At 42.0% G+C, this 53,746-nt stretch overlaps 1 protein-coding gene across 1 annotated transcript; it reads right to left on the bottom strand.

The window, feature by feature from the left end:
• Positions 1–27,270: 27,270 nt before the first annotated feature.
• LOC138167631 (zinc finger protein 135-like) lies at positions 27,271–42,443 on the bottom strand. The gene is made up of 4 exons (XM_069096564.1): positions 42,140–42,443; positions 41,072–41,198; positions 40,470–40,565; positions 27,271–29,204 (listed from the first exon to the last, which is right to left on the bottom strand). The coding sequence occupies exons 1-4, from the start codon at positions 42,173–42,175 to the stop codon at positions 27,649–27,651; spliced, it is 1,815 nt and encodes a 604-aa protein (XP_068952665.1). The 5' UTR covers positions 42,176–42,443; the 3' UTR covers positions 27,271–27,648.
• Between the last annotated feature and the right edge of the window lie 11,303 nt (positions 42,444–53,746).

Here is a 53,746-nt window from a genome sequence, read left to right as displayed (position 1 = left end):
AGGCTCTGGCTTTCACTACCAATTAAGGGCAGTGTGTTCCTGGGAGAAAGACTTGAAATATCCAGAGAATGAATCTTGTCTGGCCTCTTCCTGAAAATAGGACTGGCTTACATCTTGGATGTACACCAGAAAAACAAGACTGGGAGACCCAAACAAGATTGGGAGAAGGGTATGGGGAGAGGAGAGGGACAGAGGCTGGTACCCAAGCAGGCTGGTGGGAAATACCCATTAACCCCTGATAAAAGATGGGGAAGTGGTTGTACCAGGGTCACCCAATAAGACTGTAGTAGGGACAGGTCAAGGTTCCAAGATATCTGGTTCCCAGTCTTCCTTCATGGGGAGCTCATGCTGCCTGTCATGTACTTGGCCACTAGAATAAACTGTGTGCAGCCATATATTAAAAAAAAAAAAACATTAATTGTGAAGTTTGATTTGTACCAAGCATGCAAGGATGGTTCAACATTAGGAAGACAACATATTAAGAACAAAAATTGTCTCAAGTGCAGAAAAAAAATGCCTTTGACAAAGTACAACAACCTTTGATGCTTTAAAACAACCTAGAAAGTATAAGCAGAGATCTTTTTTTTTCTTTTTAAACTAAATATCTAAAACGAAAAAGCAGTATCATATTCTATGGGGATATGCTGAAATCTCTTCCATCAAACATAGGAGTAAAGCAAGGATACCCATTTTCCCCACTGTCATTTGATATAGTTATAGAAATGCTAGCAGTGGTAATAAGAGAAAGAAAGCAAAGGTAAAAAGTGAGAGAAAAATATTCCTAATTGTTGAGGACATGGTAGTTTATTTAAAAAATACAAGAGAATCAACAAAGAAATCAAGACAATAACTTTAGAAAAATTGCAGGCCATAAAATAAACCCATAAATATCAAGTTTCATTTTTATATGATAACAAAATCCAAGAGACAATAATAGACAAATTTTGGCGCGGCTACATGGCACAGTGAATAGAGTGCTGGCCCTGGAGTCAGAAGGACCTGAGTCCAAATCCGACCTCAGACACTTGACACACTTACTTACTAGCAGTGTGATTTGAGGCAAGTCACTTAACCCCAATTGCCCTCCAAAAAGCCATAATAATACTAATACACAAATTTCATTAAGATAAAGACAAAATGCATAACATTTGCAAATCAGTCTAACAAGTTATGGTCAACACTTGTGCAGATGTAACTCTGAAATGCTCCTTAAACAACAATTTGGAATGCTCCTAGCTTGGCCATGCCAATATAACAAAAATTACAATACCACCCACAATTACAGTTGCCATGCTATACTAAAACTACCAAGGGTATATTCTATAGAGGCTGATAAAATAATAACAAAATTCATGAGAGGAACAAAAGATCTAGAATATCAAGGAAAATAAAGAGAAGAGGCAGGAATTATGGAATAGACCTTTTATAGCTCAAACTACATTCTAAAGCAACAATCATCAAAGCCCTCAATATTGGTTTAAAAAAATAGAAAAGTAAATTGAAACTAGACAAAAAAGAATTTAATATGATAGAACCCAGGAACCTAGTATTCCATCAGTCTTATAAGATAAATTACTTAGGAAAGAAATCACTATTTGATAAGAACTATTAGGAAAAAAACTGGAAGTCAATCTGCCATAAATTAGGCATAGACTAGCATATTCTGCAATAAATTGAAAATGGATACACAAACTGACTAAAAATTACTCTATTAAAAAAACTTGAAGAGAAGCAGATCATATACTTTTTAGAGCTATAAGAAGACAAATTCTTAAACAAGGGATAGAGGCAATTATAAGATAAATTAATTTTGATAATGTGAAATTGAAAACCTTTTTCACAAACAAAATTAGTGCATCTAGGATAAAAAAAGGGGAAGTGGTTGATTGCACAAGTAGAGTAGAAAACAAATCCAGGAATGACCAGACTAGGCTAGTTAGGGCATCTGGGGAGATCTTAACAGTTATCTAGAGTTATCTACTTATGAGAAGGAAGGATGAAAGGAAGGAAGGAAGGAAGGAAGGAAGGAAGGAAGGAAGGAAGGAAGGAAGGAAGGAAGGAAGGAAGGAAGGAAGGAAGGAAGGAAGGAAGGAAGGGAGGGAGGGAGGGAGGGAGGGAAGGAGGAAAAGAGGAAAAGAAAGAAGGAAAGAAGTATTAATCTGCTGTATGGCAGGAATTGTGCTAAATTCTTTACAAATATTATCTCAATTTACCCTCACAACAACCTTGTAAGGTAGGTGCTATTATCCCCATTTTACAGCTGAGGAAACTGAGGTAAGCGGAGGTGAATTGACTTGTTATGCAGCTAGGAAGTATCTGAGTTCAGATTTGGTATCAGGTCTTCCTGAGCCCAGACCCAGCACTCAATCCACCATGCCAACTAGCTGCCTAAATCATGGGCCCTTCTAGGATGGGAGGTCCTTCCCAGCATGGAGAAGCATTAGAGGTATAAGGACCCTCAGAGGCCATTGAGTCTGACCTCTATGTAAAAAGGAACCTAAGTTGCAGCTTCTCGAAGAAGTGGGTAGCCAACTCCCAATCTGGAAAGAGTACTTCATCATTAATGAATAGATATCAGCTGGAGTAACCCAGGAGTAAGGAAAGGAGAAAGAATCCAACCATACATAGTTACAATGGTGATAGAGAAGATCTGGGTTCAAACCTAGGAGATTGTTAAGTCAAAACTTTTAAAGCTTCAAAGAAAGATGTAAAATGATCACTAGAGCAAAAGGAGCTCTTGGAAAGAGGACTTTAAAAAATCAAATAAGAGAGGTTGAGGAAAAATTAGGAAAAAAAATTAAAATGATGCAAGAAAATCATGAAAAGAAAGTCAACCAATTAGAAAAAGAGATGTAAAATATTGAGGGAAAAAACCCCTTAAAATTAAAATTGGCCAAGGGGAAGCTAAAGTCTTCATAAAACAACAAGAAAATAATAAAACAAAATTAAAATAATGAAAAAAATAGAAGAGAATGTGAAATACCTCATTAGAAAAACAATTAACTTGGAGAACAAACTGAGGCAAGACAATATAAGAATTGTTTGACTACCTGAAAGTTATGATTAAAAAGGGGTCTAGATAACTATATTTAAAGAAATTATTAAGGAAAATTGCTCGTAAATTTTAGAACCAGAGGGTAAAATAAAAATTGGAAAAACTCCACTGGTCACCACCTGAAAGAGATCCCAAGATGAAAACACACAGGAACATTATGGATAAGTTTCAAAGCTCCCAGGTCAAGGAGAAAATACTACAAACAACTGGAAAGAAATAATTTAAATATTGTTTAGCTATAGTAAGGGTAGTAGAAGACTTAGTAGTTTCTACATTAAAAGACTGAAGTGGATGGAACATGATGTTATGAAGAGCAAACATGATTTGCTACTAAGAATAACTTAACCCAGCAAAGCCAAGTGTAATTCTGCAAGGAAAAAAAATGAATATTTAGTTAATTAAAAAACTTTCAGGAATTTAGAGGAAAAGACTAAAACTAAACAGAAAACTTGACTTACAAGAATCAGGAGAAATATAAAAAAGTAAACATGATATATAAATTATAATGGATTGAATACAGTCAAACTGTTTACTTCTTATATGGAAAATGTTATCTGTAACTCAAGTATGTTATCATTACTAGGCTAGTTTGAAAGAGCATACATAGATAGTAGGCTTGGGGTTGAGTTGATTATGGTGGGATGATCCTAAAAAATAAAATTGGGAAGGAGAGATAAAATGGAGGAATTATCTCATACAAATAGTGTGTGAATTGAAGAACTATTACAGTGGAGGGCTAGTAGTGCTGGAATCTTATTCTCCTCAGAACTAGATTAAAGAGGGAATAACATATATAAGAAGTTTATGAAAGTCTTGACTTACAGAGAAACAGGAGGGCAAGGGGAGAGGGTAAAGGAGGGATTCTTAGAAGGATGGGTTTATTAAAGAATAGGAGGGCAATGGATGAGGATAAGGAAATGATTCTTAGGAGTTTAGATTAGGGATGCAGTGGTCAGAAATAAATCATATAGGATGGATAGAGTAAAAAGAAAGGGAGAGAAGGATAAATAGGAAGAATAGAGTGGAAAGAAACAACTAGTAATTATAACTATAAATGTTAATGGGATGAACTTACCCATGGAAAGATAGCAGAATGGATTAAAAACCATAATCTGACTATGTTATTTAGTAGAAACACATTTAAAAATGAAAGATACACACAGAATAAAAATAAAAGGCCAGAATTTATTTCGCTTCAGCTTATGCAAAAAAAAGCAGAGGTAGCAATCATGATCTCAAAGCTAAAGTTAAAATAGATTTTATTAAAAGAAATAAACAGAAACTACATTGTGTTAAAAGGTACTATAGATAATGAAGTAATATCAATTCTAAATCTACATACACCAAATGCTGTAGCATTCAGGTTTTTAAATGAAAAGTTAAATGAATTACAAGTAAAAATAGCAAAACTATAAAAAAAATGGACTTCAACCTTCCCCTCTCAGAATTAGATAAATCTAACCAAAAAAAAATAAGAAAGAAGTCAAGGAGATGAATAGAATATTAGACAAAGTAGATGTGATAGCTATCTGGAAAGAACTGAATAGGAATAGAAAAGAATATAGCTTTTTCTTAGTGGGAAAAAAAAACCTTTATAGTTAAATGTAGGAAAGTAGAAACATTAAATGTATTCTTTCCAGATCATAATGCAATAAAACCATATCCAATAAAGGACCATGGAAACACAGATCAAAAATCAATTCAAGACTATATAGCCTAATCTTAAAGAATAGGTGAGTTAAAGAATAAATCATAGAAACAATAAATAATTTTATTAAAGAGAATGATAATAATGAGACAATATACCAAAACCTATGGGGTGCAGCAAAAGCAGTAATCAGAGCAAAATTTATATCCCTAAGTACTTATATCAATAAAACAGAGAAAGAGTAAATTAATGAATTGGGTATGCAATTAAGAAAAATAAACTAGAAAAAAAACCAAAAATCCCCAAACACACACCAAATTGGAAATCCTAAAAATTAAGGATGAGACTAATAAAATTGAACATAACACCATTTATTTAATAAATAAGATTAGGAGTTGATTTCATGAAAAAAAACAATGAAATAGATAAAACACTGGTTAATATGAAAAGAGTGAATATTCTGCTAATGAAGATGAAATCAAAGCAATCATTAGAAGTTATTTTTTCCAGTTATAAGCAAATAAATTTGACAATTTAAGTAAAATGGAAGAATACTTGCAAAAATATAAACTGCCTAGATTAACAGAAGAAGAAACAGTACATCTAAATAAACCTATTTTAGAAAAAGAAATTGAGCAGACATAAATGAGATTTCTAAGAAAAAACCATCAGAACTAGATGGATTTACAAGTGAATTCTACAAAACATTTAAAATAAATTAATTCTAATATTAAATAAATTACTTGGAATAATATACAAAGGAGTCCTACCAAACTCCTTTTATGAGACAAATAGGGTTCTAATGCCTAAACCAAAAAGAGCAAAAACAGAGAAAGATTTAACTTATAGACCAGTTTTACTAGTGAATATGGATGCAAAAATCTTAAATAAAATACTAGCTAGGAGACTACAGCAATATATCACAAATTTATATGTGTCCAAGTGATTTACACCAGGAATGTAGGGATGATTTAACATAAGGAAAACTAATAACATAATTTATTACACCTATAAAAAAGTAACAAAAATAATTCGATTTTATCAATAGATGCAGAAAGAGATTTTAACAGAATACAACACTCATTTCCATTAAAAACACTTGAAAGCATAGGGATAAAAGATTTTTTTCCTAAAATGATAAGAAGCATCTACCTAAAACCATCAGCAAACATTATTTGTAATGAAGAAAAACTACAAGCCTTTCCAATAAGACCAGGAGTGAAATAAGTTAAGGTTGCCCATTAACACCTGTATTGTGATAGCAATAAGAGAAGAAAAAGAAATGGAAGAAATCAGAATGGGCAATGAGGTGATGGAATTACCTCTTTTTGTGAATGATATAATGATATTCATGGAAAATCCTAGAGATTCAACTAAAAAACTAGCTGAAACAATAGTTTTATCAAAGTACCAGGACATAAAATTAATCTACATAAATCATAAACATTTCTATATATCACAAACAAAATTATAAAAGAAGAGATAGTAAGAGATAACCCATTTAAAATAATCATAGATAGCATAAAATGTCTGGAAATATATCTGCCAAGACAAACCAAGGAATTACTCGAACATAATTATAAGGCAATTTTTTTTTATACAAACACAGTCAGATTTAAATAACTGGAGAAATATTCATTGTTCATGAGTGGGCAGAGTCAATATAACAAAAATGACTATTCTTCCTAACCTAACATACTTATTCAATGCCATTCCAATTATATTATCAAAAACTTATTTCATTGAGCTAGAAAAAAACAAAAACAAAAATCATTTGGAAGAACAGAGGCCAAAGAATATAAAAAGAATTAATGGACAAATATAAAGGAAGAAAGTTTAGCAGTACCAGATCTTAAACTATATTATAAAGCAGTAATTATCCAAACTGTCTGGTACTGGTTAAGAAATAGATGGTGGATCAGTGGAAGAAAGCAGACATATTACACATAGTACAAATTACTATAGTAATATTATGTTTGACTAATGTAAAAATTAAGCTTTTGGGATAAGAATTCACTATTTGGTAAAAAATCATTGAGGAAACTGGAAAGCAGTCTGGCAGAAACTAGGTACAGACCAATATCTGACACCATTTACCAAGATAAGGTCAAAATGGATACATGACATAGATATAAAGGAAAATATGATAAGAAAATTAGAACGGGGTGGTTAGGTAGCACAGTGAATAAAACATCAGCCCTGGAGTCAGGAGGACCTGAGTTCAAATCCGACCTCAAACACTTGACACACTAGCCATGGGACTTTGGGCAAGTCACTTAACCCCAAATGCCCTTCAAAAAAATATAAAGAAAAGAAAATTAGAACACACAACATAATATCTATCAGGCTTATGGATGAATAACAAAGAGATAGAGATCATTGTGAGAAATAAAATGGATAAGTTTGATTACATTAAATTAAAAAGGGTTTGTTCAAATAAAACTAATGTATACAAGATTAGAAGGAAAACAGAAAATCAGGAAGAAATTTTTATAGACAATTTCACAGATAAATGTCTCATATCTCAAATATATAAAGAACTCTGTCAAACTTATAAGAATATGAGTCATTCAGCAATTTATAAATGGCCAAAGGATCAAAGCTATAAAAAGTCCTAAGAAAAAAATTGCTCTGAATCATTATTGAATAGAGGAAGGCAAATTAAAATAACTTTGAGATATCATTTTATAGTTATCAGATTAAATAACATTAGAGAAAACAGAAAATGACAGCTGTTGGAAGGGATGTGGGAAAACAGGGACACTAATAGACTGTTGGTGGAACTGTGAACTTATGCAACCATTCTGTAGCACAATCTGTAATTAGGCCCAAAGAGTTATAAAACTGAGTCCTTTGACTCAGAAATATCACTATTAGGCCTGTTTCCCAAGGTGATCAAGGGAAAAGGAAAAGAATCTATATGTTCTAAAATATTTATATCAGCTCTCTTTGTGCTGGCAAAGAACTGGAAATTAAGATGATGCCCATCAATTGAGGAATGGCTGTTGTGGTATACTATTGTGATAAAACACAACTGGACTATAAGAACGATAAATAGTCTAAAAAAACATGGAAAGACTTACATCTATGAAATAATGAAGAGTGAAATAAGCAAAATCAAGAGAACGTTGTATATACCAGCAATACTGTTTGAAAAATAACTGTGAATGACTAAACTATTCTGAGTATGTAATAAATATTAAAATCATCTACAAAGGACCTCTGAAGGAAGATGTTATCCATCTCCAGAAATATGCATAGCATGGTTGTCTGTGTGCATGTGCGTGTGTGTGTATGTGTGTGCAATGATGGCTTTCTCTAGTGAGAGGTGGAAAGGCAAGGAGGGAGAACTTAAAATGTAACCAAAAAATAATTTAATTTAAAAAGAAAGAAAGCAGACCAGACTGCAGTGTGGTAGAATCTGGGTCAGGTGGGAGATGGAGAGCTTTTGAACAATCAGGACCATGGGCCCCCAAGGCAGCAGCTAATGTGCAGCATCCTGGTTCAGGATGGCATGATCTGAAGAAGGATTAAGAACAGTACATGTCCATCTGGGTCAGGCTAAATGTGAAGAAATTTGGCCAATTAGGAGCCCAGGACAGGAGCCAATGTGCTCCTACTGGTACAAGGATGGTTCTGGGAGGGTTCACAGCAAGAAGAAAATGAAAGAGAAATGTAGAGAGATCTGGGGTGCTAGGTCTAGATTAGAGCTTGCAGTGGAAGTTGGAGAAAGGCAGATGGAAGGCCAGGTGCTCAGGTCTGAGTTAGAGAACTCTGGCCCATCTGTAGCAGTGGGGTTGGGTAGAAATGGAAATGCTGGTCCTGGTCTCAATCAGAGTGGAGCCAGAAGGCACAGCAGGTGATTAGGAGTAGTGCCTTCCTGCAGAAAGCATCAAAAGGCAAAACCAGTGTAGAGATATCAAGTTAAGCAATGTCATCCAAGGGCATCCTAGGATGAACAGAGAAGGAAGCCCACAATCAGACAACTCAACAATTACTTTTAAAATCCTATTACATTGTGTTCTCCAACACCAATATTCGATCACCTCCATTTGGATCTTAACTTTACAGTCCCAGATATGCTCGTGAAAGAAATAGAAACAGAACCAAAGAAAACAAAGTCAGGAAAAGGAGCAGGATTGGACCATGTTGACCCAGAGGGTAGCTGTCCTGCAAAGAGCCCAGTCATAACGGGATTAATGGCCTGAGACACAAGATATCTGAAAGCATCGAAGGTATGGAAAAGACCTCGGACTTGTGTAATACTGAAAAAAGAGATGATTGAGAGAATATTCATGCCTATCGCCCCAGGAGCCTGATCTCTCATCTATCCAAAATGTTTGTCATCTGTGCAATGACAATCCTGACAGGAGTTAACAGAGATACAGAATTTTAAAGGATTGCAAGTCATTTCACATATAAGTCATCTGATCCTCACATCAACATGGGAGGTAGGTGCTATTGTTGTGAAGAGAATAAGAGCAAGCTGAGATCTTTGTTTTAATAAATTTAGATGTGGATTTATTGATCAAGCATGAGACTGCCTGGAGTATACACTCAAATCAGGCAGCCCCAAAATGAAGCACAGACAAGGCTTATAAAGGCAAAAACCACAACTTGGGGAGGGGAGCTAGCCTAAGCAGTGACATACAGAAGCCAAGAACAGCCTTTGGTTGGATCTATAGCTAAGGGCTAATTTGAGAAACATGGCACAAGGGTACAATGACATGACTGGGGTCCTTCCTAGAACAGAGTAGAGGTTACAGGGTGGAGGGCACAGGGGGAGTGGAATTTCCCAGAACGGGTGGGGATCACGGAACAGGTCAGGGTCATGTTCTGGGTAAAGGGTGTGGGGGACCCTGCTTGGTCAGCATTCTGGGTGGGGACCTTGATGGTTCAGCATCCCAGAACAGGGTGGTCTCTTGCATGGGATAGACTTGCCCCATAATCTTTATGCACATTTGCACCATAACCTTTTATGAAATGCTATTTCAAGGCTTACTGATTTAGGGAAGTACTAACTTAGGGAAAGGTAAGGGAGTAGGGGACTCTGCCTTGGGTGATTCTTACCCAGGACTACACCTTTAAGCTATTACAAGCAGTTACAGGGTTTAGGATAAAAACAAAGACAAATATAAAAGGGCTTAATGGTGGGCTCCAAATCAGGTGGCATGGGATTTGGGTTACCTTACAACACTATTATTGTTATCTCCATTTTATAGAAGAGAAGACTGAGGCACAGAGAGGTTTAGTTACTCACAAAGGGCCCTATAGCTAGCAAGTGTTTGAGGCAGAATTTGAAGTCAAATGTATATGAATCAGACATCCTCACCCTCAACAAGGCAGAGCATAAAGCAGAGTGGCTTTCCAATGCAGTGTTCATCAGTGTGCCACATCTTTATTGTTCTGCAATTAACTGAAAGATGTCAAGAATATAAGATGATGCACTTGATAATTAAAAAAGGCGTTTGATTCAGTAGAACAAAATACTGCCTTGCAGGCTTTATGGCAACAAAATATCTATCGTCTGCACGCCTCAAGTTATTCAAGATTATTTAGGAATATACAACAGAATCCAGTTCAAAGTCATTCTGGTAACGATGTTTTTGTTTTTAAATAAAGGGAAGCATAAAACAAGGAGAGACCCACTCATCAAAGGGATTCACCGCTGCGGTGCAGGAGACTCAGTACAGTCCTGATAGATGAGAGATTCTCTGTAGGCATGCATGGTAGTTCTCCCACAGTGATACTTTTTTGCAAATGGCATTGTGTTTATTGCAGCAGGCTCCAGAAGCTTGAAGACAATCCTGGAAGAGGTCAGTAATCCCTCCAAGGAGTCTGGCCTGAGCGTCCACACAGAAAACACCAAATGGAGATACATCCACCACCCAGATTTCAACGAGCTTTTTTGACAGACAACCTATATGGCTTATCTTACCTATGGGGCTGACAGTAAAGGTGAACAGGTTGGGGCTAGAGTGAAACTGGAGGGTGGCAGGATAGACTGCCTTTGGGAATCTACAAAGTCCCTTCACTAGCCCCAAGTTCCCTCAGCAAAAGTCCATCAAACCAGGCAAAGTGTGAAATAGGGAGCTTTCCACTTACAAGGCAGGGGGTTGTCACCAGGCTGAAGGAGCCCAATCAGCAGGCATGTATGTACCGAGTGCTACTCAGTGCCAACCCTCACTGGAAAGAACTCACCAATCAGTGAGAACAGAGATCTTTTGGAGCCTCTGTCAAAGGCAGGAGCATGGATATTGGCACAGGAAAGAACAAGCTAAAATGGCTCATAGGACATCAAAGGCAATATTAAGCACATACTTAGATGCCCTTGATAAATTTATGTCACCTGGCCAAGATGAATGAAATACTTGGGTCCTAAATGAATTGTCAAGAGTGGTGACTGAGCCACGGTCGGTGATATTTCAAGCAGCCTGGAGAACTGGAGATGGACTGAAAGATAGAGGAGGGCCCATGCACCTGATGTCCATGCACCCTTGCAAAATATCTATGTAAGGGTAGTGCAATAAGGGAGCTCCTCAACATTTTAATGAGTTACTCTAGTCACCTTGATGAGATTAGAGGATATAGACCTTGCTTGGAAGGACAGCTCCGAGCCCTCACCCCTTGATGAAAGGACACAAGAAAGTCTCTGGTCCCCAGTAACTTGGACAAAATGATTGTCAAGTGAGAATCAAAGGGTACTCCCCTCTTGTCTAAAGAGCCACCCTTGCTCTGGCATATAAAAATTTCATTCTCAACCCAAATATGCTGTAGGTAGAGCTATAAATCGGTTCAATCATTGTGGAAAGCAATTTGGAATTATGTTAAAAAATATATGACTAAAACAACCATACCCCTTGGACACAGAGATCTCAGTAAATGGCATATACCTAAGGAAGGTCAAAAATAGAGAAGCTTCATATACACCAAAATATTTACAGCAACACATAACAGAGATGCCCAGTCATTGGGGAAATGGCTAAACGGATCGTGCAACAGGAATATGGCGGGATCACTGCCCCAGAAGAAAAGGTGAATACAGAGACTCCGGAGAAGCACAGACCTAGGCAAAGTAGGGCACAATGAAATAATGCATTTAAAGCACTTTGTAAAAAACATGAAAGCACTCTCTATATGCCACCTAGTCTTATTAGCCTCCAGTTACCAGAGTGCCGATTTCCCCTAATGGTCTGCTGTCATCCTGCTGAGCCCAAGTGATGCTTATAGAAAAATGCAGGGGTGTGTTAGAAAATGTTGAACAGGAAAAAGTGGTGCACATGCATATTCACACACACACACACACACACACACACACACACTTTTCAGGTAAATCTCCATTACCAACATTTTAAGTCTAAGCATTAAATAAGACAAATCAAGCCCTGATTTAGAGCACTGCTGAATTCTGAGATGCAAATGCTCACACTGAAAACTGAACAAAATCCACAGCTCTTGTGAACTGATGAAAGAGCTATCTCCATCACAGCCCTGACATTGCCAAATGAAGCAAGCAGAGTCAGGTAAATAATAAACACAATGACCACAGCAATGAAAAAAAAAAAAAGAAATGAAATCCTCAAAAACTGAAACTGAATGCTAGTAAATTATAAGGTTCAAGTTGGACCATGAAAAAAAAAGGTCAACACACTGCCACCCCCCCCCTTTTCTTGACATTGAGGGGGTTAAGAACATTGGACCTCCTTCAGGGAGGGTCCTCAATGACCTGCTCAGAAAAGGAGGACCTGTTACTGAAGGGCTAGCATCATGCCAAGAGGGCAAGACATCTGGACCCTTCCTATGCTGTCACTGCCATGAACTGTCCAACCAGTGAAGACCCAAGTGCCCATGCAGCCATCTCCTAAAGTGTCTTGACCTCTCAGGAGGAGTCATGGGTAATTGGACTACTTTGTTTCTGTATTTGTACATTCATTGTATTTTCTATGCTAGGTTACGTAAAGGCTGCCCATGACTGACATTCATAGTGTATATTGAATGTCTAGGAGTTAGGGAACCTGTTACTTCAGGGAAAGCCATGGCTGAATTATATTCATATTTTCCTGCAGTGTCTAGCGAAGAAGTATACATTAGATCAATCTTTTGGGGCCACAACTGGAACAAGTTCATGAGAGACCTAATCCCTTAGATCACACTTGGGAACTGAGGCACTGACTGCCTCATGTCTGATCCTTTGAGGATCCTCACATATTTGGTGGCTCATCTGAGTTTGGTTTGGGGGACTAGTGCGAAGTCAGTTATGACTAATGTGGACCTCTATTTATTTGCTCTATCGCAAGGACCATGGTAGAAATTTTGTCTATAATCCCATTTTGGGTGATCTTTTGTGATGTAGGGATCCACAGGAGAAATATTTATCCACAGCAATTTGGCTTCTCAACTGAGAGTGAAGGGCTAATTTCCAGGTGACCTCATATGTTGGGAAAATTGTGAAAAGGTGACCTATGGCCCAGAGTCTTTGGGGGAAGGGGGAAGCTGGGTGACAGGCCACATGTTTTTAGTTGGTTTAGTGGACATCTGGAGAAGGAAACAATGCTCACAAAGAAATGACCTGGAGAGGCGAGGCAAGGCTTAGCGCCTAGCTGGTGGGTCTGGAGAGAGCCACAGACAGGGTTTACCCAGATCTTAGCAAAGCATTTGGCAAAGTATCTCATCCCTTTTTATATATATATATATAATTTTTTTTTTTTAAGCAATCGGGGTTAAGTAACTTGCTCAAGGCTACACGGCCAGGTGTTTCTGGGTGGGTGCTGAGTGTCTGAGCCTGGGATTCGATCTCCAGGTCTTCTCAACACTGGAGCCGGTGCTCTTACCCGCTGTGCTACCTGGCCGCCCCATCTCATCCCTTTCTTGTGGAAAAGATGGGAAGATGTGGGCTAGATGTGACAGGATGGGAGCTGGATTTGAAGCAGTTTGTATGACTGGACCCAAGGGAGGAGGAATCATTCCATGTGAACTTGGCATCCAGACGACGGGCTCTGGAGACTGTGCCTGGCACCGCAAATGGCACCAGCCTGAGCAAGGAGCATGGCAGAGGTGGGTCCAAAAAGTCTTGACAGGCTGGAAAATCCAATCGAGCCTAATGAGTGAAGTGTAATTGAGAAAAACGTAAAAACTTAGGCCTGAGTTCAAGAACTCACCTTCATTAGTACAAGATAAGGGGAGATGCAGTGACTCAGTAGGGCATTTGAAGGTCTTGGGGTTACAGTGGACCAGAAGCTCAATAAGCCAACATTGCAATACAGTTTGAGCTGCATTGAGAGAAGCATAGCTTCGAGGAATAAAGAACTGATATTATCCCTGGTCTCTGTCCTAGCCAGCTCACTTCTGGAAAAGAGTGTTTGGTTTTGACACCATACTTAAAAAAAGGGGGGGGGGTTTAAAAAAGTTTTTGATGCCTTTAGTTTTTACAATACCTCCACTTCCAAATATGGCGATCCTGCCTGCCATAGCACCCTCCCTCCCCAAAGGGCCATCCCTTTTAACAAAGTCTAAAAGAGAAACCAAAGCAGAAGGAGCTTGGCAAAAGTAAGCAGAAGAGCAATGGAGCTTGACGGGACAAGTGGAGCTCCTCCCCAGAGCTGCCCCTCACTGCACACCTGCGCACTCTATTTCAGAAAGGAATTCGGGAAGCTGGAGGGCATCCCTGAAGAGGGCCCTCACATTTGCCTTCTAACTGGCCTCCTTGCCTCCAATCCCTCCTCACTCCAGGTCATCACACAAATCACAGGTATCTGTCACTTTCCCTACTTTCCACCCAACCAGAAAGCTCCCAGGGCTCCCTGGACCCTGGCTCTGGAAGCCTTTCACAGCCTGGCCCAACCCTCTCCCCCCCCCCCTTCCAGGCTTACTGTAGATTGCACATACATAGCTATACTTCCTATATTTTAAACTCTAGTGGCCTGCTGTTCTTGCTGTTTGCCACACAGTCGAGGCATCTCTCCTTTGTGGGCCTTTGCGTGGGCTGTGCTCATGCCTGGAATTCACTTGCTCCTCACTTGAAGCTCCCACCCAAGCTTAGCTCTAGGGCTGCCGCCACCTCCTCCTGACCCCTCAGCTGCCAGTACCCCTGAGGTTACTCTGGATGGATGTTGCTTCTCCCAAGAGGATATAACCTCCCTGAGGGCAGGGGCTGTTTTGTTTTTGTCTTTATGTCTCCAATGACTTGTAAGATGCCTGGAACACACATGGTAGGTGCTTAAGAAATGTGTGCTGATTGCCATGGCCATATGGCACAGTGGATAGAGCTCTGGCATCTTACCTCAGACCCTTATTAGCTGTGTGACTCCAGACAAGTTACTTGACCACAAGGCCCTCAGTTTCCTCATCTGTAGAAAAGGAAATAAGAACAGCCACACCTCACAGGTCTTTGCAGAAGACATGCATTTCCCTACTCCAGGCATCTTCTCCGGTTGTCCCACATGCCTGGAACTCAGGGCTTGCTTATGTCCACCTCTGAGCTCTGCTGACCTCCCTTCCCTGCCCATCACTGATAATGCCTTCTTCCTGTAGATCAGCTCCAGGTACACCTCTTGGTAGCTGTACAGAGGGGTCTGCATGTTTTCTTCCACTAGGTTGGCAGGCACTGCCTTTTGTCTCTTTGTATCCACAGAGTTTGGCACAGTACCTGGCACCTAGTCAGTGCCTAGTTAATGGACTGACCCACAAAATCATTTAAACCTGCATGTTGTCCTGCCTGAGCAGCAACAGCTCCCTGTGAAACACTGATAATAGGACTACTGGCGTCATTCGCAGTCGCGGTGAACCCCATTTGGGGTTTGCTTGGCAGAGATGCTGGGATGGTTTGCCATTTCCTTCTCCAGCCCCTTTTGCAGAAGAGGAAACTGAGGCAAACAGGGTCGAATGACTTGTCCAAGGTTACCCAGCTGGTAAGTGTCTGAGGCCATTTCTATAAACCACAAACCAGAGACTCAATTTTAGTTCCTGGTAAAATTCAGGCTAATTCAAGATCTAGATAAGAAATATTTTAAAAGGAAATGCTAAGAACTAGTGTGACTTAGCAAGAATTGGTCTTTCATGGTCAGTATTATGGATGGAGTTGGCTGGGTGTGGCAATGGATGGAGCACCTGACCCGGAGTCAAGACCTGAGTTCAGATCCTGCCTCAGATCCTTCTTAGCTGTGTGTATATAGTAATAGCGATAATGTATGAGGATCAGCCATGAACAACTTGGCAACACAATGATCAAAGACAATTCTAGAGACTTCTGATGTAAAATACCAATCTACCCCCTGGGAATGAATGATGGTGTCTGAATGAAGACTGAAGCATACCTTTTTTTAACTTTATTTTTCTTGATTTTGTTTGTGCTCTGTGCTTTTTTCACAACAGAACTAATGAGAAAAAATATTTTGCATCTTTTGCATGACTGTATATGTAAAATCTATAAAATTTCTTGTCTTCTCAAGGATGGGGCAGGGAAGGAAGGGAGAGAATTTGGAGCTCAAAATAAAAACAAACTTAATGTTAAAAGAGTTTTTATATGTAAATGGAAAAAAATAAAATACAAAAATTTTTAAAAGAAAGCATTCCTTGGACAAATTGCTATCCTATAATTCTTTGATATATTATGTCCTGCAGACTCCTGCACAGTGTATAACATAACTGCTTTTGTAGGTGAATAAAAGTATTAGAATGTAAGTAAAACTGTAAGTGATCAAAATTTATATTCTTTTGGACAGAGTGCTCACTTATAAGAGCATGATTCCCCACGTGGACAGAGGGACAGGAGGAGGAGGAGAACAAGGAGGAGGAAGGGGATGGGGAAGGAGAGGAGGGGGAGGAGTGAGGGAGGAGGAAGAAAGAATAAGAAGAGAGAAGAAGGAAGAAGAGGAAAGAAAGAGGAAGGAAGGAAGGGAGGAAGGAAGGAAGGAAGGAAGGAAGGAAGGAAGGAAGGAAGGAAGGAAGAAAGGAAAGAGGAGAGGAGAAGAAAGGATAGGAGGGAGGGAGAGAGAGAATAGCAGCATTGCCCAACTTGAACTGGTCTGTTTTGTCCCCAGGGGCAATTACTACTACTACTCACAGACTGTTGTTCATCCTTCATTCTCAAAGAGGACCAATGATATCAGGAGGGTGATGTCTTGACTTGCAAGTGAATTGGATTTAAGTGAGGCAGGGCTGTGCAAAGTCATCAGCCTCACTTTCTCCTCCAGAATCATCAGAGTCCACTGGCAAGACATAAGTCAAGATGATTGGTGATGGCCCAACAGCATATAGCTAAGTCATGAGTGTGAAATTCCATCATTATTGTAATTATATAACTATTACTGCATAGCCTTTGCAGTGTAACTCTTACCATGCTTTTAAGTGGGTTGTTCAATAATGCTTTAATAGATGAATTGCTCTGGGACCTCTCGGCATATCTCTTTTTGCTCCTCAGCCAATATGTTATTTTCTTTTAAGTGCTTACAGATTTGAGCAATATAAGTTATAAACATAGGGCGCTTCTAGGTGGTGCCCTAGATAGAGCCCTAAACCTGGAGTCAAGACGACATGAGTTAAAATCTAGCCTCAGCTCCTTACTAGCTGTGTGACCCTGGCTAAGTCACTTAACCTGTCTACCTCAGTTTCCTCATCTATAAAATGGGGATAATAATAACACCTGCTTGGGGCAGCTAGGTGGCACAGTGAGTAAAGCACCAGCCCTGGAATCAGGAGAACCTGAGTTCAGTTCCGGCCTCAGACACTTAACACCCACACAAAAAAAACTAGCCATGTAACCTTGGGCAAGTTACTAACCCCAACTGCCCTCCAAAAGGCAAAAAAAAGGAACACCTGCCCCCAAGGGTTGTTGTGAGGATTCAATGAGATAATGATTGAAAGCACTTGGCCCAGCATACAGTAAGCACCATATAAATGCTTGCTATTTTTGTGATCATTACCATAAACACAAATTGGCATAGTTCTGAAGTAGTCACTGGTATTCTCATCTTTTAGTAACAGATGCGACACCTTCTGGTTTTGAAAGCAACACTTTGGAGGAGCTTAATTAAAAACAGAGTAAGAACTGGGTGGGGGGCAGTCACTTTTTTCACCTCCAAATTTTGGCATTCAAAGCACCGCCTGGGCACTGCAGATCCAGCTTATTCCTGAGAGACACCAAGAGTTTCAAAAGGTTTCTGTTCCTTGAATTATTTATGTCTAATAGAAAGTAGAATCAAGTGTCTAAGATATTCTTCTGTCCTCATATGTAAAATATATTCACCATCAGAAAAAAATAGTCTTTAAAAAAAGCTACCCAGGCTTATGACTTTTACCCAGGGAACTGAACTATCAGTGACAGGTTTCAGGGTGCTATTTCCAGCTTCATTTCCCAAGGAACCACCAGAGACTGGATCACATGAGCCAAGAGTCTTGTGGAAGGATGGCTGGAGACGGCAACAGGCAGGAAAATCAGGTGAGACTGGAATCCAAAGGGAAAGCAACTCTTTAAAGCCAAGAAAGAGAAAGCACCAGGGAAGAAGAAGAAGGCTTCAGCATTTGGCATAAAGCAAAACAGAATGGTGTAGACTTCCCCACTATAAATCTGAAATGTGTATGCAGCCAGGCACAGAGAAGGAATAGAAGCTGAATCAAAGAGTTGAGAGAAAATGGGAGTTAACAGCAAGCCTGTTCCATGGAGACTTCTCATCTTTCTTATACTAGAAGATGTTTTAAAAATTGCTGTTCTGAATTTGACTAACAATGTTTCTAGAAAATAGAATTGTAGTCACCTCAAAGAAAGAGGTTGGCTCCTAAGCTAGGAGGAGTGCCAGATATTATCAGATACTGATTCAGATCAAGGTACTTTTGATGTCAGACTGGAAAACAGTAAAAAAAAAAACAAACAACTTATTAAGCACCTCTTATTTGCCAAGCATTTTGTTAAGCTTCAGTTATACAAAAAAGGAAGAAGGAGTCCTTGTCCTTCAGGGATAAGGAAGGTTAAAGAGGGGAGGAGAAAGCATCTGGCACTGGGATATGATGGAGAAGTCCAAACAAGTATAGTCAGATAGGAAATGAAAAGACGATTGCTCTGGGAGCAATCCTGGCCAAGAAATAGCCACAGGGAAACAATAGGGTACGAAGGGAAGGATGAGAAAGGGACAAAGGGAGAGACAGATGGCAAGGGTGCAACCATGGCTCTCTTACATCACACACCTGTCAGCCACAGGAGGTAGAACCACACAAGGGAAAGTTTAAATCAGTTCCAAGGCCAAGAATGGAATGTTCCTTTGCCAACCTGAGACAAAAGTTGACTCGTGAGACTGGGTCTTCAAATGCATTAAAAGCCAAGTTAGAAAGTGGTATTTGTGAAAGTTTAATCTGGAATCACGAAAAGAACGATCCACCAAGTAGACACCAAAGTCACCTTTTGTTTCATAGTAGACTTTGCTCCTTAGTGCTGACAGAATCACTGAGACAATTAAGAACAAAGGAAATTAGGTTCTGCAAATAGGAAATTTAAGGGGAAGGAACCAGAGAAGAGACACAGCAGTGCTGTGCTGATGGCTCCTTCTAAACAGGTAAGGGAAGGGAAAAGGAAAGTGAGCTGGGACTATATCCTGGACAGAGGGAAAAGGGCAGAAGGAAGAGGTAGATCCTCACAATGGAGCATTAGAGGACAAGTAACCAGAAGCAATGGCCTTTTCTTTAAGGGTCAGCCACTATCGAGGTCATGAACAACTTGCTTCACTGTCCTTTGACAGTTATGAATGCCCGAATGCAAGCAACTTGCATTTCTTAGATCCTAGCCCAGCCCTTTCATCGTTGGTAACTGATTCCAGCTTGGGATTGGAAGTGAGCTTTCCATCTTGGTGAAAACATCACCACAGAAGCTAAGCTCCAATTTCCTTCCTGTAATGGCTCTTGCCTCTACAGAGGTTGCTAGGGGCAAAGGAAACCAGAGAAGAGGTGAGGAAGTCCTTGAAGGGGATCCACCTTCTTATCCTTTGGTTCCTGGCAGAAGAAGGGGAGACTGGAGTGGTAGAGAGGATGTGTGAGTGCTCAGCACGCTGCCCAGAAGCAAGGAGATGGGATGCTGCCTTTGTGCATTCCTGTTAACGCGAACTTGCTGCTGGTGCTTCTTGTTTTTCATCATCATCAGTATCATCATCAATACCATCAACACCACCATCAGCACCATTCTCATCATGGTCATCATTTGTACAGAGCTGCTTGGTGCAGGAGACAGACTTGGGACTTTGGGAGAAAGAAAACACTTGAAACAGTCACTATGGGAAATTAAGCAAGAACTTTTCTCATCTACAGCTGCCTTTTAATTTTTATTTTTCAATATTCAGTAAAAGTGGAGTAACTAGAGATTTGGCCTAAGAACCAGGAAAACTGGGGTTCAAGTCCTGCCTCTGACACATACTGACTGTGTGACCTGGTGTAATGGTTATGGGATTTAAAGATCTTCCATGCCCCATTGTACTTGCTGACGTAGCAGGAAGGGGCAGAGCAAGAGGAAGCGGAAGCCAAACAAGAGTTCCTGTGGTGGCTGGCGGTGGTGGCGATGGTGGCAGCAGCAGCAGAGGCAGCAGCAGCGCAAAGCCCTTTTTGAGTTAGCCAGAATTTCTGCTAAGGACTCCTGCTGAGGACTGCCAGGGGCCGGAGCTGCTGGGAGCGTGCTTCCCGGACGCTGGGTGGTTGCTGTGAGTGGGGAGAGGAGGACCTTTGCCTGAGGTAGCCTGTTCTGTTTCAAAGGCTTGAAAATGTGGGTGCTTTCTACTTTATCTACCTGTGCCAATGTCATAACTACTCTGATGGCTTTCACTTTCTGGTTTTGGGACTCAGTCTTTTGGTATCTTAATAAATTTTCTAGTTTATTCCCCCATATGGCAAGCATGATGTATTTTGTGATGGATAATTATATCAGCATATCTGTAATCTCCATAGGCATTGTGAATATGGCATTGCTGATACACCTGGGCAAAATCCAGTCAACAAATATTTATTAAGCACCTATTATATGCTGGTAGGGGAATTTGAGGACCTTCCCTGATTTGAAAAATACTCTGCCCCTTGATAGGCTGAATGTGGTCCCATGGAGCCTGTGGTGGAAGGCTTGTTTTTCCGGAAGTCCCACACATTGTTACTTTGAAATTAGGCAGTGGGTCACAAGTGTTGTGATGTTCTCTCACCCTGGAGAAGGGTGTATATATTCTGAGGTGAGGTTTTGCTTTGGGGCTCACTCATGGGAAGAGCTGTGTGATTTGGCCAGATGAGACTCTGGGCAGCCATTGAGCCCCCTGGCTTTGAAAACCCAGATGTTGGTGCTCCTATCTCTGGTAACTAATTATGTATATATGTGATGGTAAGCCAGCTAGAAGCCTTGTCTGTGGGTGAAGTGTGTTATTTTTCTCTGTATTTTTGTCTGCTTGTAACTTCTCTATATTCTCTGAAGTTCAGGTGCTGATTTTGTCCCTTGAACTAGGTAAATTATGTATATTTGATTGAAGTAAGATTGTTAGCCCTTTTTGAGTTGCTTTCTTTTAGAAGTGCAGATGGAAGAACCCGAGCTAGCAGCCATCCCGGGCGTGCCGAGGTGCTCGCTGCTACAGCTGGGTACCGTGCTGAGTTCTGCAAATACATAGAAAAGCAAAACCAAACCAAAACAGCCCCTGTTCTTAAGGAGCTCACAGTCTAATGGGAGCGACGACATGTAAACAACTAGGCACGAACAAGCTCAATGCAGGGTAAAGCAGAAATAACCAACAGAGTGAAGGCTCGAGAGTGAAGAGGTCCAGGAAACACCTCCTGTGGAAGGTGGGGGCTGGCAAAGCCAAAAGCAAAAACGAAGAGGGAGACTGTTCCAGGCATGTCCAGGCAGATGGACATGAAGTTCCCAGAGCTCAGAGATGGAGTGTCTTGTTCATGGAGCATCCCAGAGCTACTCTTCCAAAGCAGACTGGAAAGATAGGAGGGACCTCATTTATGAAAGGCTCTGAATGCCAAGCAGAGCATTTTGTATTTTCTGCTAGAGGTGATAGGAAGCCACTGGAGTTTATCTAATAGGGAGTGACATAATCAGATCTGTATTTTAGGAAGATCAATTTGACAGCAGAATAGAAGGTGGACTGGTTTGGGAAGTTAAATCAGGGAGACCAACCAGAAGGCTATCAGAACAGTCCAGGTGTGAGGGCAGGGCATGAGGAGGGTATGCACCAGGACATATATATGAGAGATGTTATGAAGGTAGAAATGACAGGACTGGGCAACTGATTGCCTAGAGGGGCTGAGGGAAAGTGAAGCGCTGAGGATGATACCTCAGCTGTGAGCCTCAGTGACTGGGAGGATATTGGCTCTCTGACAGTAACAGGGAAGGATTTGGGGGGGGTGTGGGTAAAGATAACAAGTTCAATTTTGGACATGTTAAATTTAAAATGTCTATGGAACATCAAATTGAGATGTCTAATAGGCAGCTGGAGATCAAGACTAGAGATCTGGAAAGAGGTTGGGGCTACATAAGTAAGTCTGAGAATCATCAGCTTAGATAATTGAATTAATGGAAGCTGATGAGCTTATCAACTGAAATGGTATGGTACAGTGGCAGAAAAGGAGAAAGCCCCAAACCATCTTGGGACACATACAGTTATCGAGTGTGACCTAAATGAAGATCTAATGAGAAGGAGCAGTGACAGGAAGGAGAAGCAGGAGAGAGTAGCGTCATGAAAACCTAGAGCTTCAGGAAGAGAGTGATCAAAGGCTACAGAGAGGTCATTATATTTGCTTGCTGTCCTTCCTCGCCTGCTGGTGGCCCTCACTCACCTGCATCTGGGCCTTCTCCCTCTGGCATCCAAGGTGCTTCCCCTTGCTCCAACTGGGGGTCAAATTTGATCTGAACATGGTAACACTGAAAACAGAAAAGCGCTGGAGTCAGAGCCAGCTCAGAATGCTGGACTAACCCTATTTTATTCTAGAAATAGTAGCCATGGTACCAACACCTAGAGGCCTCTACAAAAGCTCTCTGGAGGCTGATCTCTCTTGTGTTCCTAAGAGGGAAGTGGGAAAAGTTCACAGAGTGGGTTTGGGCTGGGAAAGAAAACTGGGTCATTAGACCCAATCCCTGGCAAGAAGATGGAGCCTTTTCTTGTTTTCCGATATGAGAGATGACCTCTCACCTGGGAGAAGAGAGTAGGAAAGGTAGAACCTCTAAGGAAACTTGAATAAGCTGCCAGCTTCCAGGTGTATGGAGTAAGCATTGCTCACCTGGGAAGAAGTAACACAAGCACCTAGCCTCATACTCACATATGATTAGGAAACTAGGTACGCCAAACCATAACTGCTCAACCCCGATAACACTCCACAGCAGGGATGAAGGGAGGAGGCAAAGACCCTCGAGAACCAGGTTCTGAGTCCTACGAGCCAAGGGTAAAGTTCGGGGAGAGTTGGTACATGATGGTTTGTTCACAGATGATTGTGCACTCAATGCAACCTCTGAAGCTGAAATGCACCAAAGTGTGGATTGATTCTCCACTGCTTATACTAATATTGGCCTCACAATGAACACAAAAAAGTGCAGGATCTCCACAGGCCAGCACCACCCCATCCATATGTGGGACTTCCAGTTACAGGAGATACAGCAATCTTGAACTTTGTGGATAAGATCATTTACCTTGGCAGTAACTCTTCCGGGATATTCACACAAATAATGAAGTTGACACACGCATCGCCAGAGCTGGCTCAGGGTCTGGGAGGCTCCAAAGGAAAGTGTGGGAGAGAAGAGGCATTAGACTGACTACCAGACTGAAGGTCTACAGAGCCGTGCTGCTGACCTCATTGTTGTATGGTTGTGAAACCTGGACAGTCTAGCAGCACCATGCCAGGAAATTATATTACTTCCACTAGAATTGTCTTAGAAAGATTCTGAAGATCACCTGGAAGGATAAGGAACAAGACACTGAGGGCCTCACTTCAACTAAACTGCCAAGTGTTCAAACTCTACTGCAGAGAGTGCAACTCCAATGAGCTGGTCATGTTCAAATGCCCAATGCATAGCAGGTGTTCACATGGAGGTCAGAAGAAGTGATACAAGGACACTCCCAAGGTCTCCCTGAAGAACTCTGGAATCAATTGCATGATATAAGAGACACTGGCACAGAACCGCCCAGCATGTCATGCCCACATCAAAGAGGGCATTGTGCTCTATGAGCAAAGCAGAACTTCAGTGCCTCAAAAGAAATGTGAGAGATGCAAATTTAGAGCCATCTCCACTCCAAATGCCCACACAGACTTTTTGTGCCCAACCTGTGGTAGAACATTCCAAGCTTGTATTTGTCTGATCAGCCACAGTCAGACACACTGTACCTTGACTCCAACATTAGTGATGTCATTTCAGTTCTCTTTAAAAATTAAGGACAATAATAGACCCTGAGCAAGTCACATAACCTCCTTCTGATTCAGTCTCCTTAATTGTAAAATAGGAATCATAACAGCATCTACTTCTCTGGATTGTTGGGAGGATCCTCATTTTACTATTGAGGAAACTGAGGGACACAGTGCTTAATCGACTTGCCCAGGATCACACAGCTTGCAAGTATCTGAAGCCAATATGAATTCAGGTCTCCTTGACTTCAGGTCCAGCACTGTGCCACCTAGTTACTTATGCAGGTCACATATTACTGCAAGGGAAGGTCTCATCCATGCCTCCTCTCCCCCTCTTTTTAAGGGAATAGAGTAGAATCACTTCTGAGGAACCTTTAATAAGCAATATTAATTTATGAAAGGCACAGTGTAGTATGCTGTAAGAAACTTTGCATCTTGTGTCAAGGGGCTTTAGTCTTACTATTTACATTATAGTTATTTATTATAGTCTTTATCTGTCAGTCTTAGAGCCAGTATATCCTATGACTATATCTAACTTCTGTGGCTCAACTGTCCCCTGACCAGAGGCCATGGGGGAACCAGATATCCTCTCCCAGGGTGGAAGCACAGTCCTCTTTAGATATCTCCTGAAGCACCTACACTCCCCAAATAGAAAATCTGACATAAAGACTTTCTCTCTCACTACACCCCAAAACACTATCTCTTGGCTGTTTCTGTAAGAAATAGAGAAGAGGAAGTAAGCCTGTCTAAAAATTTTGGTTAATTTTTGGAAGAAAGTAATGCTTTCCAGGTAGGGATCAAGAACCTCTAAGAACAAAAGCAAAGGCAGAAGACATGCACAAACAATAGGGTGTGTGCACATAGAAATAGGCTATGGGAAGTAAGACAAGTGTGGAACAATCAGAAATTTGAGAAAAAGGCAGAAAAGGCAAGGGTGGAATGAGAAGGGTTGCATGGTTGTCCTGGAGATTAGAATGATATTAAAATGGGGGGGGGGCGGCTAGGTGGCACAGTGAGAAGAGCACCGGCCCTGGAGTCAGGAGGACCTGAGTTCAAATCCGGCCTCAGACACTTAACACAAAAACTAGCCATGTGACCTTGGGCAAGTCACTTAACCCCAACTGCCCTCCAAAAAGCAAACTGCAAAAAAAAGGATGATTTAAAATGGCGGGAAACAAAATTGCTTCAGCTAATTAAAAGGCATGGGGAGGAAAGGTGTCCTGGAATGTAAGGGAAATTTTGCAAACCTGGTTCCTAGCTTTTGAGTTGGGCAGTCATAACTGAATTTTTAATGAGGCACTGGAGAAAAATCATGAAAGGTTTACTATTATGAGGATTCTCACTATCATTTCTATAGGACTTAAAGGAATGGCAACTTGTAGATATATTGTAAGAAGGGATTATTTTTCAGGCACACGTTGGACTAGCTGGACCAAATAAGTTATGAAGTGTGCTAGTAGTTTAAACATTCACCAACACACCTCTGCATAACTAGCAATTTGTGTGATTATTGAAATTCTCTGATTCTTCTCCAAGTGGAGAGAAGATGGAGAAAAAAAATGATTCTGAGAGTCAGTAGAGATGATGTCCTGTAGACATCTTAAGCTCAACATGTTCAAAACTAAGCCCATTACCTTTCTCCACAAAATTTACCTCTTTAAGATTTTAAGGTGCCATTATTATAGAGGGCATCACCATTCTTCCAGTCATCCAGGCTCAAAACCCAAATACCATCTCTCATTCCTCCTCTCATCCTCCATATACAATCTGTTGTTAGGGTCTGTCAATTTTGCCTCAATAATCTCTCAATACAGCCCTTTTTCTCCTGACACTGCCAGTCCACTGATGCAGGCCCTTGTCACCTCATGCTTGGTCTATGAAAACAGTCCTGGGGTTAGCCTCCCTGCCTCAATTCTTTCCCATTCCAGTCCATCTTCCACTCAGCTGTCAAATTAACCTTCCCTACGTGCATGTCACCCCTTTCTCTATTAGTAAATTCCAATGGTTCCTCCCTCATCCCCTCCAGAAGCAAATGAAAATCCTCTGGCATTCAAAGTCTTTACAACTGGCCTTCCCATCTTTCCAATCTTCTTATGCCTCACTCACTGCCATATGATCTTCAATTCAGTGACAGTTTCCTTGTTATTCCTTATACAAGATACTCCATCCCAAAACTTTCTAACATTTCTACTGGCTTTCCCAAATTCAAAACACTCTGTTTTCAGCCTTCCTTGGCTTCTTTCAAATCCCAGATAAAATCCTACTTTTTACAAGAAGACTTTCCCAATCCTCTTTAATGTTTTCCCTATGTTGACTGTCTCCAATTTATCCTGTATACATCTTGCTCATATGGTTGTTTTTGCATTATCTTCCCCTTACCCACTAGACTGTGAGCACCTTGAGGACAGGAATTTAGCATTTCGTGCAGTGCCTGACATATAGGAGGCACTTAATGAGTGCTGATTTACTAAGGTATAAAATATCTGGCAAATGGCAATGTTTTGCTTATAAAAAGTAACATTACAGGGGCGGCCAGGTAGCACAGCGAGTAGGAGCACCGGCCCCAGAGTCGGGATGACCTGGGATAGAATCCAGGCTCAGACACAGCACCCACCCAGAAATACCTGGCCGTGTAACCTTGAGCAAGTTACTTAACCCCAGTTGCTTAAGGGTGGCCAGGTGGTACAGTGAGTAAGAGCACCAGCCCCAGAGTCAGGATGACCTAGGATCGAATCTGGGCTCTGGTACTTAGCACCACACCCAGAAATAACTGGCTGTGTAACCTTGAGCAAGTTACTTAAAAAAAAGTAACATTATCTATTATAATCAGGGCTTTGGAAAAGGGAGACTTTGGGGTTGGAGACTTGAGAGGAAAATGTCTGGAAGAGCTGTCAGAAAATTAGATGAAACTTTGCTTCACTTAGAGAGTTTGTATTTAATATTCTGCAATTTTTAGTAAAATATGTATTCTGGCTAATTTTGTCAAAAATTTTATTTTTTTTTACTTTTTGGAAGGCAATTGGGGTTAAGTGACTTGCTCAAGGTCACAAGGCTAGTTTTTGTGTTAAGTGTCTGAAGATGGATTTGAACTCAGGTCCTCCTGACTCCAGGGCCAGTGCTTTATTCACTGCACCACCTAGCCTCCCCCAAACTTTTTATTCTTAAGGTTTAATTTTCATAAGATATTACCCAGTATAAATTCTCTGATAATGACTAAGACTTTTGATTCAGGAGAAGGTTTTCCCACATTTATTTTATAAAGTTTCTCTCCAGTATGAATTTCTGATGAGCAATAACATTTATGGAAGGCTTTCTCATATTCATTCTCTCCAATATTAATTTTTCTACCTTCATATATTCATGTGGTTTCTGCTGAGTATTTATCCTATGACATTCCACACTCCCATGAAAAGTCTTCCCATTTCAATACAAGTTTTCTAATATAATACTATGCTGAAAGTAACAGATAGCTTGTGGAGAAGGTATTCATATTTATTACATTTGTAGGCCTTCTCCAATTAATAGTTAATTCTCTGCTGTTCAGAAGTTATTTGTTTTCTTTTATGCTGGCAGAAAGCCTTCCTACAGTCATTACAACCTAATATTTCTCTCTAGCATGAATTTTTTGATGTCTAGTAAGTCCAGAGCTCTGGCAGAAGGCTTTTCCACACTTGTTACATTCATAAGGTTTTTCTCCAGTATGAATTCTCTGATGTTGAGTAAAATGTATGCTGTGGTTGAAAGCCTTCCCACACTGACTGCACTCAAAAGGTTTTTCACCAGTATGAATTCCCTGATGTTGAGTAAGTTGTGTACTTTGGTTAAAGGTCTTCCCACATTCATTGCACACATAAGGCTTTTCTCCTGTATGAATTCTCTGATGTTTACTAAGTTTTGACATCCAATAGAAGGCCTTGCCACATTTATTACATTCATAAGGTTTCTTCCCACTATGAATCCTGTGATGGGAAGTAAGGGAAGACCTACGACTGAAAGTCTTCCCACATTGATTACATTCATAAGGTTTCTCTCCACTATGAATTCTCTGATGTTCAGTTAGTCCTGAATTCCACCGGAAGGTCATCCCACATTCATCACATTCATAAGGTTTCTCTCCTGTATGAATTCTCTTATGTTCAGTAAGGAGTGCAATTCGGCCAAAGGCCTTCCCACATTCATTACATTCATAAGGTTTCTCTCCAGTATGAGTTCTTTGATGTTGAATAAGGTGTATGCTCTGGTGGAAGGCTTTACCGCATTCACTGCATTCATAACGTTTCTCTCCAGTATGAATTCTCTGATGTTTCGTAAGTTCTGAGGTCCAATAGAAGGTCTTGCCACATTCTTTACATTCATAAGTTTTTTGCCCACTATGAATCCTGTAATGGGAAGTAAGGGATGATCTATGACTGAAAGTCTTCCCACATTCATTACATTCATAAGGTTTTTCTCCAGTATGAATTCTCTGATGTTCAATAAATCCTGAGCTCCCGCGAAATACCTTTCCACATTCATTACATTGATAAGCTTTCTCTCCCATATGAATGCTCCAATGTTCAATTAGTTGCAGGCTGCTGTGGAAAGACCTTCCACATTCATTACATTTATGGGGTTTCTCTCCAGTAATGATTGTTGGGAGAGAAATAATGGATGAGTTCTGGGAAGTTTTTCTACCTTTATTATACTCATGAGGTTTCTCTTGAGTATTTATCCTGTGACATTTTAAAAAGTCAGAATTATAACTGGAGGATTTCTCACATTCATCAAATTTAGAAAATGTCTTCTTCAAACAGATTCTATTACACTTACTTGAGTCAGAATACAATCTGAAGCTCTTTCTCTGTTTATCATATTGATGGAAACTCTTTCCAGCATATAGTTTTTGTTGGAAAACAAAGGTTGGCTCTAGACCAAAGATTCTATCATATTTCTTACATCTATGGCGCTTCAATTTATTGGAAGTTTTCCTCTGGAAAGTTTTTACTTGCTTAGAATGTTTATTCTCACAGCTCTGCCATCTTTCTAATCTAGCTTCACATTCTATCAACTTGGAGACACAGGGTCCATCCCTTTTGAAACTTTCTTCGAATGACTCTTCCATAGAAATGCCCAAACTTGGAATTGACTTTTTGGTTTCAGGTCTATTCTCCCAATCTGAAAGACAGAAAAAGTATATATTTTCAGTTTTTTTTTTTCTTGTACATTTGATCCTATCTTCCATTTCCTCCTTTAAGAAAAATGATTGTTGAACTTTACAATCTAAAGGAAATAATACCATTGTATGGTTATTTATCCATTTAACTTATTTTTTTTAAAGCATTTATATTGATCTTCACAACAACTTTGTTAAATAGGTAGGTTAGTAATTACATTTTCCAATTAAGGAAATTGCCTTAGACTGATTTACTGACTTAACCAAGGTCACACTGCTAATGACTGTCAAAGTTAATATTTGAAAGGTCACAATCAAAGAATCTCAGAATTTCAGAGTTGGAAAGGACCTCAGTGGATTAAATATCCCAAAAGAATTGCTATTCTAATGCCACTAAAAAATGGTCCTTTAGTCTTTGCTTGAAGACTTCTAGTGAATCCAAGGCAACCCATTCCACTTTTGGGTAGCTCCAACTGTTAACAAGATTTTCCTTAGAGCAAGCTTACATTCTCCTCTGAAGCTTCCCTCCATTATTCTTAATTCTGCCTTCTGCGGCCAAACAGAACAAATTCAATTCTTCTTCCACATGACAGCCTTTTAATTACATGAAGCCAGCAATCACATTCATATTGAGTCTTCTCTTTTTCAGACTACACAGCTATGAAAGGATGCACACATTTAGAGACATTTTCTTCCCTAATGATCATACAGACTATTTGTGCCCCAAAGGTAGAGCCTTCCAAGCTTGTGTTGGTCTGACCAGTAACAGTCAGACACACTGTTCACTGATCATGATGTCATTTTGATCCTTTTTGAGCACAAAGGACAAACAACAACATCTATCAATTTATTCTCCTTCAAATGATCTTCCTGTGGCATTAGCTCCACAGGAATTCAATGATGAACCATCTTGATTCAACAAACATTTATTAAGCACCTGCTACATAAAAGGCACCAGGCTAGAAGCCAGAGATGTAAAGAAAAAAGAAAAGCTTAGGCTTTCAAAGAGCTTATATTTGAATTACATCATGTCCACAAGAAAATATCAAGTTATTCCAAGTCATTTCAAGAGGGAGAGCTAATAAATGGAGAGAATCAGGCAAGGCCTTATGGGTAGGTACTACCTTATACCTATTACATTGGCTAATATGACAGAAAAGGAAAATGACAAATGTTGGAGGGTATGTGGGAAAATTGAGACGCTAATACACTGTTGGTAAAGTTGTGAACTGATCCAACCATTCTGGAGAAGAATTTGAAACTATGTCCAAAGAGCTATAAAACTGTGCATACCCTTTGACCCAGCAATACCATTATTAGGTCTATATCCCAAAGAGATTTAAAAAAAAAAAAGGAAAAGGACATTCATGTATAAAAATATTTATAGCAGCTCTTTTTGTGCTGCCAAAGAATTGGAAATGGAAGGGAAGTCCATTGGTTGGAGAATGGCTGAACAAGCTATGGTTTGTGAATGTGATGAAATACCATTGTCCTCTAAGAAATGACAAGCCAGATGCTCTCAGAGAAACCTGGAAAGACTTACAGAAACTGATGCAAAGTGAAATAGGCAGATCCAGGAGAATATTGTACATAGTAACAGCAATACTGTATGATGATCAGCTCTGAATGACTCAGCTCTTCTTAGCAATACACTGATCTAATATAATTCCAAAGGACTTATAATGAAAAATACTATCCATCTTTAGAGAAAGAACTGATGGATTTTGAATGCTGATGGAAACACACTATTTTTAAACTTTCTTTTTCCTTTTTCTAATGCCTTAACTTCTGATTTATATCATTTGTTTCTGCCAGATTTTGAGTTGCAAATTTTCTCCCCATTTTTCCCCTACCCACTGCCGCAAAATAGCCATCCCACAGGATATCCCCTCCTCCAATATGCTCTCTCCCATGTTTTCTCCCATACTCCTTTCGACTTTTACAGTGGATCTCTATGCCTCAGTGCCCGTATATATTATTTCCCAATTACATGTAAAACAGTATATATATTCCCCCTCTCATCCCCTTTCCCCCTACTTTCCTGGAAAGTGAGATACCCTATTTAGTATGTATTTCATTCCCTCCTCAAGCCAAATTAAATGGGAATAAGGTTGACCCATTCCCTTTTGCCTTCCTCTTCATTGTAACCATTTTCCCTTGTCTCTTCTATATGAGATAGTTTACCCCAATCTGTCTCTCCCCATCTCCTCTCATTATATTCCTCTCTCACCTCTTAATTTCACCTTTTAAGTATCACCCCTTCCTGTTAAATTGGTCCTGTGCCCTCTATCTATGTATACCTGTAAACATATATACACACATTCACATATGTATTCATATGCCCATATACCCTCATATGTAGACATACATATATTTCTATTCCCTTCAACTATTGAGAAAAGTTTCATAAGTTACAATTATTGTATTTCAATGTAGGAATGTTAATAGTTCAACTTTGATAAGTTCCTTATGATTTTTTTTCCTGTTTACCTCCTCATGCCTCTCTTGCTTCTTGTATCTGAATTTCAAATTTTCTATTCAACTCTGGTTTTTCAGCAAGAATGCTTGAAAGTCCTCTATTCCACTGAATGACCATATTTTCCCCTGAAACATGATACTCAGTTTTGCTGGGTAGGTGACTCTTGGTTTTAATCCAAGCTCCTTTGACCTCTGGAATATCATATTCCAAGCTCTTCAATCCCTCAGTGTAGAAGCTGCCAGATCCTGGGTTATCCTGATTGTGTTTCCACAATATTCAAATTGTTTCTTCCTGGCTGCTTGTAATAATTCTCTCCTTAATCTGGGAATTCCAGAATGTGGCTATAATATTCCTAGGAGTTTTCTTTTGGGGATCTTTTTCAGGAGGTGATGGGTGGATTCTTTCAACCTCTGTTTTGCTCTATGGTACTAAAACATCAGGGCAGTTTTCCTTGAGAATTTCTTGGAGGATGATGTCTAGGTTCTTTCTTTGATCATGGCTTTCAGGTAGTCCAATAATTTTTAAATTATCTCTCCTGATTTATTTTCCAGGTCAGTGGTTTTTCCCATGAGATATTTCACATTGCCTTCTATTCTTTCATTTGTTTGGATCTGTTTAACAGCATCTTGGTTTCTCATAAAGTCAATAGCTTCCATTTGCTCCAATCTAATTCTGAAGCAATGATTCTCCTCAGTGAGCTTTTGAGATTCTTTTTCCATCTGCCAAATTTGGCTTTTTAAGGCATTCTTCTCCTCATTGTATTTTTGAGCCTCTTTTGCCATTTGAGTCAGTCTGTTTTTTAAGGTATTATTTTCCTCAGTCAGGCTTTTGACTGCCATTTCATAATTTTCTTGCATCATTCTCATTTCTCTTCCCAATTTTTCCTCCACTTCACTTACTCGCTTCTTAAGGTCCTCTATGACCTGTAACCACCTTGTATTTTCCTTTGAAGCTTTTGGTGCAGGAGTTCTGACTTCACTGTTTTCCTCCTGTTCCATGCTTTGCTCCTTTTTGTCACCAAAATAGGAGTCTGATGTTGGAATCTTCTGTCTGCTTTGTTTCCTTTGCCTGGTCATGTCACCCCTCAGTCACTTGACCCCTAGGCTTTTTGCCACACTAGGACTCTGCCACCAAAAAGGGGAGCTTCCATCCCAAATGCTGGGGTTTTCTCAGCTGCCAGAGGTATTAGATGGGTGCTCTCTCTGAGGTCTCCACACGCTCTGGCAAGCTGGACACACACCCCAGGACCTCCACCCTAGACTGCAATCCAGATCCAAGAAGGTTAGAGCAAGAGCAATTACCCCTCAGACTGGTGCTTGGTCCCTCTACACTCCGCAGGCCAGGAGCTGAGGCTGCCACGTGGCGCTGGCTGACACTGCCGGTGTCTCAGTGGCTTCTTGCCCTGGGGGACAAAAGCCACACACTCCCACTTACTGGGTCCCAAAGTCCAGACTGCACTGACCTCTCACTTTGTCCTTTGCATCTATGTGTTGATAAATCTGGAAACGGCCACAGCTGCTGCTGATCTGGAGTCCCTCTGGCTGGTGGCTGGTCAGGCCCATCCTGGGGCTTTATTTTTCTTGGATTTGTGTGTGTTTTCTTTCACAACATGACTAATATAGAAATGTTTTGCATGACTCCATATACATATCAAATTGCTTGCCTTACCAAGAAGTGGTAAAGAGAGGGACAGCAAGAATATAGAACTCAAACATTTTTTAAAACAAATGCTGAAAATTGTTTTTACATGTGGTTTGGAAAAAACAAAATATTAAATTTTACAAAATTGAGCACTAATACCTTCTTCTATATGAAGCCTTCCCTAACTCCTCATAGCTATGAGGGCCCATTCTCCTCAAACCATCTTTATTTGTTGTATCCATTCTGTTGTTACTTTTTAGTCATTTTTAAGTTGTGTCCAACTCTTTGTGATGTCACTTGGGGTTTTCTTGGCAAAGCTACTGAAATAGTTTGCCATCTCCTTCTTTAGCTGATTTTCATATGAGGAAACTGAGACAACCAGGATTAAATGACTTGTCTGGGGTCATATAGCTAATAAGTGTCTGAAGAACAATTTGAACTCAGCTCTTTCTGACTCCAGGGTCAGTGCTCTATCCACTGCACCAAAATAGCTGCCCTACTTAACAAGTAGAAGAAATTAAACTATTGGAGGGAAAGATCAATTGATTTAATTATTTTTTCTCTTATCATGATTATTTTTTAATCTGTATTTTTCAAATTAAGTTTTATGTTTATTTTTAGTTTACATCATTCATTTCCACAAGATTTTCCATTACAAATTTTCTTCCCATCTTTTCCCTATCCACCACCCCAAAACAGAGATCCCACTGTATATCCCCTCCTCCAATCTGCTCTCTCCTATATCCTCCCCATTCCCCCTCCAACTTTCCAGTAGGGCAAGATGGATCTCTATACACCAGTGCCTATATATCTTATTTCCCAGTTGCATGTTTAAAAAAAAATATTTTTTTCTAAATATTTTATTTTAAATATTTGAATTCCAGATTCTTTCCCTTCCTCCCTCATAACCCACCCTTACTAGGAAGATAAGCAATCTAATATAGGTTGTACATGTGTAGCTACACAAAATATTTCCATAGTGGATATATTGTGAAAGACTGACTATATTTCCATCCATTCTATCCCGTACCCCACTTGTTCTATTCTCTACTTTGACCCTGTTCCTTTTCAAAAGTGTGTGCTTCTAACTACCCTCCCCCACAACCTGCCCTCCCATCATCTCCTTCCTCCCTACTCTCCTATAGGGTGAGATACCCTATTTAGTGTGTATGTCATTCCCTCCCTAGGTCAAACTCAATGAGAGTAAGATTGACCTCCCTTCTGCCTTCCTGTTCTTCTCCTCCATTGTAACAGTTTTCCCTTGCCTCTTCTATATGAGATAATTTACCCCATATTGCCTCTTCCCATCTCCTCTCATTATATTCCTCTCTCACCTCTTAATTTCACCTTTTAAGCATCATCTCTTCGTATTCAATTGGTCCTGTGGCCATGTCTATGTACACCCGTACACATATATACACACACTCACATATGTATTCATATGCCCATATACCCTCCTATGTAGATATGCATATATATGTATGTATACATATATAAAAATAGATACATACACACATTTATATTCCTTTCAACTATTCTCATACTGAGAAAAGTTTCATAAGTTATAATTGTTTTTCCATGTAGGAATGTAAATAGTTCAACTTTGATAAGTTCCTTATGATTTCTTTTCCCTGTTTACCTTCTCATGTTTCTCTCGCTTCTTGTATCTGAGTGTCAAATTTTCCATTCAACTCATTTTTTCATCAAGAATGCTTGAAAGTCCTCTATTTCATTGAATAGCCATATTTTCCCCTGAAACATGATACTCAGCTTTGCTAGATAGGTGATTCTTGGTTTTAATCCTAGCTCCTTTGACCTCTGGAATATTATATTTCAAATCCTTTGATCCCTCAGTGTAGAAGCTGCCAGATCCTGTGTTATACTGATTGTGCTTCCACAATGTTCAAACTGTCTCTTCTTGGTCGCTTGTAATATTTTCTCCTTAATCTTGGAACTCTTGAACCTGGCTATAATATTGCTAGTTTTCTTTTGGGGATCTTTTCAGGAGGTGATCAGTGGATTCTTTCAACCTCTGTTTTGCCCTTTGGTTCTAAAACATCAGGGCAATTTTCCTTGAGAATTTCTTGAAGAATGATTTCTAGGTTCTTTCTTTGATCGTGGCTTTCAGGTCATCAAATAATTTTTAAATTATTTCTCCTGGATCTATTTTCCAGGTCTGTTGTTTTTCCAATGAGAGACTGCCTTTTATTTTTTCATTTGTTTGGATCTGTTTAATAGTATCTTGATTTTTCATAAAGTCGCTAGCATCCATTTGCTCTACTTCTGAAGGAATTATTCTCTTCAATGAGCTTTTGAGGTTCTTTTTCCATCAGGTAAATTCAGCTTTTTAAGGCACTCTTCTCCTCATTGACTTTTTTAGCCTCTTTTGCCATTTGAGTCAGTCTATTGTTTAAGGTGTTATTTTCTTCAGTCAGGTTGTTGATTCTCTTTTCATGATTTTCTTGCTTCATTCTCATTTCTCTTGCCAATTTTTCCTTCACTTCTCTCATTTGGTTTTCAAAATCCTTATTAAGCTCCTGTATAGCCTCTATAACTGTAGCAGCAAGCACCCCAAGCGTCCTCAGGGTTTGCCGCCCATAAAGGTTCTTGGATCTGCTTTGATAAAGGAAAGCAACTCAAAATGGGTTAACAAGCTTACTTTAATCAGTCAGACATATATCGTTTACCTTGTTCAGGGGAAAAAGGTCAGCACCCCGGAACTTCAAAGTATACAGGCAGAATTATCAAGACAGAAACAGATCAAGTAGACAGATTTTCCAAACTGTCCAACCATTACATCCATACCAAATCAGCATCTGGGTTTTTCAAAGGGGGGGGGGGTCCTCCAGGCAACGGCTTCCCAGAATACAGATCAAATCACAGAACACTTCTCAAAGTGAGCCCCCAAAACAAAGCTACACATCAGGGCTTATATAGCCTTCTCTTGGCTCAGAAAATGTAACAACCTTATTGACTCACTGGCCAATCAAGAAGTATTTACTGAAAAACAAGCCTCCCACCCAAGGCTTCAGGTGTACTTTAGCCTAGGGGCAGGGAAGATCTTCCAAATTTGCATTCCCATTACATTCAGTCCCAAGATCTTTCATGCCCATAGCACTGACAATTTACTTTCGAATTAGCACTAAACATCTCTTAGGTCACATTTTCAAGGTACAGAACTAAAGTTACCAAAGTGGCCACTGGGCCTTAAACAAACACAAAGTACATAGCATTTTTCACTCCAATTCAAAACAAGAGTTCAAATAAAGTTCTCTGGGAGAGGGGGGAGGGGTATCCTTCCCCTCACACAGCTCCAGCCCCTGCCTCCAAGCACAGAGAGGGGGCTGGGCAACAAAACCAACAAGGTGGGGTCCCTGGGGATCCAAGGCACTTCATCCCACCCACCATAGTCACAAGTCCATCCTCCCCCTGGGTCCCAAACTGTGGGATGCAGCCAGGAAACACACTCAGTGCCCCTGCTTTGCTGCTCAGTTCTTATCTTTTCCTGTGGCTGAATTCCGAACTCCTGGGCTCCTCCTCCCGCAGGCGGCATGCCGCTCCTGGCTTCTGCCTAGGTCCCGATGCAGGCAGCTCACCATTCCTGCTCTCAGCTCAGCGAAGTCTGCATGCAGGCCATTCTTCTCTCCTGCTCCATGGCTCCACAGAATCACAGCTACCACAACTGGGAAACAAACAATTATCCCAGTCCCCATACTTTCCTTTTACTCTGCAGATCCTGTTCGTGACGCCATTTTGTAGCAGCAAGCACCCCAAGCACGTCCTCAGGGTTTGCTGCTCAAACAGGTTCTTGGATCTGCTTTGATAAAGGAAAGCAACTCAAAATGGGTTAACAAGCTTACTTTAATCAGTCAGACATATATCGTTTACCTTGTTCAGGGGAAAAAGGTCAGCACCCCGAACTTCAAAGTATACAGGCAGAATTATCAAGACAGAAACAGATCAAGTAGACAGATTTCCAAACTGTCCAACCATTACATCCATACCAAATTAGATCTGGGTTTTTCAAAGCCAGGGGACTCTCAACAACGGCTTCCCAGAATTCAGATCAAATCACAGAAACAAAGCTACACATCAGGGCTTATATAGCCTTCTCCTGGCTCAGAGAATGTAACAACCTTATTGACTCACTGGCCAATCAAGAAGTATCTACAGAAAAACAAGCCTTCCACCCTAGGCTCCAGATGCACTTTAGCCTAGGGGAAGGGAAGATCTTACAAATTTACATTCCCATTACAATAACCAGTTCATATTTTTCTTGGAAGCTTTTGGTACAGAAGTTCTGGCTTCATTGTCTTCCTCCTATTCCATGCTTTGATCTTTTTTGTCCCCAAAATAGGAATCTAAAGTCAGATTGCTAAGCTTGCTTTGTTTCCTTTGCTTAATCATGTTGCCACTCAATTCCTTGACTTTTGAGCTTTTTGCCACAATAGAACTCTGCTTCCAGAGAGGAGAGCTTTGTCCCAAATCCCTGGTATTTTCATAGCTGCCAGAGCTATTAGTTGGGTGCCCTCTTTGAAGCCCCCACCAGTAAGGCACCCAGTCACACACTCCAGGACCTCCTCCCTAGACAGCAATCCAGAACCAAGCAGGTTAAAGCTTGTGATTACCCCCAAATGTTCACTTGGTCCCCCTACAATCTGCAGGCCAGGTGCTCCGAAGCAGCCATGTAGCAGTGGCCACCATGCTGCAATCTCTTCTCCCTCTGGGGGCAGAGGCAGGACCACGGGACACCCTGCTCCCAAAGTGTACACTGATCTCTCACTTTGTCTTTGGCATTTATGGGTTGATAAATCAGGGAACCGCCACAGCTCCTGGTGATCCACTCTCCCAAAGTCCCTCCAGCCACAGCTGGTTGTGGCTGCCCTGGGGCTAAAACCGTAGGCTCATGCGGGGCTGGGCTCTGCTCCCAGTGTCCTGAAATGGACCCTTCCTGTCTGCCTGCCGGGCTGATTTCATCAAGAGATTTGTTTCTGTCTGTCACTGTGTTCTGTAGTCCTAAAGTTTGTTTAGAGTCATTTCTTATAGGTATTTGAGGTGGTTATGGGGGCAGCACATGGAGTTTTCCTGCTTCTATGCTGCCATCTTGGCTCTGCCCCCCAATTTTTAATTATTTAAAAAAAAATTTCTCTGCAACAAAAGTCAAAGTATACAAAAGAAAAAGGACAGAAATAGATTGGGAAAAATTTGCTTCCATATTTCTGGTAGAAAGTTGGCATTCATACTCTATAGGAACTGACACAAATTTATGAGGCTAAGATCTATTTCCCTAAAGATAAATGGTTACAGTTTGTAAATATGCAGTTCTTAAAAGGAACAGAAATTATCAGTAACCTCAGGGAGTGGGGGGGGGCGGAAACCTTTTTCAAACTCTCTAGTCACCAAAGATATCTAAATGAAAAAAAAACCTGAGATTCTACTTTGCTCCCTTTAAATTGGCAAAGGGTTAAAACGTAGAAAATTAGGAATTATCAAACTGAAGAGAAACAAGTGGGCTCTTCTCCTGTGCATGGGGCCAGGAAGTGGAGCTATCCCCTTCAAAAACAATATAGCAACATACAAAAGGAACACCAAGACTCTTAATTCCTGCTGTCCCAATAATCCTGCTAGTAGCATTGTACTCTCAGGAAGCTGTGAAAGGAAACAAAATCTGGTTACAGGCCTGTAAGCTGTGGTCCTGAAGGAGGCTGCGGCTAGTGGATGGTTTGGGCTGCACAAGTCTGAGATGCAGTGGCTTAATGAGGAACCATTACACTTCGAGTCTGGGTAAGACAGCGCCACTTAATCTCAAAATGATAATAATACTAAAAAAAAGCAACGATAAGTAGTGATGTTGATGATAATGATGGTGACGGCAACAATGATTTATTATTAAAAATAGTGGGGAAAGGCCACAAATAAACCTTCTAACAAATGTGCGATGGCTCCATTCTGGCATTTACACATATCATGGCACCTTTATAACAGCTATGTTCTAAGAATTTGGGGATACACGGGACTTTCTCTAAAAAGGAACATTAGAAGGTGAAGTCAGAATACATACACTAACCCCACTTCTGTAAAACTAACAGTGACATAATCCTAAATACTACTTTAAAAAAAAGTGACTGCAGTTGAATATGTAGTTTATTTTCAGTTAAATATGTGGTATATACATATTAACTTCTGTACAGCAAGAAATTTTTACTGTTTGATAAGAGTGCTATATTTTTTACTGTAAAAGATTTTTCAATTCTGTATTTTAAAAAATTGTATATAATTTTCCTCCCAATAAAAATGGTCCATAAATCGGAAAAAAAAAAAAGTGACTGGAATGGTGTAATGGTAAGGAGAATGTGAAGATCTTCCCTGCCCCTTAATAGGCAGGGAATGTAATCACATGGAGTCCACAGGGGGAGGAGCTTACTAAAAGGGTGGAACAGGAAGAGTGGAGCAGAAAGGATCAGGAGAGCCAGAATAGTGTGGAGCAAGCATCGTGGTGGCAGAGCAGCTAGCATGAGTGAGAGAGGGGTATTTTTGCTTAAGGGAGCCTATTTTATTTTGAAGGCCCGACAGAGGGAAGGCTTGGAAATGTTGGTGTTCACTGCATTGGTTATGTGTACCAACTTCTTGGTTGTTATGATGGATTCAGCTTTCTGGTGTTTGAATAAGTGTTTTCATTCTGTCTTCCATGTGGAGAGTCTGTTACATTTTATGATTCACAACTACACCAGCATATTCATAGCCGCTGCGGGTACTGTGAATATCACACTGGTGTTATAAATGGGATGTAGAAATGGGACATTTATTCCATATTTTTGTTATTAATAAACACACATTTTAAAAGGAAATGAAGGAATGGGCCAGGAGGAGCAAGATAATGGGTGCCAAAGACTGGCTATTGAGGCAAAGTCAGAGGAGGAAATAGAGATGTAGCATGGTTCCCTTGCTCCTCGAAGGCCATGTAGGAGGAAAGATATCAGGATGGTAAACTGAGGTTGTGAAGCTTTGGGAAGGAATGAGTGCCGCAGTGTCAACCCACGTCCAAGGGCCTCAGGCTACTCTGGAGACAGCTCCTGGACAGCATTTTCAAGGGTTTTTCCTGTGCTGTCACTAAGCTGCTGCTGCCCAGTGATTCCCACACACTCACCTGGACAGGTGCTTGCTGGGACTGATTCTTCTTGCATCTCCGGTGCTCTCTTCTGCTCCAGCTGCTCAATCATACGTGGTTTTGAATCCTCAAGTCCTGCCCAATGAAAATAGGGAAGAGCTGAGCACAAAGAGCCCCTTTGGAACACAAGCCTAGCCAGCTAACTAGTATATTATTAAGTTCCTACTTGTGCCAGCTATTACACTGAGATCAGTGCCAAGATCCAAAGGTGGGCATCAGGCAGGAAGGCTCTGTGGTGCTAGACAAATGAGGCTACAAAGCAGATTTGGGCTCAGATAGTAAATAACTAAGTCTGACTCACTTCCTGCCAATCCAATGAATCTCCACGAAGGTGCAATTGACCTTAGGGGAGAATCATGTACCTGATGCCCCTGGGACAACACAAGTGAACTTCCAGTCTCTGGTTACATCAATCAGGGACCATTCACCAGGTAATCATTATTTCATGGGCACAAAAGGAATAGGATCCTCAGGTTCCTGCATGCCTGATTAACCCTCAAGATGTCCTGTGGGGTTTATCAAGACTGGATGCAAAGTTCCTCCAGTGAGCAAATCTGGGCCCCAGGGGGAGCCGTCCTCACCCAGGCAGACCAGGTTCCTGAAGTTCTCCAGCATCACCTCCCGGTACAGCTCCTTCTGACAAGGGCCCAGCTGCCCCCACTCATCCAAGGAGAAGTCCACGGCCACGTCCTGGAATGTCACTGATTCCTGAAACACCAAATGTGTTTGTGCTGACCCAGGAACCACCCTTCATAGACCAAGGAGGTGAAATGAGGCTGCCAGGGATGGGAGTGGCTCTCAGTTTTCCAGATAGGTCAAGTATTTTGTTGAGTACTACTTATACCCCATCATTTATACTGGATTTTAAAATATATAATAAAACAAACATAATAGCTCACATATGTAATGACTTTTTTCTTAGTATATGCACAAAGTACTTCTCTCACAAAGGTATTCATTATCCCCATTTCACAGATGAGAAAACTGAAAATAAACTTCAAGGGGAATGGCCAGGGTCACATGGCTAGAAATGATCAGAGCTAGCTTTGGATTTTTAGGCCTGGGCACCTTTCACAACACCATGCTGCCCCCTGCTCTGTGGTTTCAGCTCACATCTCACATCATCCCCCCAACTGTATAGTGTATCTACCATGGGTCATGAAGCATTTCCTTTGGTGGGCCCTGATATGAAACTGATGGGGGCTTACTCAAAGTATGTAGCGAATGTTTGTGCTTGGTCACCTAGATGTATGCCTGCTGGCTACAGCTGCTATGGGGAACTTGGGGGACCTGTTCAGAGAGCTTTCATTAAGAGTCAAACTGGTGTTGTTCAAGGCTCTAGGGACACAAAAACAAAAATGAAATATTCCTGATTGAGTAGGAGCTTGCTTCTCCTCCTGGTAAGGCAGCCTCCCCGTGGGCCGGCCTCCCCGTGGGCCGGCCTCGTGGGCCAGCCTCCCCGTGGGCCGGCCCGGTTATTCACATCTCACAGAAGAGGAAACTGAGGCAGCAGGCGGTGAAGGGCCCTGCCCCCCCGCGTCCCAAGCTCGCTTTCGGGCCTGGAAGGCTGGGCGCTGCTGCGCCCCCTGGGGACCTGCGATCAAAAGTGGCACCGATGTCCCGGTGCCCCCAAAGAAGCCTCCACTCACCCGGCAGGCCCTGGCTGTCGGGAACACGGGGGCCATCCCCTCTTCTGTCTTCTGGGCCGGGCAGGGGAAGGGCCTTGTCAGCGGGGCTCCGCAGGCAGGCAGGGCCGGCACGCGGCAGGGGGTGGAGAGACGCAGGCTGAGGTCACTTCCGGCCCCCCAGCTGGCACGTGCGGCCTCCGGGCAGAGGCAGGGCCCGGCCTCCTCGGGTGTCCTCAGCGCCTGGCACAGTGACTGGCACACGCTCCGCGCTCCGTAAGTGCTCTCCTCTACGCTGCCTCCGGGCAACAACTCGAAGGCCCTTCCGGGGCGGGGGGGGGGGGGGGCGGGGGGGGGGGATTGGGGACGGGGGGAGGGCGCGCGCACGGTGACGACAACGGCGTCTCATTTTTACAGAGGCGTTTACTGAGGCACAGGGTCATCCCGGTAGGGGCGGGGCTTAAAGCCAGGCAAAGCCTAGGGGCGGGGCGAGAGGAGCAAGGGAGAAGAGAGGAGCCTAGGAGAGGCTGGGGAAGCCGGGGAGGGAGGGAGGAAGCACAGCATCCTGACCTCCTGATTGGTCGGTCTTCTAGCCTGCCTCCAAGGTCGGCCAATGGATGATGTGCTCCAGGGCCTCGGCGTGAGGACTGCGCGTGCGCAGTTCCCAAAGGCCAGTGGGGATGTGGGCAGGCTGAGAAAGCGGACGCCACCACGCCGTCCAAGGCCGGGCTCGGCCCCGGCAGCGGTGGAGGCCGAGGCGACCGCGAGCGCACCCAGGATGGCAGAGGCCGGACCAATCGAGGGCAGCCTCGGGGCAATGGGGAAGGCGAGGAGCAGAAGTGACGAACAAGGAAGGCCCGAGTGAAGCGCGCCCGAAGCCCCTGGGGAGGCCCGTGGGCACAGCTTCCGGAGGGCGCGCGTGCCACCGGGGAAGCGAAGCGGCCGGGCAGGAGGCCGGGCCGCTCGGTCCGCGGGGCCCAGCCCAGAAGCCCTCCTGCTCCTTTCTGAACGACACTGGGCAGGGCTGCCCGTGAGATCACGGACGAAGAGCGCGGAGGATCGGGGCAGCCTCGGGTGGTGCGGACGCCCTTGGTAGCACGGGCTGAGCCGGCTGCCCCCCGCCCCCTGCGCGCGTCCGACCGAGGTGGGGATGCTGTCCCGCTCCGGCCTCCATCTGTCAGGCACATTCCTGGGAGCTGTCGTCCGCAGCACCCCCTCCCTCCAGCAGACAGCTAGCCTACAGCTTTTCTCCAGTTAAATCCGCTCCTGCCTTTGTACTAGGGGGCCGCAACAACTATGCTGTTTCTTTTTCAAAAACCCTAACGGCCAAGTCCTCACCTTGTATCACTGATGCACCACTCCTCCGCCCCCCCTCAGCCACAACAAATGAGGCCAGACCCTTGATCTTGTCATCACCCGCAAATGTAGGACCCTGTAACGCCAAGCACAAGCGGACTGCTGCTGTGAACAGATTACAAGCAACAAATTAAGGCAAAACATTTGCAGAAAATCCAAATACAGCATTCACCATGTCACAACAACTTAACACTAAAATGCCATGTAGTTTTCATCAAAGTGGTCACATAGTTTTAAACAGTACATTCGTTTAGTAATGCAGTCATTTGCTAAGTACTCAATTCAATCACAAAGTACAAAGGTTAAAATTCTCTTTTAAACAAGGTACATTCATTTAGTCAATCACAAAGCACAAAGGCCAAAAGTTTTCCACTCCTAGATCACAACTATATTACAATATCATTAGTCACCACCAAGCACCCTCTCAAAGGGCAGTGGTAAGCACAAAGACTATCCACCCTTAGGTCACAACTAGGTTACAATATCATCAGTCAGCATTAAGTAGCCAAGAAGAGGTGTTTTCATCTTGACTCAAGGCAGATTCTCAGCTTCCATGGTTCCCCTTCCCACAAATTCTGTTCCTGGGAAGACAAAGCTTAACAAAGACACAATAACATTCATGCACATTTCTGGCATCCTCATCAATTCATTTTCTGCCTGTGAAATCAACCTAGACCCAACAATGTCTGAGGCCTCTATCAACAAACGATTCTGACAAAGTAACATCAAAACAGACACAATACCTGCACCAAAATCATGCCTCCTCAGTTCTCGGCAGTTCAGGGTGGCCCTCAGAAGTCCTTATTAAGGAAGAACCGATGTGTCCTTACAGAACAAATATTAACCAAAATTGGTCACACTTGTTTGTGATTTCGTTACTGTTGACTTTTTAGCTCCATTTTCCTTCTCTACCTCAGTTTCTCCATTTGTGAAATGAGCATGATAATCTTCCCTGTCCCACTGAGCTGTTAAGATAGGGCTTTGTGAAGACAACTGTGATTTGCTTGCTCCTTTGCTGGCTGCCCTGCCCACTCCTCTTTCTCCCACTAACCCCTTAACTTCTCTCTGCCAGTTTCCTCCACTGTAAAATGAATATAATACTTTACTAGATACATCACACAGTTATGGCCAGGAAAGGTCCTTGTTAATCTTAACATTCCCTAGAAGGGAGCTATGTCTTCCTTTTCCTGTTCTGCCTTCTCCCCTCCCATCCCATCTAGTCTCTCTCCTTTCCTCCTCTTCTTCCAGCCCCTTCAATGTAATATCTTCATCAGTTGACTTTCCAAGCCTATGACTTTGCCAGATAACACTGCAGGATCAGCTCCTTGTGTCAAACAACTCCCCAATTTAATCAGGCACTTTCCCCATAGTCTTTGCTTAGATACCACCTCCTACCAGAAGCTCCCCTGATTAGGAGAATTAGGGAGAAAACTCACTCCTCCAAACCCAAGCCAAGTATTGTTGCCCCACTCTGTCCCCACTGGTGCATAAGAATGTAAATAGCAAGCAATTCCAGATGTCAGGAAGGTGTGTGTTTGAGGAAAGAGCCCCTTATATCTCCAGTGGAACATGGGACATGGACTGGCAGAGGTGGAAAGGCCTTTGTGGTGCCTTCAGGACACACTTTGACAGGTGAGGAGCAGGCCCTAGCCCCAGAGGAGGAGCCTGGCCTTCCCAAGATCACCTAAACTGCTAGTTGGTGGCACATCCCCCAAACCCAAGTCATATGATCAGAAAAACCAGCCCTTACCATACGTTGTGTTGTCTTGGATGTGAGCCCTGATCTTGTCCTCTTCTGAATTCCCACAGCTCTTAGCACGGAAAACCAGCTGGTGCTGTTACTGATGTCTCTATTCAGTCTGCCAAACACTTAACCCAGCACCTGTTTTGTACACAGAACTGTTCTCCCCAACAGCCTGGGTTCAAATCCTGCTTCTGACACTTAAGCTTTTGGACTATCTGAGGCTCAGTTTCCTCATCTGTATAAAATGAACATAATGAGATCTATAGTACCTTCCCTCAGACAATCCTGCTGTCAGATTTTAATGAGATGATAGGTGTAAACGTGCAGAGTCAGCAGAGCAAATTCCCTCATCAGCTGTGTTCAGAAAGCACACATGCTTTCTTTACCCTGCTTTCTCATTCTTTACTCTTCATTTTCCTCTCTGTCAGGTAGGGCCACTATGCTTCCTCATGGGGCCTCTGGAATCCAGGCTGGTCATTGCCTTGATCAGAGTTCTCACAGCTTTCACGGTTGTTCATTGCTAGTGTTGTTGCTGTTTACATCTAAAGTGGCAAAAACCTGGAAACTATGGGAGGTGGAGATCTGGGGGATGGCTGGAAAAGTTATTGTGTAGGAGGCACTTTACAGACCCTACACAAGAAGAAGCTTTTCCTACTCTCTTGTCCTCTCATCTCTTTTCGGATGTTCTTTCCCTTTTGTCTTCTCTGACCTTGCCTTCCCTCACCTCTTTAGTTTCCTCTTTCCCATCCCTTTTCTCCCACTCTTCTCTAGTCTTTCCCCTAATCTCCTCTTTCTCTTGTAATAGCATAGTATCCTAACCTCTCCCCTCCTCTAGAGTTGCCAATAGTCTTCCTAACAGAGGAGTCACTTCACTGTTCTCAAAAATCTTGTAGCTGCATGTGGCTGCCGCATATAGAGAAACTCCTCTTTTTAACTCTCTCCTCAGTCTGGCATCAGTCTGCCTTCCACATCTTTTTTTCTCAGTCCTCCCCACCAGGCTAACTGTATTCCTTGCTATTCCATTGCTCATTCCCTGCCTTTGCCTCCTTCCCCAAGCTTGACATTCCATGGTCCATCTCTCATCTCCATGCATTTGCCAACATTGTCCTGCAGCCTTCTCGCCTTCTTTCAAGGAAGCACTTAGATACACCTCTGATGTGCTGTCTATTAGTCTACTCATCCTACTCCACTCATTTTCTCTCCTTCCTCAATTCTTTTATCTTTACCTATCTGGGTCTATGTTGTATCTCCTAGTAGAATGTAAGTTTCATGAGTGCAGGGAGTATCTTTGTATCTCCAGGCAACACACAGTGCTTTGCACAGTTTTTTGGTCTAAGCCTGAGCCTTGTACATATCGGGTGCTTAATAAATGCTAATTTGATTGAATTGAGTCTTCTCTGACTTAACTATGACATAGTTCATGAGTTTTTTTATGTCTGTCAGTTCAGCAGGGAGAGATCTGGGGATTTCTAACCTAGGGCTCTGGAAGCAGAAGGCAGGGCCAGTTCTTTTCCTCGGGCCTTTTTCCTTTCTGGTTTTGTTTTCTTTCTTTAAAAAAAATGTTTTAAGTTTTTTCCTTCAGCAAAAATCTGCCTTCTCATTCTCCTACCTGACCCACTGCTTCCCAAACATATGAGCAAAAGAAAAATAAGCCCCATTGCAAACATGTATAATCTAGCAAAACAAATTTTGGCATTGCCTGTGTCCAAAATTGTATATGTCTCATTCTGCACTCTGAGTTCTTCATCTCCATATTAGGAGATGGACAGCATGTTTCATTATCAGTCCTCTGCAATTGTGGTTGATCAATTGTGGTTACAATGCTTATTCCCTTCACCTTCCCTATTTCTAATAGCACCATGCATTACATCACATCATTTAGTATTATATTACACATATGTTGTTTAGCTATTTTTTTTGAAGGGGGTAAGGCAGGGCATTTGGGGTTAAGTGACTTGTCCAAGGTCACAGGGTTTAAGTAAGTGTTAATTGTCTGAGGCCAGATCTTAAGGCTTTCAGAGTTGTTTGTCTTTGCCATATTGTCTTTGTATGAATTGTTCTGGTTCTGCTCATTTCCCCTCTGCATCAGTTCATTCAGTCTCTCAAGTTACTCTGAAACCCTCTGGATTGTGGATAGAGCACTGGTCCTGGAATCAGAGAGACCTGAGTTCAAATCTATCCTCAAACACCTAGAATTGGGGTGACCTTGGACAAGTCACTTAACCTCTGTTTGCCTCAGTTTCCTCTCTATAAAACAGGGATAATAATAGCACGTAGCTCCTAGGGTTGTTGTGAGGATCAGTTGAAATAACATTTGTAAAAGGCACTTAGCACAGTGACTGGCACTTTGTAGATATTACTAGAAAGGCTTATTCCCTTTCGCCTTCCCTTCCTTATTTCTAATAGCACTGTGCATTACATTACATCATTTATCATTACAGTACACATATCTTGTTTAGCTTTTTCTTTGGAGGGGGAAAGGTAGGGCAATCAGGGTTTAGTGACTTGCCCAAGGTCACACAGCTAGTTTTCATGTTAAGTGTCTGAGGCCGGATTTGAACTCAGGTCCTCCTGACTCCAGGCTGGTGCTTTACTCACTGTGCCACCTAGCCGCCCCTCTTCTCCCTTTTTCTGTGGGTGAGGACCATCTCATCATCAGGGGGTCAGTGCAGGTTGCTGGCCCTGGAGACCCTTGGATAATTCTCCCACTTGGGTCAGCTCTCCCATCCTCTTGATTGATACCAAGCCCTTTACAAACAGATATAGCTTGCTGGTCTAAATGTTCCGACATTTTTTCCATCTAAGTACATATCATTACAGGACTGTTAACCTAACAGTATTCCTAACCAGTTAACCTGTTATAATAAACATCATCTTAATGTAATGCAACATAACTGTTAGCTTGTTATGGAATACAGTTGTAGCATTAATGCCCAATGTGGCATATATGTTAATTTGAAACCCATTCAACATTGGTTTGAAATGCAGTGACACCCTCTTACATAAGTCCTCCAAATCATCCAGTGATGGCTCCAGAGGTGGGGCATGTAGTTGTAACAGCAAGCACCACCCAGGGTGGCTGCCAACACAGGTTCTTCAGATCTGCTTTTCTAAAGAAAAGGAACTCAGAATGGGTTAACAATCTTGCTTTAATCAAACATATGTCATTTACCTAGTTCAGGGGGAAAAGTTAGCACCCTGAATTTCAGATAATACAGAGGTAACAAGCAGACAAAAAAATACAGAGAAACAGATCAGCAGACAGGCTTCCAACTGTCTGACCATTATGTCCATGCCTAGTCAGTTACCAGAGAGGGAAGCATCAACATCTGAGTTCTCAAAGGTGGGGGGGAGGGCTCAACAGCTGCCCAGAGTCTCATCTGCTCAAATCACACAACTCTTCTCAAAGTGAGCCCCAAAGCAAAGCCTCACATCAGGGTACATATAGCCTTCTTCTGGATCAGAGAATGTCACAACCCTCTTGACCTACTGCCCAATCAAATAGCAACAAAATGTGGGCATTCCTGAAAAACAATCCTCCCACCACGGGCTCCGTGTGACCACATTCAGCCTATTAGGAGCCAGCGTATTTTTTCAAATCAAGGAAGATTCTCAGAGTCACTTAAGCCTATCAAACGGCCTAGGGGCAGCGAAGATCTTAAATTCCCATTCCCATAACAGGAAGCCAGGGATGTGTAAGAGGGGCCTTGAGCTCAAGGGTCAGGCCTGGAAGTTAGATGTCCCAGTTCACTTGAGCTCTAGGACCTTCTTTGGATTGAGTTTCCTTAATTAAAAGGGAGGTGGTGTGGGCTAGTGAGCAGAGCCCTGACCCTAGAACCAAGAAGACTTACTGACTGTGTGGCCCTGGAGAAGTCACTCTTTAAGACTATCATCTGAAGAGAAGGGAATTTCCTGAACCAGGAGTCACCTCTAACAGTGAAATCACAGATCCAGTCTCTAAGCCCCTCCCTAAGATAAGCACTTATACTACCTGTCTTACAGAGTTACTGTTAGGCTAGACCAAGAAACCCAGTACACATGTACAAACAGAGTCACAAGATCAGTATTCACTAAATCCTTGACTTGAGCAATCTGAGACCTGAACCTTATGAGAACCACTGCCTGTCATTCCTCCTAGGTCCCTGTGAAGGAGGGGCCCTGGCTGAGTGTACATGTATGTGCTGTTTCAGGAATCAGTGACCTTCAGGGATGTGGCTGTGGACTTCTCCTGGGAGGAGTGGGGGGCAGCTGGGCCCTTCTCAGAAGGAGCTTTGCTGGGAGGTGATGCTGGAGAACTTCAGGAACCTGGTTGGTCTAAGTGAGGATGGCTCCTCCTTTCCTCCCACTGCCTCAGGATCTCCTCATTGGAGGACATTTGCTTTCAAACTTAGTGAATGTTTCAGGATATCTGGCATATATGAAGCTGGAAATTAGCAGCTCCTGTTGTCCCTAAATTGTTCCATCAGATCCAGGATTTTGCCTTAAGGTCCAGTGCAAGTGCATACAGACATTATTGAGCCTGCTACTTTCCAAAGGGGGTTGGTCAATTGAAACAATTTTTGTTCTGAGTCCAAACTGACTTTGTGACTCATTTCCCTCCCCCCATAATACAGAACAAGCTTTAGAGATTCATTCTATCATATCATCCAAAGGGCCTTTTTAACATTCTCCTCTCCCTTCCTTCCCCAATCTGCAGGTTTCCAAAGATGGAGATTAAGCCTGACACTGAGTGGGCTCTTCATTGCCAGCACTTGCCCATTTCCCCTGAGCAGGACTTGTAGTTTCCAAACCAGATGTGATCCTCCAGCTGGAAGGAGGGGATGCTCTACAGAAGCTAGAGAAAGATGCCCCAGCAAGTATCTGGCCAGGTGAGTGATGGAGAAGCAGGCTGATGGATCATGGTGAGTTTTGGGTCCCCTGGTGTCCAAGGAAGACGCCTTCCAAATGCTAGGCAGGGGATGACGTGTGTTCTGTTCCATTTGCTATGTGACAATCCTTCAGATACTTAAAGAGCTGAAATATCAGCCCCTGTGGCCTCTTTTCCTGGCTCAATGCCCCAATCCTCCCATGATGTGTGATCCATCACCATCGCAGGTGCCTTCCACAGGACACTTTCTGGCTCATCCATGTCCCTCCCAAAGGGCAGACCCCAAACTGTGTGGTCTGACGAGAGCAGAGCATCCTGGTGCTGTCACCCCTCAAGGTCTGAAGACTACGACTCTCTCAACACAGCCTGAACCTGTATTAGCATTCTTGGCTGCTGTGGGGCCCTACTGAGTCAATCTTCAGATTCACTAAATCCCCCAGACCTATGTTTAGATAAACTTCTCTCTGACCATGCTTCCCTCACACCTTGTACTTAAGTAGATTATTTGAATCCAAATGCAAGACTTGGTTATTCCTTTTACATTAATTCACCTTCTTACATTCTTGCCCATGAAGATCCTTTGCATGCTTAACCTCATCCTTCACGGAGTCTCATTTTCACTTCAGCAAATAATTTTCTATACATTTCTCCACTTTTTGGTCCCTCCAACCTCAGAGAAGGAAGCACCCTTAGCAGGGAATCAGAATTCTTGAACCTAGGGCAGGTCTTCTTGGTTCTGATGAAATCACAGCTCTTTTTCTAGATAGGAATGGATAGGAATTTTCCTCCTCCCCTGAAATAGGATATCTATATTATCTCACTTCATCTAAGTTTTCTTTTAATTGAGAATTTGAAAAATACATGTAGATGATTAACTATGTATGCCTCATGACTCTAATTTTGTTTTTCATAATGCAAGATCCTTTGCACACGTCCTCTTTTGTCCTTCTAAGCTTGATATCATCTGCATATTCTTCTGTTTTCATCCAAATCACTGATAAAAATGTGGAGGAGCACAGGCCAAGCACATTCCAGAGTAACCTACTGGAAAACTTCCAAACTGACATCACATCATTGACAGCTCCTGTTTTTGTCTGACCATTCCACTAATTCTGCATTTGCCTTACCGCTTTTGTCTAGCTGAGATCTCTCTATCTTTTCCTCAAGAACAAATCTTGTCACCTCTTGTTCTGTCATTGGAGAGGCAGCATGGTAAAAACAATGGATGTGAAGTTCAGACCCTAGAGCTACTCTTTACTATCTCTGTGATGGGGGGAGCAAGTCATTGAACCCCCTTGTACTCAGCTTTCTCATCTGTTCAATAGTGGGGTTGGACTGGATGAACCCCAGTGTCTCTTACTCTCTTTGCTGGGCCTCCCCACAGCTGCCAGAATCGTCTTCCTAATGTGCAAGTCTGACCATGTCACTCCCTGCTTTTCTTGATCTCCAGGATGTCAGTGCTTTCACCTCCTGAAATTACTTTTACTTCAATGTTACTTGTCTTCTATGTAAGTCTTCTCTTCCTCAGCAGAGTATAAGCTCTAGCAGGACATTGTTTCATTTCATTTGCATTCTCATCACCTGCCACAATGAAGATACCACATGACGGATGCTTAGGGAAAGAACCAAGTCTGCTCCCTTTTGTAGACAAATCAATTTGGGATTCAGCAGAGAGAGCACTGCGTGGATTAGCAGTCTGAACATGAGGCAGTCACTAAATTACTCTGAGACTTTTCCCATTTGGAAAACAATCAGTGACCTCTTTCACTGACAAAACTTTAAGAATCAATGCAAAAGTTTTTATAGAACTAGAAGTGACTGCAAAAAGTGAAGTGTTACTTCTCCCTTTTAAAATCTCAGAGGAGTTTTTCCAGATGAAGGAGCTAGGAGTGCTAAGCAAAGGAATGCTTATGTTTTGAAACATTTCTTCAGATTGGGAGACTGGACCTGAAACCAAACATTCAGATCCTACTGTGTCAGCACAGAAAAGGCTCACAAGGAATGGTCTGGGTGTCACCATGTTGGGAAACTCTGATGCCACTTTCTAGGGGCAGCAGAGCAATAAGGAGGACTATTCTGTGCAAGAACAGACCAGCAAGAGGAAAATTCCCAATAAAGTGAGAGGCCATGAGCATAACCAATGTGGCAGAATCTGCAATATAGGTTCAGTGCTTTTACCAGAAGACGGAATATCTATGAGAAAGAGGGTTCATCCATGTGAGACATGCAGGAAGTTTCAGAATGTATTCAGACTGAAGTAAATGTAATAGAATCTGCTCAAAGAAAATACTTTCTAATTATGATGAAAGTAGGAAATCCTTCAACTGTAAATCAGATACTTGACTATCACAGAATATAGACTGGAGAAAAAACATGTAAATATAATAAATATGGGAAAACCTTTGACCAGAGATCATCTGCTGCTTCCCTTCAGACAATCCACAGTGGAGAACAACCCCAGAAATGTAATAAAAGTATGAGAATTCATACTGAAGGGAAGAAGCCTTATGAATGTGGCAAGCCTTATAAATGTGGCAAGGCTTTCTGCTGAAGCACTTTGAGTCTTAAGAATGTAATAGGGAGCTCACTTTGAGAAGAGTTGTGTGCTTTGACCAGATGAGACTCTGGGCAGCTGTTGAGCCCCCTGGCTTTGAAAACCCAGATGTTGGTGCTTCCCTCTCTGTTAACTGACTAGGTATGGATGTAATGGTCAGACAGCTGGAATCCTGTCTGCTGATCTGTCTGTCTGCTTGTGACTTCTGTTTTTATTCTGTTTATATTTTCTGAAGTTTAAGGTGCTGACTTTTCCCCCTGAACTAGGTAAATGATATGTTTGATTGATTAAAGTAAGATTGTTAACCCATTTTGAGTTGCTTTCCTTTAGAAAAGCAGATCTAAGAACCTGTGTTGGCAGCCACCCTGGGGATGCTAGGGTGCTTGCTGCTACAAATGGCATCATGAACAGGATCTACAAACTAAAAGGAAAGTATGGGGGTTGGGATAATTGTTTGTTTCCCAGTTGTGGTGGTTGTGACTCTGTGGAGCCATGGACCAGGAGAGAAGAATGGCCTGCATGCTGACTTCGCTGAGCTGAGAGCAAGAATGGTGAGCTGCCTGCATCGGGACTGGGGCAGAAGCCAGGAGGGGCTGCGTCCTGTGGGAGGAGAAGGAACCCAGGGACTCAGAATTCAGCCACAGGACAAGATAAGGACTGTGCTGCAAGAAACAAAGATAAAGTCATATTACAGCATTCTCAGGAAAAACTCTGGGTGGGACAAATCAAATCAAATTCAGACATTTCCAGGGGATCCTTGAGTGTGAGCATGAGGCAAAGAGTTACTTGGTGAACTCCCTCCAGAATTGAACCAGTTTGGGTAAACCCAGAGCTCCAGATCAAAGACACTGGTCATACATGACTGGCAGCATGAAGAAAGGTTTCTCATCAGTCAAAAAGCTCTCTCACCCCAAATCTGCAACTTTTTTCAAAACTAGGCTTTTTATTAAAACTCCAGTGAAGAAGAAAAGCACCCAGTCCATTTGTCTGTATTATAGTAATAGCTAATATTTAAGTAGTGCTTAATACGTGCCATGCATTGGGCGGCCAGGTAGCACAGCGAGTAAGAGCACCGGTTCCAGTGTTGAGAAGACCTGGAGATCAAATCCC

This window comes from Petaurus breviceps, unplaced genomic scaffold (assembly GCF_028583685.1).
Source record: "Petaurus breviceps papuanus isolate PSGF00001 unplaced genomic scaffold, PetGlider_PUasm1.0 243, whole genome shotgun sequence".
In the NCBI taxonomy this organism is placed as follows: Eukaryota; Metazoa; Chordata; class Mammalia; order Diprotodontia; family Petauridae; genus Petaurus; species Petaurus breviceps.
This window is presented reverse-complemented; position numbering and strand designations above follow the sequence as displayed.

Excerpts from the sequence above, each read along its gene's own strand:
- LOC138167631 (XM_069096564.1), bottom strand. The coding sequence starts at position 42,175 with ATGGCCCCCGTGTTCCCGACAGCCAGGGCCTGCCGG. Across the intron at positions 41,199-42,139 it reads CGACAGCCAGGGCCTGCCGG|GAATCAGTGACATTCCAGGA; the intron begins GTGAGTGGAGGC and ends TTGGTGTTTCAG. Across the intron at positions 40,566-41,071 it reads CAGGAACCTGGTCTGCCTGG|GACTTGAGGATTCAAAACCA; the intron begins GTGAGGACGGCT and ends TTCATTGGGCAG.